The sequence below is a fragment of the Jatropha curcas genome, chromosome 11, assembly GCF_041381405.1.
Source record: "Jatropha curcas cultivar XTBG-Jc1 chromosome 11, XTBG_Jcur_1.0, whole genome shotgun sequence".
Classification (NCBI taxonomy): Eukaryota; Viridiplantae; Streptophyta; class Magnoliopsida; order Malpighiales; family Euphorbiaceae; genus Jatropha; species Jatropha curcas.
Window position 1 is genome coordinate 26,265,968 of NC_143161.1, and position 72,089 is coordinate 26,338,056.

A 72,089-nucleotide genomic window follows, 5' to 3' on the forward strand; every position below is an offset into this window, starting at 1 on the left:
GTCGGAAAAATCAACTGAGAAGGGCAGGGAGGAGCTGTTGCTGAAACGGGGAGAGAGAAAGAGAGGGGTGAGGGTTTTTTTTGAAAATTTCTAATTTCTGGAGCTTTCTAATTGGCCACATACTGGTGGGTTACATACTGGTGGGTTTGATTGAGGTCCGGTTTGGTTGATAGATTTTCCACTTGGTTTAAGGATTCTCAATAGCTTTAGAGGGGTTTAAGGGTTTGGTTTAGCAATATAACACGTTTTTTTTATTAAATTTTATTGAATTAATTCATGAGGTACTAGTTAAGTGTTTTAAATATAATAATATTATATAATAACATCTATTTAAAATTGTTAATTTTTTTAAAATGACTTTTTGTAAAAATAAAATTTCGAGTTGTTTCAAATACTCATAAAAAATGTAAAATTTTGATTTAATTAATTTAATAAGTTTTAAAGATAAAATTAAAGTTCTCAACAAAAAATGAAATTAAAGGGTATTAAATATATATGTATGATTAAATAAAGTGAGAATTATGGAAAAAAATTTACATAAATATCTATCTTTTTTTTTTTTTTTTTGAAACAGAATATTGCTTAACTATTATTAAAATCAAATAGCAAAACATCACAAATAATAGATGGAAAAGTAGTACCCCGCTCTAACAAATCCGATATAGAATTTCCAGCTCTAGCTAAAGCATGAGCTGCTAAATTCATTGATCTCTTAACAAAAGACAAATGTAAAGAAGTAAATTCTCGTAGAAGAGACTTACGATCGTGAACTAAAGTTGTAAAATATGAATTGTTTGCTTCATCTTTCTCCAAAGCCTGCATCACCATCAAAACTATCCAAGAACTCCCAATAAAGTGTTTAACCAACTTAAGGCCTCCCTGACACCCATAACCTCCGCCAATAATGAGTTTGAAATTGAACCCAAATACATGCTCCTACCATGCAAAAAGGCACCATGTTGATCACGTATTACCATTCCAACACTTGCATCCCCAAAATTGACATTAAAGTTTGCATCAACATTGCATTTCACCATATGCTCTTCAGGTGGCTGCTTCTCAACAACAAAACACCTACCTAGGTTAGTATAGCTAACAGCGGCCTGTATAGCAGATTGCCATTCAGTCAAGTATCGGTTAGCCTTGAGCAGAACTGTATGCATTGTACACGATTTCTGGTTCCACAACAAATTGTTCCTAGCATTCTAAATCTCCCATGCCATCATAACCGCCTTCTGAATCTGTGACTTATCAAAATGGCTACGAATAGCGTTGAACCAATCGACAAAAGATGCTACAGCCCTCTCCCCACCCCCCCCCCCCCCCCCCACCAACCAATTTGCGATTGTACCCAGCAGTGCTTTGCAATAGGGCACTTCACTAAACAGTGCAAAATTGTTTTCGGTTCACAAAGCACAAAGGACAAGAACTGCTTGTGAGAATGCGTCTAGACATCAGATTTGCACAAACCGAGAGCACGTTGCTTAGAGCTCGCCATAGAAAGTTCAACACCTTAGGTGGTAAAGACAAACGCCAAATAAAATGCCATACCTGATGTTGCATCATAGTAAGAGTAAAAAATTTGTTAGGATACCGGAAATAAAAAATACGAGAATAATTAAGCAGCGGAAAAATAAAAATGGGACACACAGAAATTTACGTGGTTCACCCTCAACTGTTTAGGGCTACGTCCACGGGACCAACTCCGAATATTTCTTCCACTATTACAAATAGTAGGCTTACAAAGAGAGTAATACAAAATAGTGGCACTCACAAGTGTTTCCCAAAACACCCTAATAATCTTCACTATTTTCTAAACCCTTAGTTTTAAGAACCCTTCTTAAAACTAATAACTCTCAAATATTCTTCACAGATTAATTGTTATATCTGTGGCTCTCTACTGTCTCTCACTTATTGTTGGTGTCTATGCTGAATGCTCCTGCCTCTATTTATAGGCAAAGATTTGAGAGAGCCGTGCATTGCTCATGCACGGCTCTTCATTATTTTCAACTGGCATGCCAACCATTCAATGGTTGGTTGCCAACCTTTGATTTTTTTTTTCTTTTCATAATTGTGTGGGTCCCACTTGAGTGGGCACACCACCACCAACGAGTGTTATCAGAGTCGATATCTTAACAAGTGGTATCAGAGCTGATGCCCAACAACTGGTATCAGAGTCGATATCCCTAACAAAATTGATTGTACAACTCCTTATATCATCTTCTAACAGTATAAATGCCTTTAACATCTCGTTGTCATATCCAAGCATCAGCAAGTGAAGAATTACACAATGGTATTCTTCGAATGGCATGCACTTCCTGTTCAGAGAATAAAGAATGCAAAATATCCCAATCCCATGTGCGTCTCCCGGGCACCATTAAATCCGCCACAAAGATATCTCTCATTCCCATCATATTAGAACTCTGAATATATGGATTTGCTTCATTGGGTAACCAAGGGAATTGGTAAACTAATGTGTCGCCCATTATCGATTCAATGGACATAACCACACTGAAGTAAGGACTGACTTGCATGTAGGGACTTCCACTAGTAACTTGGACTCAAACCTTCACCTGCATGGAGAAAATCTGTATCTTTATAGTACCTTGCTTTATAAACGTGGCTCACTAATGCATCTGGACGAGTAATCAAACTCCATCCTGTTTTTGTAAGAAACGCAATATTAAATTGCCTCAGTAAATGAAAGCCAATACCACCATCAGCCTTTCTTCGACTTAGATTTTGCCAAGACATCCAATGCACCCATGAACTGTCGCCACAGCCGCTTCTCCACCAGAATCGGTTCATTGCCTTTTCAAGAGAATCACAAATATGAAGAGGAAGCAAGAAAATAGCCATTGAATAATTGGGAATGGCCTGCACAACTGTTTTTAGTAAAATGTCCTTCCCGTCCCATGATAAAATAATTCGTTTCTAGCTTTGTAACCTCTTATACACCTTGCCCTACACAAACCCAAAAACTTCTCTTTTATTTCTCCCCATAACTGATGGCAGACCCAAATACTTTCCAGATCTCCACTACCGGCACATGTAATAAATCTGCAACAAGATGCTTCATATCAACTGTAGTGTTCCGGCTAAAATAAATTTCAGATTTCTAAAAGTTCAGTTGTTGTCTTGAAGCTTGTTGATAAACACTCAGGCAATGCTTTATGAAAAAAGCTTCAGATTCCACAGCTTTAAAGAAATAAAAGGCATCATCAGCGAAAAATAAATGCGAAATAGTCGGTGCCTGAGTAGTTACCTTCACAATATGGAGCTGACCCCTCCTAACAAAAGAGTGTAATAGAGCAGATAATCCTTCTACAACCACAAGGAAAAGATATGGAGATAAAGGATCACCTTGCCGTAAACACCGAGACGGTATAATTGGTCCAAACTGATAACCGCCATGGCAAATCTGATATACCACCATAGTTACCATTTTCTTGATTTTTTTTCCAACAAAATCAGTACAAAAACCCAACTTCAACATCATATATAGCCCATAAAAATTATCGTTCCACTAAATCATAGGCCTTGCTTATATCCGTCTTTAGAGCTATATATCCATCTTTGCTTTGAGTTTTCAGCTTCATGTAATGAATTATTTCAAAAGCGATCATTACATTATCGACTATAAACCTGCCAGGAATAAATGCACTCTGTCCTTCAGAAATAACAGTATCCATATAATGCTTCATTCTATTTGCTAGGACCTTACAAGTAATTTGATCAATAACATTACATAAGGAGATGGGTCTGAGATCCGAAATTAACTCTAGAATCTTTTTCTTCAAAATTAAAATTATATTTGTGTGATAAGTCCATGGTGTCCATAAATCATCTTTCAAAAAAGATAAAACAGCATTTGATATATCTTGACCTACAACAGACCAAAAATATCGATAAAAACCTGGATTTAACCCATCTGGGCCTGCTACCTTGTCGGGATGCATGTCAAACACTACCCTCCGGACCTCCTCTACCGTAAAAGGTTATCGCAAAGCCTCATTTTGTTCCACCGTCACCCTTCCAGAAACACAATCCAAAATCGTCTCCATGTCTCCCTGATGAGACGTGAATAAATCATCAAAATAATTTTTACTTAAATTTTCTAGACCAGTATCCCATGTTACCCAATGGCCTGTCATATCCTTCAGCTCATGAATAGTATTCTTTCAGCTCCTTGAAGAAGTCATAAGATGAAAATAGCACGTATTGGCATCCCCATCACGAAGCCAATGTTGTTTCGCATGTTGCTTCCAATATAATTCTTGTTGAGCCAAAACTTACAGGTAAGCTTCCCGTAATTCGAAAAGCCTCAATACCCTGCAATTCCCTACTGTTTCGGAAATGAGCCATCTGAACTTTGCAATATTTTAACCGGTCTCTAAACTGCATCTTCTTCTCACGCCCCCATGCCTGTGTAAATTCGCCATAGCATTGTATTTGGTCAGTAATCGACTGACCCCTGCCAATAGCCCATGCTTCTTGAACTGCTTGCTGGATATTCATTTCTTTTGGCCAGGCATTTTCAAAACAAAAATGCTTTGGTGCATATCTAATCATAGTAATACCCAACAAAAGAAATATGGCGAAGTGATCACTATTGGCTGTCTCAATGTGATAAACCATGGCTTTTGTGAAAATTCGAGTCCAGCTCTCCGTCGCAAGTGCTCTATCCAACCTCTCACAGACCCAATCAATAGTGCCTCTACCCCTCTCCTATGTAAACCGGTTCCCGATGCAGCTCAAATCATACAGTTCACAAAACTCCATTGCTTATCGAAAACCATTGATGCGCCATAATGGCTGGTGAATTCGTCCCTACTTATCTCCAAAAGAAAGATATCATTAATGTCGCCAGAAACGCACCACGGAAGATTTGACAGATTTTTTAATGACTTTAAGAACTCCCAAGACCACCGTCTGACAGGCTTTTTCGCAAATGTATGAAATCACAAACAAGTAATAAAGAGTGAGTAGAGAATCGTTCCATAAAAATTATATACCAAGTACCAAAATTGTGTTAACCTATTATTATTTAAATGATAATAAAGAGAATGCATTTGAAAATAAAAGAATTAAAGTAAAAACAATAAGAACGAGATCAAGCAAGAAGTTGTTGAAAAGAAATTAAGGTTTAAAAGTTACTAGGGATTTTGAAGAATGAGAAATAATCGTAAATTCGCTAATAAGCTCTTTCGATGTTTCATTAGCTATTTTAACCCAATTCAATTACCCATCTCTCAATGGTGCAACTAAACATAGATTAAATCATTAAGCTATGATTATTTCAGGAATTCACAAATTAAGGCTTTTCATTTTATGAAAATCTCCCACGAGTCAAACCATCTAACTCTCGCATCAACTTGTTATTTCCATGAAACTTATTACCATGTTCATATTAAAAACCCTTATCTCCATGGTGATTAATGAAATAAATCAATTCAGAAGAGAAACTCTGCCTAGAAGAATTAAGATCAATAATAAATTTTACTTGAATAAAAAAAATCAAATCTAATATTATAAACTAGAGTTGAATTTAAGCTAAATCATATCCTTAGTAAAGAGATTTAGTTCGACATAGTAAGTAAATCAAACTCAATTAAATTTATAAATAATCTCATAAAGAATAATAAATAAAAGAGAGTTTAGAAATAAAAACTAGTCAACAATTAACTTGAATGGTTTCTTTGAATCTTGACACCAACTTGAGTAACCGAAGTCTAAAAGAGAGAGAAAACTATCTAGAGAACAAGAGAATCAGAGATCAAAAGATAATCATAACCTAGCTAATCTCCCTCTTTTTATAGCTCCTTGGGAAATCTCCAAACTTGATTAGGAAATAGAATCTCTAATGAGGAAGAAATCGATTTGATGTAGGAAACTGTTTAGACTTTGTATTTCTTCCAATTTAGGATTCTTCTAGCAACTTGATAGGATTTAAACTTAATTGGCACATCAGAAAAATATCTCATGCGGATCCATGCAAGCGGCACTCTTAGAATTGCGTTTCAGCCCAATATGAAGTCAGGCAATTAGCACAGGCGTGCTAGAAATCACGGTTTGGGCATGCTAGGCTCTGAGTCTCTAGGGTGGATGCAGCATCGGCCGTGCTTAGGCGAGCACACCCTTGGATCGACATTCTCTTGAGGAATGGGCGTGCTAGATAGCACGGTTGGGGCATGCTAAGCTCTGAGTCTCCATGAAAATTTTCCGTGAATTTAGCACGAGGGTGCTGGATTGCACACCCAGAGCGTGCTAAACTTTGAGAGTTTTGCTTAACTTCACTCTTTTCTGTATTTTTGATTGGTTTCCTATCAAAATCTTACAAAATTCCTCAAGATCTAGTGAAATGTGATTCAAGAAAGTTTTATTGAAAAATATAAATAAATTAGCTGAAATAAAACAAAAATTAAAAAAACTTAAATGAAAACCTAAATAAAAATTGCTAAAATTAACTGTAAAAATAAAACCCATCAAAATTTTCCAAACTTAAACCATTGCTTGTCCTCAAGCAATAAAACTAAAAATAAAAGAAAAACACACTAAACACTAACAAGGCTAGCTCAATATGATTGGGGATAATTACTCACAATTTCAGGAAAATATCAAAATTATGTAACATGAAATAAATCAAGTGTTTCCTTCACCAATTATATTTTAGCCAAAAACTAAATTGTTAACAAAATAAATTCCTTAATATAAGCAAAAGTTAATGAGATCTTTAACACAAAAAAAAAAATGTTCAAATTATGACAAATAAGGTATGAATTTTCAAAATATTATTAACTTTCAAATAGATTGATATTGATTAAACATTCCCATAAGCAAAAAATAGTCATTCCCTCTTCACAATTTAAATGCAACACACTTAAAAGAAATCAAAAGGTCTTTGATTAGGATTGAAATGAGGTTTTAGGGTTTAAAGATTGGTTTAGCAAGGAAAAGGGATAAAAGACGACAAAAGTACAAAGAATGAGTTATATCCAGATTTATTTATACCAAAGCATATGTTCTTATTTATAAAAGGAGATTTTGCTTGAAGTTCTTTACTATCTCAAAATTAGAGAAATTTTGGCAAGATTTCTTCATAACATTTGATAATTTCCTATCAAAATTCCTTAAGATCAAGTGAAATGTAATTCAAGGAAGTTTTATTAAAAAAACATAAATAAATTAGCCAAAATAAAATAAAAATTAAAAAAACTTAAATGAAAACCTAAATAAAAATTGCTAAAATTAGCTATAAAAATAAAACCTATCACCATCTATCCAAAGCTGCTAGAAAACCATAAAAATTTTGATATAACAGGAAGTAGGGACTCCTGTAAACTGAACTTGAACATCAATGTGATGCTCATCATACCCAAGCAACAAATACATATCCTTCTCCATCCATAACAAAGCAAGAACCCCACTCAACCCATTCAGCGCCACTACAAACAAGCTTGCAAATCCCAACATTGTACATATTTGTTTTAATTTGGGCCATCCTACCTTTGTCTCTTGCAAGAAAATTAAGTTGTGCTGCTTAGAGAGAACTATATCTCATAATTTTGAAACTGGATGTGGGCTCCCAAGCCCACGGCAGTTCCAAGTTAAAGTACTCATAATGACTAGCGAGCCTGGAGTTGAGGACACGCCCCACATCCATTTTTTGAATTATCAACCTCCAAAGAGTCATTTGCGGTAACTGAGTCTTTCGTATCTGTGAGAGTCAATCCTCTAACTGATCTTCCGAAACAGATTCTTCCACTGCAGTTTTCGTATCATGAACGAGTACACCATATTGCATTTGACCCTTATCACTTCCCATATTCTATCCCACAAAATCAGGCATTGGATTGTTACTAAATCTTCCAAAATTAGGAGATTTTTCTGCTCCTACCTTATCCAAACTACTACCACCTTGAGCCGCCATCTCTGGTCGTGACCACTGAGCACTACCCTGACCAGTAATTCGATTGTTAGCTTGCATCCATAGTCCAAAAAGGAACTGATCCCTTATAACACCTGGAGTTTGAAAGAGTTTCCAAAAATACCGATCAGAATGCCTCATCAAACCACAAAAAAAAAAAAAAAAAAAAAAAAAAAAAAAAAAACAAAATGTGCCCTACCTTTCATAGCCACACGTTCACTTCTTAACCCAGAAACAAGATCATGAAGTTGCACCCATATATATATATGTATGGAGTCCAAGTAAGCTTAAGGCCTCTAAGGCCCGTAGTAAAATTAACTCATGTAAATTCATTTCTTTAAAACCAACTATAGAACAATAAGCCCATATTATAGTATTAATAAATTATACTGTCGATTTATATTTCTAGCCTAGCTTCAATATTTCAAATAATTCATAGTTGGGGCCTGTATTTTATATACGATTCATGTAATTTATAATATGAGCAAACTAGTTCACGAGTATTCTTGATTAGATAATTAGAAAATCCACAGGTTTATTGAACAAAACACTAATAATTTTGACATGATAAATTGTGACACAAAACTCCCTAACTGTGGAGCTCAGTAACTGGATGTGGATACATTTTTATATATAGTACTATATATTTAAACAGGTGTATTGGAACAAGACCCTGTTAGATTTTAAAATTCCAATGGTATTGGATCTAGGTTTTTTTGGAGTCTATTAAAATATTGGATATTAAATCTAGACTCTTATAAAATCCACAAAAATCTGATGGTATTCAATTATGACTTTTTAAAAGTCCATATAAAATTGGTAATATTCAAAAAATTATTAATTTGGAAGGATTTTACAAAATTATTGATTTCATTAGATTTTAGGGTGCTTCATATCAATAAAAGAGTCATGGACAAATTCATCCTCCAACCCAAAGATTTTAAAAATATTTTAAAATCTAACAAAGTCTTAATTCAATACTCCTTAATAAGGATGGAAGTGGAGCGGATACCCGTGAATTTTAAACTACTTGTATAGGTATTCTTTTAAAGTTTTACTACTTGTATTAATTCTAAACACATTTAAATATCCATTTAAGTATCCGTATTCGAACCCGTTTAAAACTTAATACTCGTATATGTCCAAAACTCATTTAAATTACCTCTTGAATGGGTAGGGTATCTGTGAATCTTAAATTATCCAAATTCGAACTTATTTAAAATACATTTTTTACTAATAATGGATAGGATACCTGCGCGTATTCACTACCGAATCTATTTAATATAATGGTTAACGAATAGCAGGTATCCAAATATCTATATATGTACCCTTATATCTATTACGGTTAGTAATTTCACCACTCATATCCGTTACAGGTAGTAATTTAACTGTGCATATTTGTTCCAAACCCAGTTATAATTACTCATATCCTCTTTAAATGGATTGGAACAGAACGGGTATCCTAAAATACTCATACCACTTCCATCCCTACTCCTTGAAGTGTAAAAAAATGTATTAATTATTGGATTAGTTTCGAATTAATTCATGTGCTGAGAATTTGATATTTTGACAAAAATTAATAACAATACTATTGTAAAATTTCAGAATTAATTTGATTATTTTTTAGAATTTTAATGGGTTGATTTCAATTAAATAATGATTTTAATCAAATAAAAAAATTGAAAAAGTTTTGAAATAGTTGAAGAACTAAAGAATACAATCTACCATTGTTGTGACCAGACCGTCAGGCTTCGTGAGCCGCAAGTGACAGACCATGCATCAGGCTTATCTCGATGTGTGCCGCCTCCTTGCGTGAGCTCTAGCAGTTGGCGTAGGTCCTGGTTAACGGTGGTCGCGAGTTTCAGTTTTAAATTAATATATATATCTTTACACCTACGATTTTTCGACGAGACGGTTGTCATTCAGTCAAAGGATGGGAAGTCTATGATCTTCTGACCACATTGCGACTGTTCTGAGAGCAGAGGATGGCCGCTGGCGATGTTGGCCATTGCAGGCCTTTCACTGTCAGCGGCGGTAAGGTTTTAATGAAGAAAATAAAACAATTTTGGAGAAGTTGATGGATTTTTACTTTTTCATCCCTCATTATTTTTCAAATTTTCAATTAGGTCCTAAAATTTTTAATTTATTCAATTAGATCCTGAAATTACTTTTAATTGGATATATAGAAACATTGCAATTCCATCAAAGTCAATCAAATTCAATCTAGACTCTTATGAAATCCACAAAAATCTGATGATATTCAATTATGACTTTTTAAAAGTCCATATAAATTTGATGGTATTCAAAAAATTATTGATTTGGAAGGATTTTACAAAATTATTGATTTCATTAGATTTTAGGGTGCTTCATATCAATAAAAGAGTCATTGACAAATCCATCCTCCAACCCAAAGATTTCAAAAATCTTTTAAAATCAAACAAAGTCTTAATTCAATACTCTTTAATAAGGATGGAAGTGGAGTGAATACCCATGAATTTTAAACTACTTGTATAGGTATTCTTTTAAAGTTTTACTACTTGTATCCATTCTAAACTCATTCAAATATCCATTTAATTATCCGTATTGGAACCCGTTTAAATTTTAATACTCGTTTCTGTCCAAAACTCATTTAAATTACCTCTTAAATGGGTAGGGTACCTGTGAATCTTAAATTATCCAAATTCGAACTTATTTAAAATATATTTTTTACTAATAATGGATAAGGTACCTGCGGATACCCACTACCGAATCTGTTTAATATAATGGTTAACGAGTAACGGGTATCCAAATATCTATATACGTACCTTATATCTATTACGGGTAGTAATTTCACAACCCATATCCGTTACGGGTAGTAATTTAACTGCGCATATTTGTGTCAAACCCAATTATAATTACTCATATCCTCTTTAAATGAATTGGAGCAGAGTGAGTATCCTAAAATACTCATACCACTTCCATCCTTACTCCTTAAGGTGTAAAACAATGTATTAATTGTTGGATTAGTTTCGAATTAATTCATGTGCCGAGATTTGATATTTTGATCAAAATTAATAATAATACTGCTGTAAATTTTCAAAATTAATTTGATTATTTTTTAGAATTTTTATGGGTTGATTTCAATTAGATAATGATTTTAATCAAATAAAAAAATTGAAATAGTTTTGAAATAGTTGAAGAACTAAAGAATACAATCTACCATTGTTGTGGCCAGACCGCTAGGCTTCGTAAGCCGCAAGTGGCGAACCATGCATCAGGCCAGTTTCGATGTGTGCTGCCTCCTTGCTTGAGCTCTAGCAATTGGCGTAGGTCCTAGTTAGCGGTGGTCGCTGGTTTTCAGTTTTAAATTAATATATATACCTACGATTTTTCGACGAGATGGTTATCGTTTACTCAAGGGACGAGAAATCTATGATCTTCTGACCATATCGCGACTGTTCTTTGAGCAGAGGATGGCCGCTAGTGATGTTGGCCATTGCAGGCCTTTCACTGTCGGCGGCGGTAAGGTTTTAATGAAGAAAATAAAACAATTTTGAAGAAGATGATGGATTTTTACTTTTTCATCCCTCATTATTTTCCAAATTTTTAATTAGGTCCTAAAATTTTTAATTTATTCAATTAGATCCTCAAATTACTTTTAATTGGATATATAGAAACATTGCAATTTCATCAAAGTCAATCAAAATCTATATATAAAAAAAAAATTCCACCAATTTCATAAAACTCTATATAGTGGTATCTCTGAAAATCTTGTGAAATCCTTCAATTTCATCAAGCTTAACAATTCTTTTAAAATCTTACACATTCCTAATTCAATACACCCCTTTACATTGTTTGTCTTTGTTGTTTATGATCTTTGACCGATAAAAGTTCATCCTTTGCTAAATAGGAATGACTTGCCTTTCCATTTGGTTGCTGCGTGTATAATATTAGTTGAGTTGGATTGTCAGCGATTCAAATCAATCTTAAATCATCTAGGTTAAATGATTTTCATCCTTTCTAATAGGATAGGATGTAATCTGAGATCTTTAGAAATTTCAAAATTCTTATCACTCAATTCCCTTTATAAACATACAAGTGAACCCATGTACATATAAATGTCGATGGCATATGATAAAAGTTTCAATAAAAGGTGAATTTAACTCGATTTACATCACATCATAGCATATTTGCCAGCTGAGGAAAACGTTGCAGTAACCAAGCTACACCTTGTATGATAACCTGCATGATTTAAAATTTAAATCATAACTATGTAAAATAAAAAAAAGAACAATTTACTCATGGAGGGACTTAATTGCATTTAAGAATTTGATTGAAGGATTGAATTAAGATAAACCATACCAAAGCTGCATCTCCAGGCTTGATTGCAGGCTCAACACTGTCACGCCCATAACTATTTTCAAATGTCCACAATATTTTAATATGAACCTTTGTAATAAACAGACTTCAAAGTTCAAATGAAATAGAAATTATAAGTTAGGTAACACTTACATTATTTGTCTTTTGTTGTTTATGACCTCTAGCCGATAAAAGCTGCATCCTTTGCTAAATGGGAATGGTTTCCCCTTCCATTCTATTACATTCATTTATAATACGAGAATATGACTTATCTACCTTTGGTTTATGGGCTCATTCACGGATCAAATTAATAAAAGATATTTTTTTTTTTTTTTTTTGAAAATAAGAGTATTTTTGACCATTCACTCAGAAAAAAAAAAAAAAAGTAAAGTGATTGTAATTTATAATATAAAGAAAAAAATATTATAAAAAATACATTTTTTCATTTTTTTATCTTTCTCCTAAATAAAATATTTTAAATTATAATAAAGATAGAATCAAATATTTAGAATAAATTTTAAAAATAAAAAATAAATTTAAAAAAAAATAAAACTTAAAATTTTGAAATGGTTAATTATCTATATGTATTTCTTTTAAAAATAATTTTAATAAATTATATCCAATCAATTAATAAAATGTAATTTTCTAATTGAATCATAACTACGTTATGATAGAATATTTAAATTTCATTAAGGGCATCGAAAATCTCATTATTCCTTCCACTATTCCCATATTTACATACAGTATAGACTAGCTTTTTTTTTTTATAATGTGCACGTTGTTATTATTTGTTTTATATAATATTAAGTATGATTATAATTTTGTTCTTCTATTGTCTAAATTTTTATAGTGTTTAAACATGATTTCATATGGAACAATTTTAAATTAAAATATATCTCTATTTAAATAGTATTTATATTATAAATGTATAATATTATTATTAAACTAATTTTTATATGATAGGATGACATCAAAATCCAATATATATTTAATAAAATAATTATAGATAATAAAATGAAAAAAATATTATTAATTATAATATTAGACGTCATTTAGCATTTAAAATTTAATTTAGAAAAAAAAAGCATTTGATTAAAAATAACTAACTATTGATGAATTGAATTTCAGTCGTTTCATTCATTTTCACGTAATTAAAATAGAATTAACATAATAATAAATGAAAACAGAGATGTATATATTAAGTAATTTAATATCTATTAATAATACAATTTTAAAATATATAAATTAAATAAAAAATTTCTTGCTGATTTAAATTAAGATGATCTAATAAATACTAATATTTCTTTATATATATATATATATATCTAGACTATTTAAAAGTTTTAAAAATTATAATTATGTATTTATATATTAGTTATTAATTAACAAAATAATCCCTCACACTTTTGTCTGTTTGTATATTAATTATTTAAATATTAGATATGTATTTTAAAATTAAATTTTTTGATTCACTGTAACTAAGCATATTTTAGAACATTCTGAACTTTATCAATGATATTTTATATTTAAAATCCTAAAAAAATAATGAATAAGGATTAGTTGAAAGAATACAAACCTAAATGCCACGTGACACCAACTGCTAATGAATCCTCAGCAGATATATCATCAATAACAAATTGGAGGTCTTTGCTGATAGAATCATTGAACTTCTTGAAGAACTCCAGTATTGCCTGCACACAATTACCCAATTGCCCTTCAATTTCTTTACAGGAGGATAAGGTCTGTCTAGAATTTAGTGGACTGTACCTTGCGACCAACGAAAGGACGAGGATAGATGAGGTCCTCGTACACACAATTCTCTGCAATGAGCTTCTCTACAAAGGAGAGATCGTGATCGTTGATTCCTTGATAAAAGCTCTTCACTACCTCTGATGCAGAGTAATCATCTTCATCTTTGCTTTTCGGTGATGAAACAACAGTGACCGTTTGATTCTCTGATGATGAAGATGAGATTTTGGTTTGTTGGGCCCACTTTCTTCCCTTAATACTGAAAATTCTGCAACTTTCTGATTTAGCTAGCCGGAGAGGAGGAGGCATTAGCGTTGGAGCAAGAAGATGAGATGTAGCAGACCTCGTCAACATGATTTGTTATGGTTTTCAAATTCAAATCGAAAGGGTTAAGAGGCGAAAAACTGTATTGTTAGTGAAACGATAAGCATTCTCCACTTTAATGCTACACTTTAATTGAAAAATTAAATTATATTCATGATTCGATGGAATACGCAATAAAAAGTTATTTTGCTTTTCTTTTATCTTTAATTCATTAATATATTAATAAAAGTCTTTTATTTAATAAATAATTATAAAGGTTATCACGAGAAAAATAATTATTTACATAAATAAATTTCGAAATTTTACAAATATTTTGGCACATCCAAATAATAAATAACATGCAAACAAAATAAAACAGAGAGAGTATTAAAATTAAATATATATATGTGTGGGTTCAAGTTTAAATCCTAGCATTTTTATCTTATTGAGTTGAATGATTAAAAAGTGATATTAAGGGCTGAATATTGAATGATTAAGACTGTTTGATAAACAAGATCGCTGAATTATCTTAATAAATATATTTTTACATTTTTAAACTTCTACTTAAATTAAATTTAATTGAACTAGTATTTTTTTTTTTTTGAAAATTAACTTATTTAATTTATTTATATTAAAATTTTAATTAATTAAATAAATAAGTGTAAACTAAATCTTTGATTACATCTAACTCCCATAGTTAATTTTATTATGTAGGTCAAATTAAAAACCGTGTGCCCTAATTAGTTAAATAGAATCACACATGATGGGTCCAATTAAAAACTATGTGCCATAATTAGAGCTCTGTCATTTGATTTCTAAATAGAATTTTATTCCTTAATTCATTATGACTAATAAATTGATTCATGTCATTTTCGTGTCTGTAAAATGATCATTTTACTTAAGATAATCTTTTTGACAGAGAGTGTAAATATTTTTTACCCTTCCAATAAAATGTATTTTTTAAAAATTAAATTTATATTTTTAAATTTATAAATATTGATACTGTTTATCAATCCAATTAACCAGCACGTATATCTCAATTGCCCACATCAAAAGGCGTGTGGCACAATGACACGCACTTCCAATACCGGATATCTACTGTGGCTGGAGTTTCTACGTAGGCCTAGTTAATTTTTCTCCTCAAAATTTTCTCTAAAATAAAATTTTGGACTAATTTAATAATTTTTTTTTGATGTTTTTTTCTTTTTATTTGTTCCACAAATATTTCTACACCCATTTTAGATTTGAGATTCATCTCTTTTCGAAATTCATAATTGTCCCTTTTTCATAAGTATTTTTTTTTATAATAACAGATTATATAACATTTTACATTAAAAGGGTTAAAAACCTAAAATTTAAAAGTTTCCCTTTCTTCTTCGACGGTCGGCCACCAGTAAGCTTTCACCGGTGTTCCACCTCCTTTCCATTTTTTTATTTTTTACAATAATCCTCATATTTATATACAGATTTAAGTTATTATCGTCAAAATATTGGATTTAGTGTTGCCCGTGTCATAGGATTTTGTTCTCAGATCTAAATCTGAGTTGTTGTCACTATTATGGTTATTTTGTCTAACATCTTTTGTTATTTGGATAGTTATGCAAAAATAAGTGTAGATCTAAGGTAATCAAATTAGACTTCTAGAAAGACTATGAAGTTGAACAGTAACCCAAATAGAGCAAGCGATCGCTTATGACACAAATATTATGCTCTGTCAACTCGATCAGATATTTCAAATCAAGATTATATTTTTTTTACTTCTTTGTACAAGCGATTGATTATTAGACTTACTATATAAAAATATTAAACCATTGATCTATATCTCATATCTGCATATAGTTTTCTCCTAGTTTGATTTCTTTAAAAAAAAAAAAAAGTATTTTTTTACGAATCAAATTTTAACCTTGCAATTGCTCGTTTAATTCAACGTGTTTTACCATTTATTTCTAAACCAAGCATATGAATTATATACTTATTTAAATAAACTTTTTTTTATTATTTAACAAGTCTAATTCATATTTTGATTTCCCTAATTGAAAAGTAAAATTAGGATTTTTATGTTAAAATGACTAAAAAACTGATTTTAAACCTAATTGAGTATATTGAGAAAATCTCCCAGGTAATAGGAATGTCAATATCATAAACCGTCCATAATGATGACTACTTTTGACCCTTGTGATCAAAGTGGCCTCTCCAAAAACTTAATAATGATAATCAACTTTCTTTCCATAAACAAAAATATTCTCTCTCTCTTTTGATTTATTGAATCAAAATTGAGTTTTGGATCCGTTTTTTAAATGAGCTTTCAATTAGTAAATGAATTGTGCTAACTTTTTAATTATAGCAAGCGTTTTGACTATGTAATTGAATGAGAGAAATTTATATCAATGGCTCTTATTATCTGTCTTTCAAGGGCACTGATTATTAGAGAGCTAAGGAAATTGGTCTTTTGAATGAAAATTTCTATTAAATCAAAAGGCAAATTGAACATTATTCCAAATTAATTTTATATTTACACTAAATTGCAAACAAAGCAATCCATAAATTGGCCATCTCATCCATTGGCCATCTCATCCACAATCACCTTTCTATAGCCACTAGGTCTATATCCACTAGGCCTCATCATAAATAAATGATACTGCTTCCTACAGTTATTTGATTAAAAGACAAAAAAAAAAAAAAAAAAAAAAAAAGAAGAATTCCACCACTTTGATGGGTTTTAGGGTTTTGGAATGAGGTCATTCATAATGATGTTGCCTGCCAAAATAGATCACTGTGTTAAGTTACTGATCTAATCGAACAACTCATTTTGCAGCAAGTGGTGATGCTCGTACATAGTCACATGAAGTGGGAATCATCTCCATAAATAAGTATTTCAGAATTTCCATAATTAGTAAAATTGACAAGCTGATGTGATCATCTCATCATGATATTTATTAAAGTTTCGATTTGCACAGAAGATATATTCAATTTTAGTGATAAATGTAAGTAAATTATTTTATGGAAAAAATATGACTTTCTCCTTATATTCTGGCATAATTAAACAAAACTATTTGAAATTTAAGTCATTAATGGCTCTAAATTATATAGATAAAATAATTTAATTTTGAAAATACAAGGATAAAGTAGTTATTATATAAAAATACAGGGACAAAAATATAATTCTTTTCTCTTCTATTTCATATGTATAAAGAGTCAATCCTGTAATTTCACTAATACTTTACAATTTAAATCTCAAACAATAGAGAGATAATAATTTGGTTTAATGAATCCAAAGTATAAGGATAAAATAATGTAATTTTTAAAATACAAGAACAAAAAAAGTTAATTATGCCAAACACAGGGATAAAAATACAATTTTTCCTAATTTTATTAATCTTAAATAAAAAATGAACTTAAAATGAGTTCAAATTCGAGCTTAAATTAATAAATTATTATATAAAAACTTGTTATTCTTCAAATTATATAAAAACAAAGATGTTATTAAATTCACGAGTCGTTCGAGTCAAGAATTATAATACTCAAAAACTGTTCGAGTCAAGAATTATAATACTCAAACTTTACTCGATTCATTACTCGAGCTATTCAAACTCAAATTCTACCTGTTTAAAATCAACCCTGTCCACAATGATAAACATATTCTCTATATAAGAAGGCGGACGGTGCAACCCCAAAGTCATTATTGTAAAAGCAGCACCTTCCCACTTTTACTAGGCAGGCTTAGAGTTTCTATGTTGAAATGGAGGTTGAGATTACAGAGCAAGGAAGTTTTGAAGTATACCTCACTGAAAAAAGCATTGTTAAAGCTGCCAATCATTTGCCAACGCCTCAAAGGCTAGCTCTAACAAACCTTGATCTACTTTCCGGCCGTTTCCCAGTGACATACCTGTATTTATATCAAAACCCTCAAACTGTTAGCTTTACCTCCATCGTTGAATCTCTGAAGAAGTCCCTTGCTGAAACTCTGAGTCACTACTATCCATTTGCGGGTCGAATTGTTCAAAATCCATTGACTAGTGAGCCAGTTATCATTTGCGACAACAATGGTGCCCTAGTTGTTGAAGGTCATGCCAATATTTCATTGAAGAAACTAGACCTTTACGATCTCAATCATTCTTTGGAGGGTAAGCTAGTCTCTATCAATCCAGATTTTCCATTACAAGTTCAAGTTACAAATTACACTTGTGGTGGCATCTCAATAACATTCACCTTTGATCATGCACTTGGGGATGCAAGTGCCTTTGGTAAATTCCTTCTCTCATGGTCTGAAATTGCTCTAAACAAGCCATTATCTTGCATGCCCGATCACCGGAGAAATATTTATCCGCGTTACCCTCCTTCTTATCACCCTTCCTTGGATCGAACTTTTGTCAAGTGTACCCTAGATGATATAATAAACATGCCAACTACCAACATCTTGCTTAAGCGCCTTTACCATATTGACGTCTCTAGCATCAATAAACTGCAACACATAGCTTGTTCAAATGGCAACAAGAGAACAAAAATTGAGGCATTCTCAGCCTATGTGTGGAAAATTATGGTTGCAACAATTGACCAAAAGCATGAGAGGTGCAAGATGGGATGGTTGGTCGATGGACGTGGCCGAATTTGCCGAGAACAGAACTCAATGTCAAATTACATTGGTAATGTATTGTCCTTAGCTGTTGCTGAGGCAAGCATTGCACAACTCAGGCAAGGGTCCATATCAGATATTGCTACCAATGTTCATGATGCCATATCACAGGTTACCAATAATGAGCATTTCCTGGATTTGATTGATTGGATTGAGTGCCACCGCCCTGGACTGATGCTATCGAATATTGTGTTAGGTCGGGGTGGTCCAGCTCTCGTCTTATCATCAGGGAGGAGGTTCCCAGTCGCTGAAATCAACTTTGGATTTGGAAGCCCAGTACTCGGCACAGTCTGTTCAACCATACAAAAAATAGGAGTTGGATACATGAATCAAAGATCGAGTGCTCAAGGTGACGGCTCATGGACTATATCCGCCATCCTATGGCCAGAACTAGCTGCTACCCTAGAGTCGGACCCCATCTTTGAACCGATGTCAGATAGCCATCTTCAACTCTAATGTTATATTTCCATAAATCTCCACCGGTTTCCACTGGTCTATTAAAAAAGAGTTGAAGTGAGTTTCCTCTTAAAAATGTAATTAGAAAATAGAGGGCAAAGACCCCACTTCCATGTATGTAATGTACTAGGCAGAACGGACACTAAATTTTATGTCTAAACTAGCCAGAACTCGATCCTCCAGTAGCTCAATCTAATAGTTCATGCAACAAATAAACTACCAAACACATTTACCAACAACAAATCAACAAAACACAACAAAATGATGACAAGCATTAGTAATCATCGACAAACATATACCTGATAGATTTAACCAACTCAAATAGGATACCATAATTTAACAATAAAACCATGCACAGGAATTAGTATCCGAAGAGTGCTGGTCACTAAATCATGCCCAAGTACAACATTAACTCCAGGGAATGAAAAATTAATCCGACTGCCAACTAGCAGCTGGCAAATGTGCATTTATCAAATTCTAGACAATCAAAAATCATAAGGAAGCACAGGCATATAGCCGATACATGTCATGAAATAAATAGCTGATGGATGTTACCTTGGTTGTATCCAAATCTTGAAATCTGTGCTAGTCTTTTAAATCAGGGCATTAGGGCGTAAGGCTTACTCCAGAAGTCTTTCAGTAGCTGAACATGTTAAGTTGCGGTCTTGTATGTCCAGGACTTCGAAGGTAAATGAGCCTCTCTGCTTTTTAGCAACATTTATTACTCTCACATGAACTGAAGACAAATTTACAACATTTAAATTTGTTGATGTCAAGTAAAATTCAGTAAAATAACACAAGGGCCAACTGCCTCTGCCTTCTATGATCATTGCTACCATATGACTACATCGAATTATGATTCAGTAACACGGAAAAATTTATTACATAGAAGAGATCAAGTTTCACTTTGGGGAGGAGAATAGGGTTCTGCCAAATACAAACAAGCTTAAGATTTGACTCCTACAGACAAGAATGTAAGGATATGTTGCATCCCCCTATTGAACCGAGCTGCCTCAACTGACATATGAGAAAAAATTTACCACTGTCAACAAAAACTAACTAAAATAACAATGGTAAAACTAATGGATTTCATTCTTCACTGCCCACAGTAAAAAAAATCACAAAACAGCTTCTACAATGGGCTGAAAACATATTCAAGTGCGCTATATCCAGCTGTAGCATGTTAAAAACATACCTATCTGTTAACACAGATTGCAGCATAACTCCAACGAGACCTAGATTGAGATCAATCCTTTATGTAAAAGATATTGAATTTCTTTCTTGCAATGTTCTTCAAGTTCTTTATTCATTAGGAATGGCCTAGTTTTGTTGGAATTTGGGATTCTCGAAAATCACTTTCATGAGGTAAATCAACAATGTTTTGTTCTGTTCCATACACCAGATAATGTCAGCAATGCCAATAATTCTTGGCAGGAACTGGCAAAAATGTATAACCTGGTAAGGTTGAAAAGTAATCATAACCCTCCCAAGTTGCCCGCTGATCATGTTGGCATCTACACAGCTGAAAAAGAATACCATGAGAATGCAATCCAAGGCATATAAAGATTTGCAAGACAACAAATTATCTCCAACAGTGACAATAAGGCTTTAAAATATTGCAACGGAAAATGGGTTTGGAATCAAAACCATGCATCAGAATCTGCCTCTACTATCATGAATTATTAGCAAAGTGACTCGATCAAAATAAATTGAAGAATTTAACCAAATATCATAATAATCTTGTATATGTAATAATTTATAATGAAGAGATGTAGTCAAAGAAATAGTCATAGTTACCTAGAAAATGGTATATTCCGGGTCACAGTACAGGTATGGGATATAATATGCTCACTAATTTAAGTGTGGTGCATAAAGGGTAGGTTTAGTTGGTACACTAATCCAGATTGTGGCATGTGAATTATGATTATTGGAGTTGCTAGGCTTTTGACTGGTCAAACTTTATATTTTACTTCACATTTTCATGTTTTTTTTTCAAATGTAAACGAAATAATAAATATTAAGATAAAAATTTAAAAAATTATAAATTTTTGCAGCATAATTTTCAAGAGCCACATATTTATATGGACGGGCCTTGGGCCTTTTTTACTGAAATATTGTAAAAGAAAAAATTGGGTCTTATAAATTAAAACAAGTGAGCTAATTTTCTGCGTGCTGCACCATTAAAGGGAAAATGACAAAAGAGAAGAAAATAAAAAAGCTTGTGACAGGAAGTACTTCTCTCTTCTCTCCATCTTCTTCTTTTCTTTTTCTTTCTTTCTCTATTATCGTGGTGGGGAACTCCGATGTTAGATATCCAGTATACACACAAAAATTATCTGGATCATGAAAGTACCAAATCTGAAACAGCAGTGTTCACTAAATAATGAATATCAACACCCTGATAGTATACAAGAACCTTCCATGTGCATTCCAACAAATTTCTTTTCTTGAATAACAGTCACGCAAACTAACAAAATCCAATCACATAATTTGGACCACTAAAGCACAATAATTAGAATCCTCTGGATGCAGACCTAATTATCACGAAGTAGTAGCACTCAAGTATACCAGTATCATTAATTTTTGTTACCATTCCTAATATTTTTATTACTTCCTCATTTTCCATTCTTTAAAATACTATACTGATTGTTCAATACCAATTTTAATACAAGAATTATTTTGCATCATCCTTCTCGCTGGTGCGACTAACTTTATAAAACAATTAATTAGTATCTGTCCTCATTCAATCTTAATTAAAAATTACCCAAAACAGAAATCATGGGTTATCTACATAAAAGAAAAGAAACAATAAAAGCTGGAAATCTATTTTTATATTAATTTATAGAAAGAAATTTGAGAAGGCATCAAAATTTAAATCATGACGGAATTTTGAAAAGCAAACAAGAAAACAACCATGGTGAACAAGTGCCTATCAATTAGACTGCTTTTAAGAACCATGTATCTATAACAAGAACAGACAATGTAGCAGATGTACTTGCAACTGTTATAATAGTACGAAATTCAACCTGAACAGAAGAACAAGTAAGCAAATTGTGATATAAAATTGGGCATGGTAGAAGCACAATTTTCTTTTTGTTTTTGGAAGTACCTTAAGCCAAATTTGTGGATGCAGTGAGCCAAGACCATCCTGCACAAAGCATACCTACAAATTAATAAATCAAGTTCAACTACAAACACTATCAAGTTAAAGCACGATCCTAAAGTTTAAAAAAGACAATACATGTAAACATACATGCATATGAAAGAATGATGAGATAATGAAACGAAAAGAAAAATGTTTAAATAAATTAACAAACCTCTGAAATTCAATGATAGCAATTGGGTTTAAAAGAGAACATGATAGAATATTCTCCATGGCAAACAATCAGCTTTCCTAAGAAAATGGGTTAAACAAGAGACGTAAATCAACCATATCAAAGTTGCAACCTTCAGGACATGAATGATAAAAATTTTGCTGCCACTCACATTTTATTCAGCTGATGAAATATCAACCGTTTTAGAGACAACAGCATCCCAGGTACAGTTAAACATCCAACAGTTCAGAATCATTCTTGATTTTTAACTGCAGATGACTGATGCCACCCATCAATCAATGTCGTATATGTAATGTCATCTAAACATACTCCACTAGAGGACATATGATCACATACTTTAAAAGCTTCCCCTACCTTCCCTTCCTTACAAAAACCATTTGTAAGTGCATTGTAAGTGACAGCATCTGGAACAACTCCTTTTTCAGCCATCTCATTCACAAGCTTAGCTGCTTCTTTCATATTTCCCATTTTGCAATATCCATCTATCAGGATAGTATAGGTGACTTTATTAGGATGTATATTATGAAAAGACATTTCCTGCAAGACATTATCAACTTTATCCATCTGCCCTAGCCTACAATAACCACCAATAAGTGCAGTATAGCAGACAACATTTGGTAACAAGCCCTCCTTCCTCATCTCATCAAGAAGGTGAGTTGCATCATCTAAAAGGCCAATATTGCAGAGTCCATTTATAAGAGAAGAATACGTGGCAGAAGTTAAAGGGATGCCTCTATTTCTCATGTCATCACGGAGTCTAAAAGCTTCCATCATGTTCCCAGATTTACAGTATGCTCTGATTAGTGTATTGTAAACAACAGAGTTGAGCTCCATTTCCATAGTAAGCATCACTCTGAACAAGTTTTCAGCCTCTTCAATTTTGTTGGCTTTACAGTATCCATTAATCATGACTCCATATGTATAAACATTTGGAACATGACCATTTCTTTTGCATTCATCCCAAAGCATGCAAGATTCTTCTAGTCTGCCTTTATTACAAAGCCCATGCAATAGCAAATTGTAAGTATGTATGTCTGGCTGAATTCCTTCTCTTATCATCTCTTCCTTAAGTTTAAAACATTCCTCAACTTTTCCTTCCTTGCAATACCCTAATATAAGTGTGTTGTATGAGATTTTGTCCAATATTAAACCCCTCGCTAGTATCTCCTTTAGAAGCTTAGCAGCTTCTTGTACGTTACCAGCCTCACAAAGTCCATAAATGAGAGCATTTGAAGTAACTATATTGACTGTGAAACCTTGCTCCAATAGACTAAACCAAAGTTTTATTGCCTCTGATTGCTTACCAACCTTACACAGCCCACTAACCAGTGTGGTCAGCAAACCATCATTGGGCTTTAAATTTCTTAATAGCACCTCCCTAGTAAACCTTAGTGCAGAATCAAACCTAGACTTCAAACATAGCCCATGAATAACTGAAGTAAATGCACCCTGGTTTATCACTAAACCTCTCGATAGCATTTCCTCCAAAATGCATTCAGCATGTTCTATTTGATTACTCTTGCAAAGGCCTAGTACAATTGAATTAAAAGTAACCGAATTGGGACTTATTCCCTTGGATACCATAGTATCTCTTACTTCCAGTGCCTGACTAATATTACCTATCCTACAATACCCATCAATTAATGTGTTATAGACAACATTGTTTGGCGCAAAACCTCCGTCATACATTTCCTTCAAGACACAGTAAGCTTCATCAAATCTCTCCAACTTTACCAACCCATTAATTAGAATGCTATAAGTCACTACACTTGGGTTCAGCCTCTCTTTTACCATCTTTTCTTTAAATTGAAATGCCTCATTTACTCTGCCATTCTTGCATAAGCCATGAATAATATTATTATATGTGACAACGTTTGGAGCAGTACCCATCTTTTCCAATTTAAGAAACAATTCAATGGCATCCTCCAGTCTGCCTCCCTTGCAAAAGGCATTAACCATGGTACTAAACAAGTAAACATCTGGAGTGACACCACCATTACAAATCATATCGAACACTTGATAGCTCTTTTTCAACTCATTACCTTTCACTAAAGAACTCAACAAAAAAGTGCAAGTCTTCATAGAAGGAAGCAAACCCTTACCGGCCAATAAACTAAACACATCAAAAGCCACATCAAAACCTAGATGTTTAAATTGTGTACAATAAATATGTATAATCAAATCAGCTAATTTAACTACAACAACGGGCCCAAACCCCGAATGTAGATCTACAATTGTCATTGCAATCTCAATATGCCTCCTCTCAAACTCATTGGCATAGAGAACTGGCAGCTTCCCGTCAATCAAACGAATAAGAAGCAATCTCGCAGCTGATAAAATATCAGAAGAAACTAGCAACCGAATCAAAAGGCAATAAGAACGTACTGTAAAACGAAAATTACGAGTACTAGATGCAAATTGAAAGAATTTTAGAGTGGTTTGGGGATTCACATTTGGTCGAATATCAAGGAAACATTGATCGAACTCTTGCGGAGTCAAATGCTGCAGGAGTTTTTCACATTTAGAATATTTAAAACGACGATTAGAGAGAAGAGCAAATACCAAATTGGTTAAACTCTTATTTGAAGATTTTTCTCGGGTCTGTGGCTGCAACGGAGGCTCTTGAGGATGCGTTTGGTGTCGTTGTTGGGTTGTGGATGTGAAACAGGTCAAAGGGCGTGTAACGGGAGGATAAAGAAAGGTGGGTTTGATGATTGCAAGCTTCCTCAAATCCATTAAAGATTGCATATACGGAGAAGGAAGGGAAAAGATATTATAGCGAATCGGAGAGGTTTAAAGTGTCATTGGAGAGTATATGATCTGATGAGAGGATGTGAAAGAGCCACGATATACTGTACCGCAGCCTGCGAATGTGAAGTGGAGAGGTGCATTAGCCTGCCATGGAGAATAGGCTTGTGCCGCCAAAGAGCAAGGGGGGCAAAGTCAGGGTTGGGAGAGAGACACGGAGAAAAGACTGACTAGAGTTTGGGCTTCGAAAATTTGGATTACCTTTTGGACCCAGAGACGTTAGGCCCAAAGTAAGAGTTACTCCACTTCTATTAGTAATACCAACGAGCATAAATTCCGGGCACCACATGCCGGTTAATTATCATAAATTAATATTTGTAAATTTAATTTTAAAGTGTATTATAATGGTGTTGACTTCATTCATGATAATTTCAACTCATAATATACTAACAGTAACATAAGTATATAATTATATAAGAAATCATAATAGTATTTATATATTTTGGTCTAATATAGTTTGGTTAAAATATATATTATTGGATGATTATATTTTTTCAATTAAATGAAATTAAAAATCTATGCATGTACGTTTATGCTTGTATTGAATTAATATAAATATGCAATTTAAATAGCAAGTAGCACGTATAAAGATGATCTTTTAAAAAAAAAAATGGTAGGAATGTAGTTAAGGAAGATAAAAAAAGAAAACTTGCATGGGCAAACAACATTGTTATATTTATTATTGGTGGGAAAAAAAATTAAATATAGTCGATATGAAAAGAAGATTATTTGAGAATTTCAAAGTGAAATTTTTATTATTATGATTATTATATTATTATTGTTATTATATATAATTCAACAAAGTAAATAAATTTGCCATTAAAATTTTGTACCAATAGAGTAATAAATACATAATAATATATAAATAAATAATAAATTGATAGAATAAATTTATAAGATTATCACTTATTAATAATAATAGTGGTGGTGGTACGTTTTTTTTTAAAAAAAAAAAAAAATTATATAATAGACACATTTTAACATAAAAAAGAAAAGAAAAGAAAGATAAAGAATGTATTATAGGCAGGTTGACAGTTTTGGGCTAACTGGCCCATTGCAGGAAAAAAACGTTTAGTGAGAGGTGCTATTACTAAGGGCAAAAAGAGAAAAAGGTTATGGCAACAATAAACCATTTATACCCTTTAGATATATATAATAATATAATCAAATAAATTTATGGGGCAATTTAACGAATATCATATATCAGTTTTCAATTTTAACAAAATGTCAAAAAAGAACACTTATTAAGATAATAATAAATTCGGTAAAAAAATTTCAATAATATTAAAACTAACCTTGCAAGAGAAACGAGAAACACTGAAAAAAATGAAATATTAAAAAAAATGCTGAAAAAAAGAAAATACCAAAAAAAAGGAAACACTGGATAAAGGAAACACGGAATCTATAAGAGCAAATCTTGATATAGCTTTTGTGATTCAACCACGACGATGACAACCGGTGATGGTAACTGATGACCAGCAAGGATAATAACAGTGACGGTAAAAACGATATACACGATATATACAATGTGTGTGTGTATATATATACACTATATTAGTAAATACTGTAAAATCAATTAAACGCAAAATAGATATATATACACCAATTAGCACATTTGATCAAACTAAATAAATACAGTGTATATATATATATATATATATATCAATGAATACTGTAAAATCAATTAAATACAGAATAGATATATGTACACCAATTAATACATTGGGTCAAACCAAGTAAATGGTCCATATATATAAACTATATTAGTATCAATCCAAACAGAATCTAAAGTCTTACTTTATCTCTACAATATTTACTGATTGTATAAAAAACTGATAAAGATATTTTCAACAATAAATAACAAATCAAAAACAGAAATCAATATACCTTATGAATCAAAAATGAAATAATGGAACAATACCAATAATGAGAAGAATGATAGCAAAATTAGAAAAAATGATAAGAAAATAATGAACGGTAGCAAAAGGAGAAAGAACAATAAGAAAATAATGAGGCTGAAAAAACGGCAATGGAAAAATATTAACATACGAAAAAAAAAGGAAACAATGGTAAAAATAGGAAATTAATACAAAAGGAAACACTAACATATCAAAACACTCAAATATTAACAAACTAATGCCTATCAACAAAAAAAAAAGGCACAATAGTAAAAGTATATCATAAAGGACAATAATTTAAATCTCAAAGTCAAATTGACATTTTTTTTAAATTAAGTTTTAAAAACTAATATTTAGTACAATATCCCTATATTATATTGATGGAAACTTATAATTTTGTCCTTATATTTTGCTAAAAATAACTAGTGTACTCTCACATTACACTAAAATTTTCATGTATTTTACCTTTGTTGAATTATGTTGCCATTCCGTACAAAATTTTTTTATCTTTTACTGTTAATTTTTAATAAAATAATGAAATTGTCTTATCTGCTACGTCTTAACTCTCTCCTTCTTTCATCTCAACTCTTTAACTAAAAAAAAGCTTAAAGAACAATTTAATCTTACATCCAAATAGAGCATTATAGAGAGTGTTCATACAAAAACCTCCTAACTAATAAAGTTGTTCGAGTTCTATTGAACCGCGCCCTGCAATCCACCGCCGCCATCCTAAACGACTTGTTTGTTTTAACTTTCATTGATAATATGTTTCAATCAATTTTTTTTTGTTCTCGTTTCTTAGATTTGATATTTTCTTTTTCACTGAACAAGAAATATATTTTACACTCATAGGTTTAGCATAAAAGGTCATGGTTTATCCTGTCATTTCACGTATCCTCAGCAAGAAAGTCATCGACGAGGTCTCTCTTCCAATTGTTTATGTTCACTTTCTTTTTCTTTCTTTTTCTAGCATTAATTAAATAAAAATAAAATCAGGCTCAGTTTGTTTGAATAGGTTTATTTAGATTAGATAATTTCTTTATATAATTATATAACTATGATTTTTTCCTAAAGCACATTGGTTATGTGTTGGCAAAATTCACATGTTAATCTTATAGTTTGAGAAAGTATCTCGGTGATGCACTAATCATATTACCTTCCGAATGTGGGCAGTAGAGATTTTAGCTTTGATGGTGATATATATTCAGAAGGGTATTGTAACATCTCCAAATAATCATCATAACACAACAACACTTCTATATTTTTTATAACTATATAAATCCTCAATAGCATTTTAATGATCATCAATTAAATGCATTCATTATATATATCAAGTCCTTATGTTCTTAATCATACCAACTATCTTAAATATATTTTATATTTAATCATGTAATGACTCTTATGCTTATCTGCAAATATATACACCAACATAATTGATACTTACATGCTTAAATTATAATTCAAATAACATAATCTCCGAAAATATATTAATTATACATGCCATAATTCTTAATTACATGAATCTCAATCTACTACTACCACAATAGTCGCTTCCGCTCTGATGCTACTCTTCTAGTCTTCAAGCAACAACCACGGTCTTTAACCTGCGCGTGATAAAAATCAACCCGCTGAGTATAAAACTCAGTGATGCTCATAATTCACATACTTACCAAAGTTACGATGACAACTTACTTAAAACACAAATTTCATAAAATCATTTACAATCATAGAGTTATTAAATTTCAACGTACATTTTATAGCAAAAGAAATATCAAATAAACTTATAATTAATAACATAAATAATTTAGTTCTTTATACCATAAATCCTTTACATAAACATTTAATCACCATAAATACTTTAGTTCTTTACTTAGAGATATCAAATAAAATAACATAAATAATTTAATTCTTTCAAATCATAAATTCATTACTTGGACATTTATTATACCAATACACATACTATTTATTATAAAACCATGTACCGAAATATCACGCTTTGAAAATTCATTCGATAACATAATCATTTATTTTCAAACTAAGGTGTACTAAAATAATATAATCTCATTCATTTAATTGCCTTAAAAATATTTTCCAAGGGCTCGGATACACATAGGAGAAAGAGAAGCAGATAGGTTTTCATAACTTATTCATAATGACCTTAGGTCGCCAACCTTTTCATAATGGCCTTAGGTCGCCATCTTATTCATAGCATATAGAGCGCGTCCGCCCTAACATAAGACACCCACGTGCCTAGCATATTATCATAGCTTCTTATCATAATAGCATCAAATGCCGAGCATGCTCATCATACATAATAAAATCAAATCTCGCATCAAATTTACACCAAGTATATTAGAGCCCAAAATCCTTCTTTTATTTTTTAATTCATAACACTTCTCATAAAACTTGTCTTATTCTTTAGTCTTCTTAAATTCATAATGTAAGCTTACTTTAGAACGTAAGTAACTCATGAAAAATTCATACTTAAACATAATTACTTAACATAGAAAATTTCTCATCATAGGAAATCATACATTTAAGCTTACTTTAGAACTTGAGTGACTCATGAAAACTTCATACTTAAACATAATTACTTAATATAAGAAATTTCTCATAAATTTCTTTTCTTTTAAAACTTTCTTAAAGTCATAATGAAATTATCATATAAAATCATACTTTCCTTATTCACAATTCAAAGCACATACACCTTAAATACCCATTTCTTTTTAAAACTCTAAACATATAAAAGTTATCAAAATAATCATACTTATGTCATATATAAAAAAAATAATTAAGTAAGCCTTACTACTCTAAGGTGGTTCATTTTAATTTATGACACGCGTTATGAGATAGCCTTTCTTTTCCCTTATCATTTTAATTTAGCTTTAGTTTAGATTAAATCTCATGTTTAGGATTAGAAATTTAGTTAAATGCTTTAATATTAATGCATAGGTTAGTATTGAAATACATGTTTAACGATTAAATGCATTTTAGGTTTAGTATTAGAATTAATGCTTAGTTTAGTATTTAAATATATACATGCTTATATCAAGTATTTAATTACATGCTTACATTAGATATTCAATTACATGCTTAGGTTAGATATTTAATTACATGCTTAAGTTTAGTTTCTAGTTTCTAATATATCGTTGGAAATTCTTTCCATCTAGTTTTTAATGGTATTAAATTTGTGCCAAAATTCTATCTATGAAAAAAGTTGTGATCGAAAGGGTGAGTAAAGGTCACCTTTGTCTGCTTGGTTAACCTCCGGTTTTCAACTGATTTGTTACCGGTTTGAACTGCACCTTTTGTAACTGATTTGTATTAACATGAGGGTATGAAGAAAAGACATTTTCACACCATGTTTCAGTGGAATGATTTCAAGTGAGAGGTTTAGATATAATTTTAGTTCAAATTACATTAAGGAAAGTTCAACCGTTCATGAATTACTTAATGAATGTTGGTCCTTTCATTAATTAAGTAATTCATGATTATTGTCAAAGTACTTACTTGAGGAAGATTTTAAATGATTCGAATTTTATGAGCACTACTTTAAAGCACACTCAAATAAGGTTGTTATCAATTTTAGTTTTTCATGAACCCTGATTTTAGGATTTAGCCAATTAAAGAAAACATATATTCTATCATATTCAATTCTCAGTCAAATTGCTCCATTTAAGCGAAAGATCAAATTGTTTGGTCATCTTAGTTAAGACCAATACCTTAGATTTTATGGTAGCCTTGATATAATGTCTTCAACTTGCCTAAATAGCAACCTAAAGAGATTTTCTCTGTTGATTCTTGCAACCATGGATTCAAAAAAGTTCATAAAACACTACAATAAATCCATTCACACTTTTTTTTAAAAGATCTACCCATTCTTATTTTCTCTATTTATTATGGACATTGTAATTACTATATTACTTGACCTTTTCATAAAGAGGCCCTTTAACATTCTATCTTGTCACCCTCTACTTTTTTGTGTGCTTGTGGATTTATGCAAACATTGGTTTATATTTGATATAAAATTATTTAGCACAATATGTCCTCAAAAAATGTTTTTCAATACTAGAAGTGTTAATGATCATGCATAGGAAAGCTTCATTCATTGCTTGAGTTTTCTTTCTTATGAGACAAAACAAGTTCCTTTTATATGATTGACAAAAATAATTACTAGTAACAAAATTGAGAAAGTTGGAGTTATTAACAAGTGATGGGCGAGTGGAATGCTGGTTCAAGTGCTTTTCCCGGGAGGCAATTACTTTGGCGAGAAAAAAGATCCAAAATTTGCTTTGATTGTAGTAGACAGAGCAACAAGTATTTTGGAGAGATGGAAGGAGGAGTCAGTTAAGAGAGAACAAGGGGGCCTAACTTTCAATTTTACCCCGAACTTTTCGAGTAGTTGTAATTTCACTCTAAAAGAACCTTTGTACCACGGGCACTATGAACTTATCAACCTAGTTGTAATTGCACCCTAATTTGCTTTTAGAGTGCAATTACACCCTAAAAGTGAATTACAACATCCTAAACTTGTCGATTTATTGCAATTGCACCCTAAAACTAAACTAAGGTTGCAATTTTGATTAAAATAATGTAAAAATATACTCCATACCCAAGTATTTAAATAATAAATAATAAAATCAACTCCAAGTATTCATATAATAAATAAAAAAAAATTAAGATTACGTATTTAATTTTAAAATAAAATCAATTTTGAGATGCAAAGAATAATGAGTTAAATTTTAATTTAAATTAGGATGTAATTGCAACTAGATTAATAAGTTCAAGGTGCTCAGGGTACAAAGGTCAATTTAGAGTGAACTTGTAATTACTTGAAAAGTTTGGGGAAAAATTGAAGGTTAGGCCACAAGGTGGTGGATGTGGAGGTGGCAAAGTTGTGGGGCTCGCAAAAGCAGTCATGTTCTTGCACATGGTGGTGGGTTTTGGGTTGTATTCTAGGACTCTAGGTTTGATGACGAGTTCTTGAGGAAGCTTGTGATGGAGCATGCAATAAAGAGGGATATAGTGAAGCGTGTAGTGGTTATTGCTTTTGAATAGAAAATGGAAGGTATGAGATCCACTAATGATATTATTTTATAGGCAATGTATTAAATGTAGCTTATGAGAAGGAATGTTGGTTACATTTACTTTTGTGTTTGCATTGCAGTTATTCTATGCGGATTGTATATTTTACTCTCGGTCCTCATACCATGTCTAGGGCATTACTAATGTGAAGTTTTCAATTACTTACAGACTACCTCCTGAGGGTATTGACTGAGGTGAGTTCTTTTTATACTTGTAAGAAAGGATCATCTAATTATAATTCTTCATTCACTTATCTAAAAGGATCTTCTAAGTGAATTTTTTTTTTTTTTGTAGTTTACAACCGACTAGGTTCGATATAACTATATAGTGGGCTAGAGGATGCATACTATGTTGATCGTAGCTCTTAGTAGCCTTGCCATTCATAAGGAGGGTGATACGACTGTTGCCCCACCTGTTAAGGGTCAGAGGATTCATCAGAAGAGAGGCCATGCTTCGTCCATTAACTTTGACCCTGCTTATCTGTTCTTAATTTTTAGACTTGTAGTTCGCCTAAACGCATATTTTGGCCCCATGAACTTTTACGTTTTTGCCAATTGAATCCTTTTCAAATTCTAACCAATTGCACCCTTGAACTTTGAGCTTGCATCTCATGAAGCTATTGCACAATTTTCTTGACTAAGGATGCAATAACAACGAAAATTGTGCACATGAATCGTTAATCCTCTATTAAAGCATGAAATGATGTCAATTCATTTTCAATTGGGTTTGCTCCCTCAGACGTCTATAGGAATATAAAATCTCAAATATATCATCATTCAAACAAAAAACACAAAAAGGTAAATAACAAAGAAAGTTAATAAGTTCATATCTACATGTCTCTCCCTAGATCCACCACAACCATGCTCATGTTATCAGTGCTTTGTCTTGCTAAGGCCAGCTTCTCAGTAATAACAATGTGTCAGAACATGCCTTGTTTGACATCTACCCGCCGCATCTATTGGTGGCGCTGCCACCACCACCCAATAGCATCTCATTCTCCAGCGTCGAAAATGATTGCCTTCTTTTCCTTTCAAACACATATGCGATCGTCCACATGTGTCATTTGACACCACATCCCAAAGCATATCACTTGCTAATATTAAACAATCATACTCTACCATATGATCTGTTATATTTACCTTTGGTTCACAACCCTTATAGGGTTTTAGGTCATTATCACCTGAATGGGATTACTCATGGACCATACCAGTAAATGACACGACCACGACAACTTGAATCCGATTCAGCTCCTCTAGACAATTCGACTATCACAAATAAAATCCAGTTTTGAAGAGCTCTTAGAATTTCATCAACCCATTGAATTAGGGACTCGAGAACGAGAATATAGTCTTTACAATATGTGATTCATGGCAAGGATCAAAGATTTTATAGCCGCGGATGGATTCAGAGAGAGATACAATGAAGCCAACGAAGTTCTTACTAGAATTAAATTCTTAAAGATGGCGAATGTCATTGGAAGATTAGTCTCTTAGATGGTGATTGGAAGTTGTAAGGAGGGAAAATGGTTAGGACTTTTTGAGATAAAGGGACCAGAGCAAGGATTATCTCTTGGGAGTTGTTTGGAGGAAGATTGACACTGGGAGCTCGAATTGGAGTTAGGTGCAAGTGTTGACATGCTACAATGATGGTGGTGGTTGGTGGAGGCAGCAAGTGTGGTGGTTTAGCCCCATTTTAGGGCGAGCGTGAAGATGCTATTGGGTTGTTAGGGCAACCAATTAAAAATTTAGATGAAAATGACAATGTTTTTATATTTAAGGATTTATGTTTAGGGCAATAGTATAAAAATGAAGACGACATCATTTTGTGTGTTAACGGAGGTTAACAAATTATATGGGCAATTTTTGTTGTTACCACACACTTCATCAAAAAGGGGGCCCAAAAGGGTTTTGTGAAATACACACCAAAAGTTTGAGGGTGCAATAGGTTAAAATTTGAAAAAAAAAGGCTTAATTGGCAAAAACGTGAAAGTTCAATGGCCAAAATATGTGTTTAGCCCTTGTAATTGTGATTGTACTTTGAACCACTATGCATTTCGAACTGGCTTTATTTTCTGTACCTGCATTTTTAGTTAGTAATACAATATGAATGCATGTTTTTATGTATGGATGCATGTATGCATATAAAATGTATGTCTAATGCGAACATAAATTTGTTGCATGAAAACCCTAATATGACTACTTTTTGGAAAATATTTGCAATGGATGTAATAATGGTGATTGTAACTCGTGTGCCAAAATAAAGTCCACAAGAGGGTCAAAATTGAAAGAAAAGTAGCAAAAAGGGGGCTAAAAAGACAAAAAAAAAATTAAGGCTGAATGCATAATTTTGCCCCTAAACTTTTATCAAATAACCATTTGTGCTCTTTAACTTCACTTTTTAACTATTGTGCCCTTAGTTCTATTTTTCGTTATTATTATTCTCTTCATCAGAGCTAAGGAAATGCGTACAGCACAAATGCTCTGACTTGGTAAAAATAACAACACGTATACGCCACCTCACATGCTCTCTTCCTCTTCTGTTTCTCTGAGGAATTTTTTTCAATACTCATCAGTCTCTTCCTCTCATCTCCTTCTCTCGCTATATCAATCTCTCAGAGTGCTAAATAATCGCTCTTCTGTCTCTTGCTTCCTAGATCATTTTTTTTTAGGGTTTTACCATCTTCACCCCCAATAAATTAATACACCCAATTGAAGGAAGTGAATTTGAGAGAGATTCAATTTTTACCCAATTTGAATCCCAAAAAATCAAGGTAAGATCTGACGTTGTGTTCAATTGAATTTTTTTCTCTAAATAAAGTTTAATGTCCTTCTTGTGATTAGTGATGAGCTGAGTTGCATGTCCACTTCTACCTCTTGCTTTCTATTTCCATTTTTCTTTCTCCACCTATTTTTATCTCTCTATCTCATCATCTTCTTTAGCAGCGGTGAAACCAATTATAGGAGAGAGAAAGTAATTTGATAGGATTGAACTGTGGAGAGATAACGAGTTTTTCTAGATAACAAAAGGTTTTTTTTTTTTTTCATTTCAAAGCAACTCCCTTTTTCAATGTATGTATGTATTACAGAGCTAGTCTTATTGATACTTAGTCATTTTCTTTGGAATATATTTGATTTCCAATCAAGAAATTCTATATGCTGATATAATTCTATTTAGTTTAGTTTGTAACTTAATTTTCTAATCATTCTCAAGACAAATATGTTTCAGTGGAAAATTTTTATGAAGGAATTCTGTAGTTTTTGTTTATAGATAGAATTTGGAAATGGAATTGCCTTATCATTTTTGGTGAAGTACCATTTTGAAGATATAACGTCTATCTTGCTATGTTGGACCCATTCCTTAGGTTCGCTCGCTTCTGAGCATTTGAACACACACTCTGGCATTCCAGTATGGCAAGGGGTATAATAATAATAATAATAAAAATAAAACTTTAAGAGCACAATAGGTTTAACTTGAAGTTTAGAAAAAAACTGTAGTTTTAACTTCACTTCGCTGCTGTTTTGAGTAACACCATCAACACAAACTCACACTGACGGCTCTGCTCCAACATTTTTTAGCTCGCTCGTAAAAAAAATTTTGGTTATTGATCCTAAAAGTGTTGCTTATTAATCCTTGAAATCAAATCAAATATTCAAACAAATGAAACCTCCAAAATAAAGTAAAAAATATCTTGTTCTATCCAAAAAGGAACATATGAATGCTTGTAGTAAAAGGACAACTGTGAAAAAAAAAACATAAATAAGAAATCAGATTGAAATTAGCTTTGTGACTAACATTATTCCCTGGAGATTTCAAATTCAGCACCAATCGGTAGATGGTCACTTGGATGGCTATAGTTTGGTAATCCGCCAAGAACATCAGGCGAATTTGGTTCTGGAAGTTCTAGGAAACTGACTGGTTTTATTTTCTCATCAGGGGAAAAGAATATATAATCAAGTGTATTTGTGAAGTCAGGGGTGCAATTTGTGAACGGTGGTTCTCCTCTTAGATGACCATAAACGCTGGATAAGGGAATAGGAAGCTCATCCAGGCATTCTGCTAATGGTGTAATTGAAGAGTTGCCCGAAACAAGATACTGATAAACCTAAAAGAAAAAATAATGGTATGACGTGAGAAAGAAAAGCATAGAAAGTTCAAAAATGTGTCCTGAAGTATAATAGGGGAAAAAACAAAAACAAAAGAACCAAGAAGTGCAAGGAGAAACCTGCATAAATATGGATTAAAATAAACTGAATAAAAAAGACATGAGAAGAGAAGAAGAAAGTGCAGTAACATACCTTGTCTCCAGGGGTAGAATTGAAGTCACCAGCCAGAACGATGGAGGGTGTACAATCAAACTTGTCAGAAACTAGAGCCTTAAATTGAGATATGCGCGATAGAAGATATTTAGCTTGGGCAAGCTTGACATCAGTCCATTCTGGATCCCTAAAACAAAATCATCAAAATGCATTATACCTTCAGCCAACAAACTTCAAGACAAACTTCAAAACAATATTCCTGGAAGTGAAGATATTCAAATAAGCACGCTATGAAGCTATGTATCATCACACAGTATAATGTCCAACATACCAGTAAAGATGAGTGTTTGCTACAATAATTGTATGATTAAAAGCATCCTTGAGTTTAAATGCAGCCATTATTCCAACACAGTCACGCTTCAATCTTACACGAGGATCATTAGGATCTCCACGATCATTGGGGGTACTTTTTAATGAGGAATCAAAACCTGATGATGGATCATTGAGTGAACCACGAGCTTGACAAGTCATAATATAATAAATCAATATAATCAGAGATGATCTGATGTTTCTATTATATTAGTGAAAAAAGCATTCACAGACGGATCCATATTCATGTACAGACCACCACAAATATGTCATGACAAAATATACACAATGTTAACTCAGAAATTAAAACAAACAAATTTGGTTAGAATGTTATTCAAGGATCTCATTTTTCTTATAAGTCACAAGGAGACACAATTAACATTATTATTCAATTTCCTTATACAAACTCAGCCTATGTGAGCCTAGTGCAACATAGCCAGTTCCTGGCCCGGAAAAAGGAGGAGGATTGCGGTAGGTGGACAGCCAGCATAAAAATAATTGTCCAATGAAGGGTGAAATTGTACCAGCACTAATGCACCACATCCCATCCAAAATTAGTTAAACGTGCTTGGACAAGAATAGTACTAAGATGGGTGACCTATTGGGGAGTCAGAATTCAATTCCCCTAAATAGTATATTTCCATTCCCCATGACATTGTAAGAAATGTCAATTTCAAGAGTGTGCCAAAAAGTTTGGCCTGTATAACTCTTTGTTGTGAATGAGAACATTTTTACAAGGATAATAACTTGTGAAATTGGAAAAGAATTTTGGGACAAACTAAGAGAATAACTTGAAAGCAGTAAAAAACGAGACCAATTCAAGTCTTGAACTTGAGAAAGCATTTTGAAGGCTTGAAGGTTAAAAAAAAAAGGACTGATCAATAATCTTCTGATAGACTCTTGAAGGGGGTGAATCAAATCAGGGTGATGGATGAAGAGTTAAATTATATAACAGTGAAGAAAGACTTGGTTTAGCATTCCTGATATATTTGAATAAAAACCTCCTTTAGAAGATTCTGGAGATCTTTCAAGCATAACTCTCTTAGAACTCATAAATGTTTTGCAAGCTATTGAGGATAGAAGATCATTAAGAATGGAGGATAATAGCGAAGGAGCTCCTGTAGCAAGGAATCAAGTGAAGTATCAAGAAAACTCGAGACAAGAAATCAAATAATGAGGGAAAATATAAAGAAAAGAAAGATGGTGATACAGACAAAGGTTTGGCCATGTGGAGAAAATTAATAGAAATAAAGGGAGCATCACAACCAGAAGCTAAGCTCAAGAGCTTGTTTGGTTGGATGTAAAATAAGGAGGGATGTAAAATAACAAGTGAAAGTTTTTTGGGATTTGCAAAATACCTTGTTTGGGAAGGAGGTAAAATAAGGAGTGGATGTAAAATATCTTTATTTTACTTCCTCCAATTTACTCTCCAAAATGGGAGGAAAATAAAAACAACAAAGGTGCAACTAAGTAAAATAAATTTATTTTACTCCCACCCTTTTATTTTCCCTCCAAACCAAACACAGAGTGTAAAATAAGGAGGTAAAATGAATAATACCATTTTACTCTCTCATTTTGCATCCTCCCTCCATCCAAACAAAGCACAAGTTTCAGAAAGTTAGCAGCAGCAAGAAACCACTTGCTTAATACAAACAGCTAAGAAGTTCAAACCAATTAGGAGTTTGGTTAATTGACAGTGGAGGCACCCATTAGGTGACCTCCAATCCCAATATTTCAAGAAGTTGGATACATCCCATAACAAGAGTCAAAAGTGGCAATGGAAAGATTTTACATGCCAAAGGCAAAGGAGTTCATGCTATAAATACTCCAACAGGTACTATATTTACTCCTGATGTTATGTATGTGCCTGAAATAAATCAAAATTTATTTAGTGTTTGGTCAATTGCTTGAGAAGAATTATAAATTGTTATTTAAAAACATGGCTTGCGCTAAAATAGATCCAGATGGAAGTGAATTAATGACTGTCAAAAGGAAAAACAAAAGCTTCCATCTCGATTGGAGTTGCAAAAAATGCTCTTTCATACTCTAATTCAGTTGATGAATCAACATTATGGCACAAGAAATTCGACCTTGCCAATTTCTCCACTTCCACAAATCAAAAAATTGGAACTATTTGAGAAAATGGTTACCATATATGAATGAGATGGTGCCAGTGGTGTTTCCCAATATGACAAACAAGCAGACTACCATTCAAAGAATCAAGCATGAATAGAAAACAAAAAATTGCAGATCATCCATTCTGATGCATGTTGTCACATGAGGGCCCCTTCTCTAAATGGTAGTAGATACTTGCGTTGGGTTTGGTTCTGGAAACAAAAATCTAAAATTGCCAAAGTGTTTTAAAAATGCAAGAATTTTGGTGGAAAATGAAAATGGTTTTTGTATTAGAGTCACTAAATCAGTTAGTGGCACTAGATATAGTGGTGAAAAATTTGACAAATTCCATGAAGCTGCAGGACTCAAACACCAATTTACTGTAATCTGCTCACCAACAGCAGAACAGAGTGTGTGAGAGTAAAAACAATGTTGTGATATAGATAGCCAGATTTCTCATGTTTGAGAAGAAAGTTCCAAGCGAATCTTGGCAGAGGTACATTCATTTACTTATAAAACAAACTTCCAACAGAAGCTTGAAGGAGAAAACTCCATATGAAACTTGGTACAAGTTCAAGCCTAATGTTGAGCATCTAAGAGTGTTCGAGAGCATCCACTAAACTTAAATTCCTAATGTTAAAAGAAATAAATTAAGTCAAAAGGTTGAAATTGGTGTTCTTACGGGTGCAAATCAAAATGCTATAGAAATTTCAACTTAGAAAATAAGAATATTTCAACTTGCAAAGATGTGAAGATAAATATAGAAGCTCGATTAGGAAGATGAGGCAGTGAATAAGAAGAAATTCAGTGGGCCACACTCCAAGAACAAGTTGCAACAAGAGAAAGAGGAAGCAGAGTTTGCAAGTTATACTAACTCTGAAAATGCTGTCATCAGAACCAACTAGCATAAATATAAAGCATGGGATGGACTTCATTGAAACCATTGCTCCAGGAGCAGAAAATGACGCAGGTTGTTAATTGAAATTGCAGCTCAACAACATTAGAAAGTGTACCAAATTGATGTCAAGTCAATTTTTCTGAATGGTTACAAAGAGAAGCAGATATTTGTAGAGCAACCAAAGGGCTCTGTCACTGCAGGAAGTGAAGAAAAGATGTATTTGCTCAAAAATGTCCTATATGGATTAAAACAGGCTCCTAGAGCATGGTATAGAAGAATTGATGGTACCAAGAAAGATGGGCTTTAAGAGGAGCTTGAATCAACACTCACAAATTACGGATGAAGCTTGTCAATCATGAAATTGTGATCATTTCCTTATATTTACATAATCTTCTTATAACCAGCAGCAGTTCAACTTTGGTAGAGGAATTCAAATAAAAAATGGAGAAGGCATTTGAGATGACAGATTTAGGATACTCGACTTACTTTCTTGGCACGGAGATTCATCAAGCACAGCAAGGAATTTTTATTTGCAAAAGACAGCCTTCTAGTGAAGGATTCAAGAAATTTGCTTCGGAGAATTGCAAGGCAAAAAGTACTCCATTAGCTCAAAATGAAAAAAAAAAAAAAATGATAGAAGATGAAGCTGTGAAATTCGAGAGTGGAGTTCACTAAATTATGATTGGCTGATTATCCAACTGCAACAAGGCCTGCCATTATGTTTGTGTTATGGTCCCAAATTTGGATCTAGTTATGGGTCTTTGAATTAGGGGAATCAGGTTTGAGATGGGTATCTTAGAAGGAGTTTTCTTCCCTCTATCAGTGGTGACAGACTTAGAGAGAATCTGCAATCTCCTAGAGCTCGTTAAGAGAGAACTCTACAATCTCTGAGTTTTAGGAACTCAAAACCTTTTCATAAAATTCTGCTTACATTTTTCCTGATATAACAGCCTTTTAAACAACTAAATGTAAAGCTAAAACTACCCACTACCCACTAATAACTACCCATTACAATAAGTTACTTGCTTAACCACCCCACTAATGGCCACTAACAAAGAAACTGAAAATAACATGATAAAAAACTGAATAACTAAATAAAAACACCGTAAATAGCAGTAAAACTACCCTAAGTCGAGCAGCGCCATAACATTACACCCCTCCTCGAAAAAGCGCTTGTCCTCAAGCGCAAAGGATGGATGACATGCAATCTTCAACTTATGAAAATGTGATGCAAACAAAATCCTTATTACCCTCTATTATTCTGCAAATAAGGAGCTGTTTATTGTGCTTCTATATTTAATTAATATGCCTGGATCAAATGGCTCCTCTAATGTTTCCTCTATGTCATTCTCGAATTGCTTCTTCCCACTCCCTTCCCATTTAGAGGCTGCCAAATCACAAGCAAGACCCCCTAATTGTGCTAACAATTGATGTTTGATTATTTCTTTCTTTTGCTCCGCTCTATCTTCTGTACACACAACTATTGAGACTTGAAACATTTGCTGGAAAACTATTCGCTCTGCGGCAGTTTTAGGTTGTTCCAATCTTGCCAACTTTCCTAAATTATTACTCCTCATAGGTGGTCCAAGAACCTCCAACTCTGTGAATTTCGAAACAGTTGTAGTGCCCCTAGGAGATTCTAGACAGGCTGAACCTATTGGACCCTTTGCTTTCGGTGCTGGACTCTCAGCAATTGAAGAAGTCAGCCCCTTCTTTATGGATTCCAAGTCAAAAGACATGGCATCCAATTTGGCATGAAGTTGTTCAACCTTCTCATTATAGGTCTGATTGGCCTGCTGCTCAGATAAGAGTAAATTGAAGAGTTTGGTAAGCTGGTCTTGAACAGATTCGCCCATAACTGTTGGCTCTGATACCAATTGTTATGGTCCCAAATTTGGATCTAGTTATGGGTCTTTGAATTAGGGGAATCAGGTTTGAGATGGGTATCTTAGAAGGAGTTTTCTTCCCTCTATCAGTGGTGACAGACTTAGAGAGAATCTGCAATCTCCTAGAGCTCGTTAAGAGAGAACTCTACAATCTCTGAGTTTTAGGAACTCAAAACCTTTTCATAAAATTCTGCTTACATTTTTCCTGATATAACAGCCTTTTAAACAACTAAATGTAAAGCTAAAACTACCCACTACCCACTAATAACTACCCATTACAATAAGTTACTTGCTTAACCACCCCACTAATGGCCACTAACAAAGAAACTGAAAATAACATGATAAAAAACTGAATAACTAAATAAAAACACCGTAAATAGCAGTAAAACTACCCTAAGTCGAGCAGCGCCATAACAGTTTGCTGTCAGCTTGTCTAGATTTATTCAGAGTCCAAGTGAATTGCATCTCAAAGGTTGCACAAAGAGTGTTGAGAGACATCATAATAGAATAATTTTGGAATTTTTAGCTGGATTTCAAGAAAGCAAAGTGTGGCACAACCTATTGCTAAGGCAAAGTGCATAGCAGCTTCAGCTACAGTAAATCAAGCCATCTTAATTAGAAAACTACTAAAATGGTTTCAACCAAAAGCAAGACGAAGCTACAACCATAATTTGTGATAATCAATCAGCAGTGACATTGTAAGAACCCAGTTTTTTCTGGCAGAACCAAGCATATAAAAATAAGATATCATTTTGTCAAGGAAACAGAAAAAGAAGGGAAAGTTAAGTTGGTTTGCTGCAACACAGGATCAAGTTGCTGACATTTTAACAAAAACTTTGCCTAAAGCTAAATTTGAAACAGAACAAGCTGCCTTGGTGTTTCCAACAAAAGTTTGAAGGAGTTATGAAGAGTGTTGTGATATTTTTTCTGTCATCTTAAAATGTAATTTTGATAGTCTGCTTAAGATTAATCTAGAATATGCATGGTGTATGTTAGTAGAAAATCAGGAATGATTCTAGTCAATTCTAGAAGATTTTACCAAGTTATGATAGATAAACTGGTTGTGTTTTGTGTCAATATAATTTGGGGAAAAAAAAAAAGAAATCAGATTTGATAAGAGTTTATGCAAACACTTTCTTTATCTTATTGGACTAAAACTAACAATATTTTATAAATTTCTGGCATTCTTTTTTGTTTTCCTAAATTTATGTAATTACAACCAGATATTATTAAATATTTTTAATTTCAAATGTTTAGATGCTGAAAGTATAAGATCTTGCATCATAGCCAGAGTTCAACCAATCGGTTGAGAAATCAAAGCCCCACATTTGTTCCAGTTCTTTCAGGTTGAAAAGAATTGTCAGATTATTGTCTGGTGGGCTTGAATTTTATAATAAACCACAAAGTTGACGAATGAATTCTCAATAGAGGAACGAAGATCAACAAATGGAGAAACCCAAGATCAAATAAAGGAAAGGAATTAATCTCTCATTGCGTGCTAATAAAGGAGAAGAGACAAGAATAAAGAAATGAGAAAAACAAAAACTGCAGCAAGGAAATCACATGTTTTTTGTTTATCTCATTTTTGTTATGCTTTATAAATGTAATTCTCTTTTTCTTAGAGGAAAAGGAACGACACTGCAATTTTCACATATGGTCCCTAGGGATAAACCACACATGGCAACGTGATCTGGAAAATACTAAAAATTTTGAACTAATGGATGCTGAAATAAAGAAAATTGATAGACTACAGAAAAAAAAAAAAAAAAGAAAAAAAGATTTACCATTCTTTAGTTCAACATTTTTATCCCCATCTGCCTGTGTATAAGTATGTTTATCTTTGGATGAACTTGGTTCATCTTGAACTGAGTTCACAAGATCATTGTACTGTATCCTCTCCTCTAAGAGCAATTCTGCACTAAAAGCAGGGAACAAAAAGAAAAAGGTAAATGCTTGAAGTGAAAATGAAGGATAAAGCCTAGTTTTTTAAGGTGCAATATTCAATATGGCTTGACATGAAAGGAATCCTAGAGCTTAGGCTCAAGGCAGGAACAGGTGGCCCAAGCAAAGAAAAATTCAAAAGTAAGACCAAATATAACAAATAAAAGGTGCAGATATTGGCACCTAATCTGACCAAACTTAACAATTTTCGGAGCATGAATCTAAAGTTAACAACATATATAACCATCAGGAAAACAAAGACAGAATGAATATAGACTTGACCCAAAAACATCAATCCTCCCCATCACTTGTTTAAATGGCAACACTGAAAAACTTTTAAAAAACAGCTCAGCTAACAAAGACTATTCACTTGTACATAATAAAAGTATATTTCTTTTGGGGTCAATGTGTGCTTTCTTCTGAGACAAATTCGCAGTCTTCTCTCGTCTAGGAATGATCTTTAGATTTCCAGAATTCCTTCAGTAAGTTGTTCAAAAAGGGAGAAAAAAAAAGATCCAAAGGCAGAAGTGAGAGAAAGAAAGAGGATTGAAACAAGGTAGAAGGGGATAATTTGAGATATGTGAATGTTAGAAGTACAGTCTTAATGACCAATAATTCCAGGGTTTATGTTCCAGTAAGATTTTAGCATGGTGTGGGCATTTGCAATGCCTTCCTGTCATGTAACTGCCAGACTCCGGAAAGTTGGGGAATTTCAAGTTTGTTGTCGATGGCCTTTAGAAGCACAAGAGCTCACCATGAGGGAAGCTTGTAATGCATGCTTCTTTTGTGCCTTAAGCCTAGAACAGGCGTCGTGCACATAAGCCATTGCGCACAACCACACACCTATTGAAGGCTGCACGACCTGCATTGCCTGCCTAAGTCTTCAGTACAGGCACTAGGGCCAATGCCTCTAGCAACTATTGTTTCACATGCTTAATAATGTACAAGGCTTAATTAGAGGTGCATGATAAGAATGGGCAATCTCTAGGGGCTAAGACATGAAGTGGCATTTGAGAAAAATAGGATAACTAAGGAACAAAAGGGTGCTGCTATCAAGAAATAATATGAAAATCCCCAAGGAATATTACCATTCATCAATAAGCAACATTAAAAAAAACAATGTGGGAGTGGAAAGATAGGGAATAAACCCAAACAATCTTAGTGAAATAGCTTGAATGCCTAATGATCAAGTAGTGGAAATTTACCATTCTCTGAGAGAAAGAGATACGTGTAAAGAATGTTTAAAATCATTTGTGTCAAAAGAAATCCACAAAATGGAAAGTGGTATTTATAGTGATAAGGAAAAGAGATTATATCTAATGAGTTGGTAACAAATATTAGTTTAATCATGCACTATCAGAAGACAACAGAAATCCTTGAAATAAAATTGTTGATATGTAAACCAATAAGAGAGGTTGAAGAGAAACCGAACACTCATCAATAAGACCCATTCCAGGACCACTAACCCAAACTGGCAAATTCCACGCTTGGGAACCTCAAATATGCAGCAACCCTACTCGTGTTTGGAAAATATATAATTGCTAGCATATAATTCTATCAAATAAAAACAAGTCCCTTTGAATGAAATGGAAATCATGCAAAAAGATGGCAAGATTTTGAAAGAATTCAATTAATCTTAATGAAACCTATTACTGAAAACCAAAAACGCCTTATTTAAAATATGTCGCTTCATAAATGAGGATAAACTAAGAAAATAACTAAATAAATTGTACTTTTGATTGCAGCAAAAGATGGAAATGAAGTGAATTATAAGACTAAAATTTATGCCAAACATATGAATTCTGTTATAAATTATTTGAGTTAAATTCTATTAATAAAATGAGTTGTCCCAGATGGGATGTAAAGGAAAAAGAGCTCTTTAGTCTCGAAACGTGTAGAAAAAATATTTGCTAGAGTCTTTGAGCTATGAGAAATATGCAATCAAGTCTCAATTTTGTAATGGTGGTAGGATTTCTATGAGGAGAGGCAAAAGAAGAAGGATGCAGTTGTTATTTGAGAAAACAGCTTTCACATTCTCAAGTCTCATTGTAGTTCAAATTCGACACAATTTACAAACCATTAGTCTTAGAAATGGATTATAAATGCCCATATCTTGTGTCACTTAAATGGTTCCTATGATATTCGGTGCATGATGTTTGCAGAACTCCAAAATCAATCTACTTAGATTCAGAGGAGGGGAGTAAAGCAAAGATACCAGTTGTGCTTATAAAAAATTCCACACCCATCACGTTTCTGTCCACTCCTCTGAATATAAATACTGGAATAGCCATGGCTCTCTATGTTTTTCTTGTAAAAGCTATCATACTCGTCCACCTCCTGGTAAGGTTTGTTACAAGTTTACATTAATCCCTATGTGTATCAATAATTTAATACGTGACAAAAGAAATCAAAAGTACAAGTGACAAAACATAAAGATAAATTCTCATTCCACAATAGAAAGGTTGAAATTCCTTCCAAGCCCCACTATCAAATTTTTCTCCTTCCCAATACAACAAATAAATTGAAAACACCTGTAAGCAGAGGAAATCAGCTCCAAGGTTCTCGAGAATTGTTAAAATTGCCTGCGAACGAGACTTCCACCTGTATTGAGCATAAATGAAATGGAAAAAGAAAAGAAAAAGAAAACCTCAATTAGTTCCTCAAGCTTACATAAATGGCAACTTTGACACATAGGATATCAAAATGCAGTTCATAATCTGGGAACATGGTGCATTTCTCATAGTTGTACTGAAAAGAAGATTCAGTCAAAAAGAATAAAAGAATTCTTTCAGCAGGGAAAATTTGCCCTAGATATGAGGTTTTCCAAATTCCTTAGATATAACAATCATAACCCTTGATTAATAATTACAAGTAGCAGATAAATGCTGTCTGGGGACAATATCAGATTTAACGACCTAAAGAATGTTAGCAAGCCCGTCCAGGTGTACAAGAGGTTCACCCATGGACAAAAAGCTAAGTCAGTCAAGTCCAGCAGTTAGCTTCTTTTTTGTTTTGTCTGTCCAGCAGTTAGTTTCTATTCTGTTTTTCTGTTTTTCCCATGTTCTGTCATGTGTTTGCTTTCCCTAAGTTAGTGGGTGGTTTACCAATTCCACTAAGGCAGTAACTTCCTTATTTGTAGAGGCAGTTACTTATATTCTGTATTTAATCTTTCATTTCTGTTAATGAAATCCAGTTTGAACTTTCTACAGTTTTTGAGACTTAAACTCAAGAGGTTTTCAGGGTCCCTCTATTGAGCCTGAACGTCTGCAACCATAGGTCGCAGTAAACGCCCTTCGTCATCCCAATCACCCACCAATCCCTCATACCATCGCCCCATAACTAGATCCTTATCTAGGGACCATAACAAAGAACTTCCATCAGATCCTTAACCTTGAATTAGCATATCACGGTTTACTTAGAACAATAACCTTCAAGGAGTAAGAGAATAATTAACATCTATGTGTTTGCATGTGCATTTGAGCTAAGGACAGTATAAGGTTGCATGGTTGTCAGAAACCATGATATATGCTTAAATAATAAGACCACTAAATTTAGTGAAAAAGGAATAAAAGAAGATACTAGCAGGTATTTGCAGGATATAGACACGGTTTACAAAATGTAGCATAGTTGATAGAGTCAGTTCTTTTATTCCTCTTCTTTTCTTCACCAGCTTCTTCGGTATCATTATAGAGAAAGGTTACAAAATACATGAACAATAAGTTGGTAGTTACCTCATTCAATAAGATGCATCCAAGAATCATAAATATTCATTGTTGAACAAAGAGGTACTGAATTAATATCTTTTGATGATAATGAATAGTAAGTTGCGCAACTAATTATATTTCAAGTGTTTGTGTAAGTTTTTAGGTCCCTCAAAATATTGAAAAATTAATTTATCTGAAGTACTTCAAGTTTATGGATGTTGAATATTTAGAGCTTGAAGTATTAAAAAGATTTAAGAAGATTATCATCCAAGATGAGGATTATAAGGATTATAAATTTAAAGTATCATGGTTTTATTTTGCTTAAATCCTTGTAACTTTCATTTCTGGAAAAATTGCATTTGGCTATATCTTAGTTATGGACCTTTGGGACCCTTAGTCAAGTCTTTAAGACCTGAAGTGGGTTTATAGGAAACCATTCAACCAAAATATTTTAGATAAAATTCAAGTTTTTGAGGTTTAGGAAGGTGCCTGGGAAGCTGTAGAAGGAGCTTTGGCTGCCAAACCTTGCTATTTTCCTAATGTGTCTGTGGCACAAGTTTGGCCACAAAAACCTTGAAGTTCAGCTGCTGAACCTTAGTCTGGAAAATGGGAATAACGGCTAGGTTTGGTTGTTGAATGGTAGGAAATGAATTAGATGCACCCAAACGGTCATTTAATAATGAGGGGACAATCAACCTTGGGCATATTTACAGAGTTGGGAAGACCAACTTTGTGCAATTAATTGAGTTATTCAATGTGCCTACAAATTTTTCTCTCTAGAAAGCTTTGTGCCAAAATTTGCAATTCTTTTTTAGATTAAAGAAGTCTCTTAAGTTGCAATTTTTGTTAAGAGAGTAAGAAAGGTTGTTTGGTTGTATGGAACTTCAATTTGCAGGATTGCTAGGGATCGCAATCAAAAAGGAGATATTTTGTAAGGGCTTAATCTTCACCTTGAAGAACATTGTGGTAGTGAAGAAAACTCTCAAGCAGGCCCTTGACAAGAGGGCATAGGTTTGGTTGGAAGCTGAACCTCTATAAATCCTTGTTTTAATTCTCTTTTCCTTATCCTCCCTTCATTTGGTTGCTTCAGTAAGTAAAGGTTTGTATAGCAACTTGAAAAATTTTAACAGTACCCAGTTCAAACCCCCTTTTGGGTTGCCTACAAAGGGACAACGTTGATTTTACACCAAAATCATAAAATCACTCAAAGAAAGAGGGAAAAAGAGTTACAAGAATTACTTGAGGCAAGGAGATGGAGAATGTGGAAATAAGGAACTCTTCACATAAACCTACATGATAAAACGATTTACAATATCAGAAATCCCTGAAATTCATCATAGAGTCTGAGTAGAGGAACAAGTATGCCAAGACCTAAACATTTTTGCAATAGTTAACGATTTCATCTTCCACAAAGTTTTATATATACAAACCAAGCATACTGTGCACAATCAAATCAAGAATAAAATATGCTTATTGCAGCTGCATAATATTCCAAGAGAAGTAAGATTCAGTTAAACTTTGGCACAATTCCAAAGGTCATAATCACATTTATAGCATTTCTAAATCATGTGCAACATTCAAAAATCAGATCATTGCACATGTTTCACCATCCCAACCCATCTTTCTCCCTAATCACTGTAGACATAACTCAATAAGACAAAAAGGTACATCGACGTAATAAGTGACATGAGAGAGAATGAGATTGGCAATAAATTCTAAATTCATCTTCCACGAAGTTTTATAGATACAAACCAAGCATAGTGTGTACAATAAAATCAAGAATAAAATATGTTTATTACAGCTGCATGATATTCCAAGAGAAGTAAGATTCAGTTAAATTTTGGCACAAATTCCAGAGGTCATAACCGCATTTGCAGCATTTCTAAATCATGTGCAACATTCAAAAGCCAGATCATTGCATATATTTCACCATCTCAACCCATCTTTCTCCTTAATCACTATAGACATAACTCAATATGACAAAAAGGTACATTGAAGTAATAAGTGATATGAGAGAGAATGAGATTGGCAATAAATTCTAAATTGCAGCACCAAATTATTATGGCAAAGTCTGAAAGTCAATACAGTTGCAGTTACAGCTTTAAAAAAAATGACAAAGTAGCAAAAAGAATCAAAATTCAAAATTTAATAGAAATTAAATATTTCTTGAAAAGAAATTACGATTGTCTAGTTAAAATTGACGTGCGACTATATTAAACACATAGCTCAAGCAATATCAATGTTTAAAATTGACTATTGCACTTAAATTATATATCAATTAATTAAAATTAAATCTAACCAATTCAATGAATTCGCTCAAAAAGTAATTTCGTAAAAAATCATTTTTACTATAAATATGTTCTACGATATTATTCAATTATGATATATAGGTTCAATGGCCCCAAGGAGAGAGAGAGAGAGAGAGAGAGAGAGAGAGAGAGAGAGAGAGAGAGATCCCATTACTTTAGGGAAGGTTCAAAGTCAAATTGAAAGCACAGTTGCAAAATCAGTGTCAAGATGTCAAAGAGAAAGTCTAAGATTGCACCTAGTGCTACCACAAATTTTTTTTTAAAATTAGTTTATAGGAAAAAGACTATCTAGTGTAACATTTCTAACAATAGCAAATGTGAAGTACAACATCCTGCAATGGTGTGCAACGGCCTAAATAATTTTCACTTATGATTCCCAAGTACCCAACCTAAAACAACAAATTACAGAACAGCAGACCAAAACTCCACTGAGTAGCAGCCATCATTTAGAACTAAGCCCCAAAGTCCCACTTTGGTTCAAGGACATTCACTCCTTCAATCAACAGATCAAAGTCCTAGGCTAAAACTTGACTCATTGTGATTGATACTTTAAGAATTCTGCTCAACTGTATTTACCTAAATCTATAACCTAAACTAATCAGATGGTTCTAGTGATGCATATGTCTCCAGTATTTTCAATTATGCATAACACAACCATGAAACTTGTGACGCTAAATCACAAATTCCTACTTCTTCACAAGACAAGCCAAATATGGGCAGAACAAGACCAAGAAGTATATAGAAGTATATATATTTATATGGTACAAAACATCCAAGACAGCAGACATGAACAAAATCTAAAACCCCAAGAAACACATGCACATGCCTTTCTGATTGTTTGATATATTTAATAATTTCTCTTCAAATTTTCTTATTTGCTACCAAAAGAATAAATGTCCAAGTACCAATGATGGGCTTCAAAGAAGAAAATAAATTTGAAGTCTTAATAAAGCAAGAAATTATCCGACTGCAACACAATGTTTACAAGCTTTTCATACCTGAGCCAAAATGTTATAGGAGACAAGACGGAATCTAATGCCTGCAATATGACATTGAGATGATGCACTTAGTTTTTGAACAGACTATTTAAGTTTACATGTAGCATGGTAGCACCAAGACAATCCTCTATTAAACAAACCAAAATATGGTATTAGAGGAAATTGTGTCAACATGATTCTAAACTCCAGCATAGCTCATTTTGGCTATTAGCATCAGGTACTGTATGAGAAGCTTAATATAATTCCCTGGTTATGTTGTTATACATGAAATTTATAAGATGAAACAAAGTTGGCGTCATAATTTTTTAACCAATTTGATGTGGTAATACTGAAATAAAATCTAAAACCTGAGCCAGAAAAGGGCATAGGAGGAAGATAGGGGAAAAAAATGCTCTGTTTAGAAAATCATAGGGATTTGAAAATAGAGAAAAGAAGCCAAAAAATGTATCTTATAGACCATGTACCAAAACCCCCTCCCTTGCACATCCTCTTCATACAAGGTGAAAATCCCAAAATTAAGGAAATATTTTTCTAAATTTCTGCTACATTTTATCTCTCAAATTGAAAACCAATAAATCCACCATTATCTTCATTATAGTAACCACCATAATACAACAATTAGTTTACGAGCTAAAGAAAAATGACGAATAAACTATTGAAATAATAATTTGAAGCATAAATTCATAAATTATATATATATATACATAGAGAGAGAGAGAGAGAGAGACTGATGCTCATGAAAACTGTTGCAAGTGCAAGCTAATATATAACTATTAACTAAGGTTTTGTAAACAGAACATAGAAGAAGAATATGCATTACCATCAGGTTTAGTTCTTGAGTTGATGTCGGCCCCTTCAACAGAAATAAATTTTGGGCAAGTGGGTGATGGTAGAGTTGTCATTTTGCTCAAGCAAATTGGTCTGCATATGTAATATAAACAACCAGTCAACAGATCAAACCATTAATCCTTATCTTTTCTTCAATTTGTTGAAAACAGAATTAAAATTAAATATAATAAATCCAAAAGGAATCAAATAAGTTACTATTTAGAACCCAAGACTCCTTATTTGATGGCAAGTAAAATATTCATATGCTTTCAAGAAAATTAGGGACTTCGACATTAACACACACACACAGAGAGAGAGAGAGAGAGAGAGAGAGAGAGAGAGAGATACCTTGTGAAGGAGGGAATAGGTGTGAGGCGGGTAGGCAAAGAGAAGGACCTTAGCATGGCACTTAGTAGTGTAGTGCAATGTGCAATGTGCAAATGCAATATGCAAGTGCTGCTTAGAGAGCAGGGACAAACAGAGGAACAAGAACAAGATTGCCGCAAATCTGTAATACAGTAGTCGATCCAAGTACAATAGCCCAACCTTTATTCATAGAGATGCGCTGGCCCAAGCTGAGGGTGCAAGAAAGAAACAAACATAGAACCGCCCAATCAAATACAAAAGCCCAATCTAAAATATATTACCATTTGCAAATCTAAACATAGTGCAAAACTGCAAATAAAGAATTTAGTTGTTTTTTTTTTTAACCATGAAGTATATATATATATATATATATATAACCACTGGTATCCGGATGCTATTATTAGAGACAGCCTAATCCGACTTCGGGTTTAGTCACAGTTAAAACTCCTCGCTCTTTCCTACAGATGCGTTTAGTGAGAATTGAACCATGTATTGCTAACTGAGCCACAACTCATAGGAGGAGGAACATTCTTTTTGTTTTTTTCTAACAAAGTATGTTTTATTTATGTTCAAATTTATGTTTTCAACTTTTTAGGGATTGAATTCGCTTGCCTCTCCAACCAATAACTTGTACCAACATTTTGTAGTAAAGAATTTAGTCATTTTTCTGTATTTAAGTGATATATATTATCATTAATGTAGTCTTACTACTTAATTATTCCAACCAACACATTTAATTAGAGAAAAATAGGAGAAAGATTCCAATTAAACTAATCTACCTGTTTGATCCAATTTAAATTAATAAAAAAATTAAAATTTAGTTTTTGAAATTTTAAATTAATTTTTTGACGGCAAAAAACATTACGAGTGACCCAACCTAATTTATCTGCTTGAAATTCTCTTTGGCCCACTAATGATTTATTTAAAATTGAAACCAGTCTATTTGTACTTACCTAAAAAGAAAACGAGATTCCCCAAAAAAAAACTACATTCAAAAATAAAATTGTATTTACCGTTTGATTCTAATTCATCGTTTTATAAACATAATCGACCGTTGAATTAGAAATTTGAAAAACAAATTGTGGAATTAAAACCCTATTAAATCATTTCATCGAATTAAATCTTTACTTTAGCTAGATATTTCAATTGATATTCGTTATGTTTAATGTGAGTAGGGATGGAAGCGGAACGTGTATTAAGGGTATCCGATCCGATTCATTTATATCAAGCACTACAATGCTATTGAAACCTTTGCATTTCTTCATTGGTTTACGCACGGATGGATCATTTAGTTAGGAGGCAAGAGCAGCTTTCCTTCACGTAGTTCCACTAGCTTCAGTAACATATCGATATCCGGGCTAGTAGATACATACCAATATGATATGACCAGTTAGGGTTACGGATTTGGATAATTGTAAAGGGATTTAAAATGGATATGGATAGTAAAATTACTAACTGCGATAGATTCGGGTAAGATACGGATTTCAATCAATGAGTATCCATTATCCGGTACCCACTGAATTAAACGGATAGCCTTTTGGGTATTCGCGGATAGCGATGATATTTACCAACTATATTAGTATATTTGTTAACTTAAAGGATATATGCTTATACTTACATATTAATTAGCTAGAATTCGTAAATTTTTATTAATTATAATTTTTTATTTTATTTTTTTAGGATAGTATTTTTTTAATTGATTTCTTAAAGAATTTTGCTTTTAATGCTAAATAATACAATTTATCAATATATTATAATAGATCAATTTTCTATTTTAACATTTCAATAAAAATATATATAGGTATAGTGATTGAATCCATTTAAAAATTAAATAATATTTGAACTTTATATATCAATTACATAAAGTCCCATGACTTAATATTTTTATTCCTAATTTTATTTATAATTTACCTATTTATCTTTATATTGCAAATACTATCCTTTAAAATATGAATTTAAATCTTTATTTTGGTTCTATCAAGCATTTATAGTAAAAGTAACATGAAAATATCTTAATTTTGATGTTATGATGTCAATGTTTTTTAATCGACATTAATTTACTTTTTTATCCATAGTAATTCATATGTTTGGTCATTAATATATTGTTACTAATTTTATGTATAAACAAAATACTTATTAATCTTTAAAATAATAACAAAAAATATTAATTTCAAAAAATTTTAATTTAAATAATGTTTAAACAGATTTGGGTTCGGGTTATTAAAACTTTGTGGGTACCTCAGTCGATTTAAATGGATTTGAAACAAATATGGATAATAAAATAATTAACGGATTTAATTAAATAGATATTTAAACAGATTTTTAACGGATATAGTTCATATAATTTTAAACGAATACAGATACAAATAGTTTAAAATTTGCAGGCATCCATCCGCTTCTATCCCTAAATGTGAGGCTAATGTTGTGTGGTTTGACTCTCCAGGTTTGCTTCCTCTTTTCTTTTAAGTGTTTACATGTTAAAATCTCCTCCAGCAAATATCTTCCTTTGGCTCTTTCATGATTTAGCAGGATTATTATATATATATATATATATATATATATATATATATATCAAAGCAATTCCTAATTTAGTTTTTTTTTTATTTTGTTATAATTTTTCAAAACAAATTTAAGGATTTTTATTAATTTCCTTTACTCCCTTTCAATACAATTATTTGTATTATAAGATTAAAAAGTTGTTTAAGAAGCTTGAAAAAATTCTTCAATTTCAATTTTAAACAAAAAGTCAAATCAGAATCGATAATTTTTTTTTTTAAGTATTAGGAGAAAGGGGGTTGAATCCAGATTTATAGTTGGATCGCATATACACTTATCATTACACTATATCTTAGGTGTGCAGAATTGATAATTTAAAAACTGTCTAAAAAGCAATTGTGCTTCAATTATGTATTACCCTATTATATTATAAACGCGTGATCTATTCATATTCATCGGAATGCTGAAGAAAGAAACAATAATGTATTGTCCATTGTCAACCCCATCCTGGTGGAGTTCTTCAGAACATTAATTTTGCCAGATGGAATATTGTTTGTTGGAATAAGATAGTAGTTATCTAAATATTTTTTATTCAATGCCAATGAAGTGGTGGTTTGGTTGGTCTTATCACTTATGTAAGTAGTGGAAGGTTTCGAATAAATTAAATAATATATAATTTAAATAATTAATTTTATCATTTTATTAAATTTTAAATTTATAATAAATTAATTATTTTACTAAATTTAATAATAATAAAAATTTCAATTCTATTTTATTCCATGACCTGAATGAGACTCCAGAAATCAGTATTTTACATTTATTTTTAATTTATTATAGCAACATAAAACTAAAATAAAGAATTGATCATTATCTCTTATTGTGTGGCTAGTTGGATTAGAGCTTTCATATATATCTAAATTTGATGGTCCATAAGGAATTAATGCATGGTTGATAAACTTTATATATGATAAGATTCTTATCACCATTTGTGAACCCAATCCAAATTCAACTTCTTTTTGGTAATTTATATGTGAAAATGACTAATAAAATATGATACCAATTTTTATTCAATGAGAGGCCTAATATGCCAAATTATATTATAAGTTACATAATATAAAATAATCATTTCCTTAATTTACTAATTAACAAAAACTCTTGGAATGCTTATCTCCACCTAATGTTTGGGCTAAGTCATACACCAAACCAATTAAAAACAAGCTTTTAGAGTAAAAATGGTATAAAAAAAAATAAAACTCTAATAATTTTTTTTTTTTAAATGGATTGGCTTGGTGTATGGAATTACGGTCAAATATATAAATTCACCCTTCAATTTTGTAATTAATCTTGAACTTTTTGAATGACCTACCATGTACTTGAACTTATAAATTTTGTTAACATTTCACACTTTTTCATTTTAATAGCAATAGTTTTTAGGATTGATTTAATGTATAGTTAGTATAATTTATGAAGTAATAATTTTCATATCTTTTAATTATGTAATGAATGTTTACTTGATCTAATTTTACAAGTTGAAGTGTTCAATAAAATAATTCTGCAACTTGAAATGTTTAATATGTATAATTCATAAGTTGAAGTGTTCAATAGGTCAAAGTAAAAATTGATGGTGCCACAAAGTTCAAGTTACAAAGTTATGGAGTGAATTTATGTATTCAGCCATGGAACCATCCATATACCAGGGGTAAAGATGTCTTATTCAAAATTCTCATAGTTAAAAAGTTTTTAAACCCTAAAACATCTCACTTTTTACATTTAAAAAAAAAAAAAAAATGAGAAGACTAACCAAAACTTGAAACCTCGATGGATAATAGGATTGCAATGTTGGGATATATATATATATATATCAAACCTTGATTAATATATCCCAAAATTTGAATAAAACCATACTATAACCTCAAATAATAGATTTGACAGCCCTCCAACAAGGTATTATGGGACCCTTTATAAGGACATTTCCTTAATTATTTAGGGATAAATGACAAAATTAAAGATAAGTACATTAATTAGTTCTATTAATTTTTGAGAAGGACTTGAATTTTATTACATGGTATTATTAGCATGACTGACTCATAAAAAAGTACAAGTCATTTTCAATTTCACTATGATGTTCATATTTATGGTCATAATTCTACATTGGTGGTTAGCCAACCTTTTGGTGGCCAATAGAAACTCAAGTCTTATCATTTGGTCATGATTCTTGAACATCAAGCCATTAAATTGAATTTTGAAGCAATTACAATTTCAAGTAAAATTGCATTTATGTAGTCATTGTCATTTTGAAGAGGGGAATTCTTTTTTTCTTTTTTTAGTCAACATCAAATTAGTAAATGTATGGATTCTTTTGTTAAGATAATTAATTGGAAATTGAAATCAAATCTAACAATTTGATTTCAATAGATTATTTCAATTATTTTGGTTTGATTTTGTCACGACCCAATTCCATGGGCCGGACCGGCACTAGGGCCCAGGTAAGCTTAAGGCCCCCGAGGCCCGTAGTAAGCCTGAAACACTAAAAATTTACTATCTCAATATAATTTAAACATTTAGCCCATATTTATCAGTTACAACATTCCACAGATCGAGCCCAATTAACATTTCATCACATTTTTAATATGGCTCACATAATTATATCGTCTATGTTAATACATGACTAATTGTTCACAAATTCTACAACTGCGGAGTCACTAACTATTTGATATACATAGCTTTTTATACATATAGTTACATAACACAATAATTACGGAACTAGGAAAATTTCTCTATTGCCCTGCGCCGAAGAAACATAGCCTAAATCGAATTAAAGAAAAACTTACTTCCTGAAAAAAATCAAACAAGACATGTTAGTTTTCTAAGTAGTAATAATTTTTGCACCACACACGCAGTCACACAAATGTGTAAACATATTAATCTAGTCGTCCGACTAGTTATATGCTCAAGCAGCCAGTCACACAAATGGCAAATAACCAGCACTCACAATCATTAACATCTTCATATAATCACATCACGTGGAAATTAGTCAGTGGCGTCACCTAAATCCCCGACGAGCCGTCCTCTCAAACAGCCCATCCTCTCAAACATGTGCACCCGGGGAGCCAATCCCCCATATCTGGCCGACCGGTCTAATCCTCACTTGACCAGTCCTCTCAATATTTTATTTTTACATTCTCTCTTTTCTTTTCCATATCATCAACATCATTTCATCAGTTCATCAGGTGCACACGGGGGCGCCGATCTCCCATTTACCCGGCCGACGGTCCACTTTCATCAGTTCATCAGGATCCTTATTTATCGACCGTCCTCACAAACCCATGGTGACCCACTTCATCCCAACTCCACACAAACAGAGCACAGCAATATCACAACACAATTAATCAAACATTGCGATCAAATGCAAACATATTAATCAATTAGACATCCAAAATCAATGCAAATAAATAAATAAATAAATAGTATTAACAATAAACAACAATAATAAAATAAATAACAATAACAATAATAATAATGAAAATAAATAAATAAATATGCAAATAATTAAATGAATAATAAAGATAATAAATAATCAGAGCACTATATTTATTATGTACCAAGTTATAGAACTAATCCAAATAAACTTATTAATTATGTTGTTAATTAAAATTAGTCTAAGTTCTATCAAAATTTCGGCAACACCTCCCCTAAATATTGGACTATCTACCTGCTCAAATATCACAGTATTATATATATTTATCAACCAATGCACACAGCCCATCCGTCGGGCAATCAACAATTTAAGTTCCATCCTCCTTTCAGTACAAGCATGTCAACGTTCACCAAATAAATTCACAAATTATAATAACCTCCAACATATTCCAATGATATTGTTAATTGTCCTCTAACTAATTATCAAATAAATGTACACTTTATAAATAGAACTTGCATCGATAAGTTAAATTCAACTATCCCCGTTTTAATAGCTACCTAGCCTTTAAATATTATAGAACACTTTATCAACCTGCATCTCTTCATCCTTGCTTTAAGGTAACAAACACATATTTATACCTTCATCAATTTTTAAATTAGCAACTAAAATAAATGCTTCAAGTAAACTAAAGACGAACAGACTAATTTTTTTTTTTTTTTTAACAAGAATTAAATCTACTTGTTCAAATATGCCATATCAAGCAATAAGCTATATAAACGATTAAAAATAGCTGCTACCATTATATCAAAGAAACCTTGAGTTATTGATTAAACTCATACATCATATGCCACTTAACCCATTTCCCACCAAGAACTTATAACTTCTTTTGCATTATACCGCAATAATTGTTCAAGCTAATTAGTTAAACTGGCATGCTGCAATTTCAGGTTTTCTCAATTCTTTCGCCATTTCATTTTATAGTTTAATTGAAATGGTACAATCAAGGTTTCTTTCATAACATAGCAAGAATTCAACCAACTACCAATAATACCTACAGTAACAAATCATCATTTCCTTACAAAAATTCATAATAGATTCAATAATCTAACTATTCTATATGTGAATTCAATTTATAGCTTCCATTTATATATTTTTATTTATCGAAATTTCTTAGTTAATCTTCATAACAGTAACTAAGAAGTTCTATTTCTATATCAATTTTCCTATTCAGGATCAAAATTCATGAAATATATTGAAAGGGCTGAAAATAACTTACTCTACTCATCGGAAATTCAAAAAGGAAAACAGATGGCGCGACTGAACAGATCGCAAACCATGATCGCAGCTTCGCTAGCTTGCTGTGTCAGCCGGAACGGGAAAGGAGGGAGCAAAAAGGGAGACCCAAGCTTCGTCGTCGATAGAGAGAGACTGGTGTCGTCGGAAAATCGAGGAGCAGGAGGCTTGACGCGACTTTCCGATCGAAGGATGTCGCAGCTCTCCTGCGCCTTCTGCGTATGCCTGAAACGAAAGAAAGGAGAGAAGGGGTGCCGAAATCCGCTGCGGTGAGGAGGCTAACTTGATCGGCTCCGGTGGCTGGAATGGGTAGGGAAGGAGGAGGAGGGGTTGCGCGCTGGCACTGGCGTAAGGAAGGAGAAGGGGAAAGAAAAAAGAAAAAAAAGAAAAGAAAGAAAAATCTTGGGCTTCTAGACCATTCCGGTTCGATTCGAACCGGTTTGGTCTAATTCTATGATTTGGCTCAATTAGCTTGGTTTTCGAGTTTTTCGCTTGGTTTTCGAAAAAATCGAATTGGTTTACGGGTCCAATTTAGCAATAATAAAATACTAGCTGGTGTAATCTTATTGGTTGAAATAAAAATTTTATTTTTAAATGAAAATTCTACGAAATTAAATTTTCGGGTTGTTTCAGATTTATATTTTTCATATAATTAATTTTAGTTTATTAATTGTATGAGCTTGAACTATACACATAGATAATTAAACGTGCATATGAACAAGAATAAAAATGTATATTTCATAAATGAAAATTTTAGAAATTGAGTTTCCAATTGGTAAATTTTGGGGAGTTAGAATGCAAAAAATAACAAATAATAATAATAATAATAATAGAGTTTATTAAACAAATTTTTTTTATCTATATAGAAGAAAGAAATGGTGTAGTATTTTAGAAAAATACAAAAACAAGAAACATAATCATTGATTTTAGAATTTGGAAGGCTTGTGATTTTTTTCTTTTGATAATATTTAAGGATTTTATTTTGTTAGTAAATTAAAAATATTAAATATAAAAAAAGAAGATTATAATTGTGTTCCACAGTAGCTTTTAATATTTTAACTAAATATTAATCCCTCTATTCTTTTTATATATGAACAATTAATTTTTCACCAAGATTAAAAAAAGTAGTTTAACCAACCTTTTTTGTCATTTTTTTTGAATTTACCCTAATATCTCATTTATTTCTCCCCTAATATTAATGTATACTTTAAATTATGTTTTAATCTTCAATGAGGCTTCAAATGCTTTTTTGAAATGAAGAGAATACAAACAATTGCGAAAATGAATTTTATGCTTTAACATGTGGAGAGAAATTCATTTTTTGTCATATATTTGGAAAAGTTGTATGGAAATATGAAAATTTGTACTCATTTAACTTTCCAAATGCCTTTATTGAAAAAATACTCTAAATATTGGGTAATTTTTTAAATATTCGGTGAAGTCCGTAAGAATTCCTTTCAATGTGGTCAACTTGAAAATTTTATGGTCATTTTCTATTCAAACTCCATTTAATTAGTGCTCATATAACTTATACGAACACTTATTTTTTAATAGAAATTGATGTAAACAAATCCATTCTCTAAAATCTATTCACGTTAAATACTTATATATACCTTTGTCTTCCACTGTCTTGAAAATCTCACAACCTAAAATCTTCACAAAGGACAAAACGAGGGTAAAATAGACTTTCCACATTGATATGATTCTCAAAGTTACCAAATTATGCAAAATCTTTTATATAAAAAAAACACCTAAAATAGAAACTTTATATAAAAAGAACGGAGGGAGTATTTTTTATAGAGTTCGGTAATATAATATTTAAATTAGTTTTTAGAAGTTAAGGCAGCGTTTTATAAAAAATTAACTCATAATATTTACCTTTTAGCGTTTCATAAAAAACTATTCAAAGAGCTACAATTAATATGTATCAAAGCAATTAATTTTCCTCGTCAAGAGCCGTATCAGAATTGGAATCCGAATCCGTGACCTTAAGCACTTGAACTTTGTACCTTTTTTATCCTTTTTCCCATGCAAATGGACAGAAAGTGTTAAAGGTACCAACAACTTAAAGAGGCATTGGAAGTGACGAACTAACACCATGCCAAATGAAAAGGTCTTTTCATTTCATGGAAATAGAAACAGATGCCATAAAAACGTGGAAGTTAGTTTGTGTTTGTTAATTATTCGGTTTTGGGACCATAGAGGAAATTTGAAAATGATTGAGATATCGACTGACATGTGGCTATTGATTGATCAATAATATAGTAGTTGATGCAACATTATCAGAAATTATAGTATGTTTTTTTATCATATTCAAGTCCGAATAGGTCAATTCTATTCAATCAAACTAAAATTGAATCCACTCATTTTATTTATTTATTTATTTATTTATTTATTATTATTATTATTATTATTATTATTATTATTATTATTATTATTATTATTATTATTATTATTATTATTATTATTATTATTATTATTATTATTATTATTATTATTCGATATGAGATTCATCTCCCAACACACTCCTCAAATGCAATCAGACTAATTTTGATTTGTTGTCACATAGACCGGTTAACATATTTCCATTAGCTAAGGTTATTATGTCTACATTAATCAGTAATTATTATATTGAAATAATAAGTAAAAATTAATAAGAATTATCGAAAATAAAATAAGATTTAAGAAGGATATAATAGACAATTTAAAGATTAACTATAATGAAAAAAATGAATATATTTTAGAACAAACCAAAAAGAAAAGATAATCTATCGTTTTAGAATTATTATGATATTATATTAATTCTATTTTTTTTTTTTTAAAAAAACTTATTTTATTTTAGAAATAATATTAAGTTGCCCCTTTGACTTGTGTGAGATATTCAATTTGATAAAAAATGACCTTTTTCATTAATTTACTCTCAAATTTTACCAAATTAAAATTTACTTCAATTCCTATAAAAACAATAATAATAATTAAGTCTTAATTCTAAATTGGTTGGTCTAATATATGAATCGTTTGTTATTATATCTGCTCGACTCAATAATAGCAAAAATACGTAAGATATATAAATATATATTTACACTTGCGAAATGAAATATACGGAAATTTATAAATCATTTGACTAAATCATCATAATCGTCATTCTCTCATTTTATCTTCAACTTAGCTTTTTATATTAATTTTCAACCTACTCTAACCATGCTCCTTTCTGCTGACTCGGGATTTATTGTGCTTTCCTAGACTCACATAGGCAGAGTCAATTCATGTCAAATAGAGTAAAATATTATTTTAAATATTTTTTAATTGTTTAAGATATATTTTTTTTTCTTATCATTACAAAACGTTACTCATGCCAACAAAGCTTTTGCATTGCATAAAATATAAACATGATACAATCTAACTATTAAATTATTATTTTAACTATTAAAAATAATGTTTTGATAGCTTTCATATTTTAACTATTATTTTTTGAACCAATACAAAGAATAACATTTTTAAAATATTTTTGACTGATAAAATTATTATTTTAACTAATTAAAAACTATTAAAGATTATTTGAAAATTTTGAAACTAAAATTTTAAAAATATTATTCATTGAAGTATAATTAAAAATTTAACTATTAAAAATATTATTAGTTAAAAATTTTATTAGATAAAATATTAAAAAATATTCCTATATTCTTTTTATGAGTAACTGTGATAAATTGTTCCTATGAGGTCAAGCTTGAATACTAAATGGATGAAAAAGATATTTTTTATCAAATTGAATAACTCATGAAAATTAGAGAAAAATTAAGTGTTAAACCATTATTTTATTTATATTTATTTTTTAACTATAATGAGTACCTATGCATCTTTCAATTATATAAATACTTATCTGCCACAATATGGAGATAAATATATCAGTATACTCCTCTTTTCCTTAAATTTGAAAGTTTTTAATTTTTATTTTTCATTTAAATTACACTTTTAAAAATCAAAATAATATTAATTTTTTCTTAAAAAAACTATGTTGTGTAGACATTTGCATTAAATTTTATTTCAATTAAATTAGTATTAATTAAATGGTCATTTATTTAATCAATTATCTTCATTTCTTTAAAATTAAAGTAATTTTATAATTTTCTTACTCCTTCTATTCTTACTTTAGATAAAATAGAAAAAGTTATGGGATTAAGGAAGTAGTTAAACAGAATTTTTTTTTTCCATTTTTTACCTATAATACCTCTAATCAGTCTTTTAAATACATAGTAATGATTGATGAGTAAGCCAACTCATCTATAGAGTATTCCAAGACTGCATTTATTAGCAAAATTAAAAGTGTAATATGGATATAAAAATTTTTTTTATAAGCAAAGTGCAATAATTAAAAAATGTGGTTATATTATGAAATCCAGCCAGTACCTTTATTCATGCTTAGATTTATAAAATCGGATACATTTATACAAAATCGCTCTTAAGCTGTTACTCATGCTTTGGAAACATAAAATCATTAATTGTTCAATCAACTTTTTGTCTGGCACTATGCTCGATTGAGCCAAAAAGAGATAGTAACAGTGGTTAATCAAAAGCATATTAGACTTTCTTTTTTAATATCATTTTTAAATTTTTCATTTAGAGTAAAATTCTATGTATAAAGTAAACATTCAGAATGAAAATTTTCTCTAAATTAAGAAAAATGTGAATTTTTTTTTGAAAAATTAAAAACTGTGAAATTAAATTCAATTTAGGGACTATGATAAAACAAAAGAAAAGAAAAGAAAAGAAAAAAAAGTTGACATAAATGATGAGTTTCCTTACGCAACGCAAATGTATCCGCTTATGGGTATGTTTCACGCGCTTTGTTATGCGTTTATGGAAATACAACCTCATTTCTTATTTCGCGAGCAGTCTAAATGGAATCGTTATAGTGCAGTGCAGTGCATGACACCAACTTATTAGGGACCCACTTAAGAAAAAGCAAATCACCGTCAATCACGTGCTGGCGATGGGCGAGCTAACTTCGTCCAATGAATCTCGCCTAATTGCTTGCCACGTTTCATTCGTGGTGGGGCCCATTTACCAATCATGTTATGCAGGTTGACAATCGTTACGTTGTTTTAAAAACAGAAGCAACAACAATAGTCAATACAACTGGCCACGCCTTAAGCACAACTTAATTAAGTAATTAACTTGTTAAGCAAACATTTGTCATGTACTCAAATATGAAATTCATTGCACCTCATATGATAGCCACATCTAACTGGAAGTCTATGTATGACCCGCCAATAAATTTAAATTCGAGTTTCGTCGGTCAGTACTAAAATATATATATATATATATATAAAACTTATGTAATACTATCGTATGCTATGAAAAAAAAACATGAAAAATCCTAAAAATCAAATTATTATCGCTCAGAATCTTTTTTTTCCATTATTATTTTCCTTTTTCATGTAATATATTTGGGAAGTTATTGAATTATTAAAACCTCTTTGATTTATAATTCCAACATTAGTCTAATTTTAAACTTTAAACTCTAGACTTCTCCCTTTTCTCATTAAAAAGAAATTAATTGATCAATGTGGTTGGTTTAAATAAAAAATGATTTAAATCCCTTAACCAAAAGATTGATTTGGATCGATTGGGAACGCCAACTAACAATGGAAAAAATAAATTAGTATTAGTTATGGAAATAGTTAATATTTTTTTTTTTTTTTTAAGTAAGGAGGGAGTAAACCCATTAATTCATCACGCGAGGCCAAATGGCCGCAGCAGCATCAGCCTCTAAATAACGTTTAGCATCTGATGAGGAAGAATCCAGCATAGCAAAACCAATAAGACCATCCAAAGCTTCTTTCGCAAGATTGTCAGCCACCATGTTAGCTTCCCTGAAAATCTTAACCACTTGGACCTGCCATTGAAGACTAAGCAAACGACGACACTACTTGACCAAGTTTCCCAGGCGGAAAGAGCAAGGAGAATTCTGTAGAATCAAAGAAATCACTGACTGAGAATCAGTTTGGACCAAAAGATGCTTCCAGTTCTTGTCCCATGCAATGCGAAGAGCGTACAAAACACCCCAAAAACCTGCTTCCAGAGCTGAGCAAGTTCCCAACACATACTGAAAACCTAATATCCAGCTTCCATCATCCCGTCTAAAGACTCCGGCACAAGAAGCTAATCCAGGATTCCCATGCGAGCTGCCATCAGAATTAACAACAATATAGCCTGGGGGAGGAAGCTGCCAAGCTATGAAAGAAAGCCTAGGCAACTAAGACCCCAAAAACACTGCTATTAGCCGAAGCTCGATTAAAGTACAACGGAGAGAGTAATTTATTATTTGTAAAATCTATAAAATGTGACAGCTCCATTAAAGTACAACAGAGAGAGTAATTTATTATTTGTAAAATCTATAAAATGTGACAAGAGTAGAATACTTTATCAAATATGATATGTATTTGGGAATGGACGGAGTATTAAGAAAATGCCCAACTACACTTTTTTATACACAAATAATTCTAATAAATATGCTATATAAATGAAAATATCGATGTCTTTTTATTAAAAAAAAAAAGAAACAAAATAGTGGAGTAATAAAAAAAAGTATTTTTTTTAAAAAAAAATGTTATTGACTATTGATCTAGTGTATGAAAACTATAAGAATAAGCAAGGATTTTCATAATAAATAATTGATAATTCATAGCTAATGTAAATGTGAAAGTTTGATAACCATTTGTAACTTATAGTTTATAACAAGTCATCAAATGAATCATGAAATGTAATTTTTTTTAAAATATTATATATTCCATAATCATTTTTTTTTGTTAGAGTATTATTCAAATGAAATAGGAGAAAACAACCATTTATTAATAACAAGTTGAGAAGCATGCTATTTGCAGTAAGAATTAATTTCAAATGAAAAGAACATATAGAAATAATAATAATTAAAAAAAAACAAAGGTCTAATTTCTACCCCACTTCATAATAATAATAATAATATCAAAAGAAATAAAATAATTACTAATCCTGAATAAAAAAATTGCTAAGGGAAGCATTGAAGAAGAATTAATTTCAGCTGTCTGCTAGCAATTCATGTATTGGTGCATGCTACTGGGCAATTGTCTGTTGGGTCTCAGCCAAACAGAAAAAGATAAAAAATGGAATATATTATATATAAAGAGAGAGAGAGAGAGAGAAAAAAAAAAAAAAAAAAGAAAAGAAAAAAGGGTTTGAGAGTTTTTATTCTCAAAGCCTACATAGATACAAATTCTATCATATACTAATCTTTGTTTATGCAAGTCCTTTTTACCTAAACAATTACTAAATTATTTTATTTTAAAAAAAATAAGAATTAGAATTTAAAAATACAAAGCAATCTTGTGAAAGTTTTTATTGTATTACTTTTTAACTTTTACAATGAATACATATTACATATTTATTTCACGACAAATATTATCATTCACAAAATTTAAGTACCGGAAAGTCAACATGTGTGTTAATAGACTTTCGAGTCATTATTGGATTTGAGAGTTTATTTTTTTAAAAGCTTTCTTTGAATTTTTTAATTAAAAATCTTTTGCGATAGATTCAGTTTATTACGTTAGTTAAATGAAATAAAGCTAAACCGACGGTTTGTATTTAAATCCGTTTCACATCAGTGACTGTTGGTATTTGAACTTTGCTTACTCATGATAGTTCAGTTGTTGCTTATCCTCGAGATATTGTTAGTTACTTGTTGATTGTCTTTTTATATTATCAAAAAAATAAAAATTAGCATTTAAATTTAAAAATTATTAGTCCCGCCAGACTGCCACACATTCTCATTATAGAGCGCGTAGCTCAATAAGATTCGGTACGAAGGTTGTACATTCGGGTCGGGTTGTTGGCCCGTAACCCGAGACATAGCCCATATAAAATTACAACTCACCTTTTCCTAATAAATTGACGCTTTAGGCGTTTTAGGCGAATAAGTGTCGGCTATTGGGTTTTTGCGCTGGCCTCAAAAGCACTTTCCCGAAAAGCGCTTTCTCCAGGAAAACAGTTCTAGCCTGTAAACTCTCACCGTCGTTTCCACCACCTACCGTGGCTAGAATCAACTGGAGATTCTTCTTTTACACTTAAAATCCAATGCACTGAACTGTGTTTGCCTCACATTCTCTCGCAAACTGTTCCATCTTGAGATTTCTTTTCTCTCGCAGGTAGACTAAGTGATTCTAGCATAATAAGCACTGTGGCTTTTCTTTAATCTCTCTGTTATTATGGTTATCATGCAAGTTCGTTGAAATGTCTTTCTGGAAATTGGAAGGATGATACTGTGTAAGAAAATGGCTATCTAGCAGTAAAGTTTTGGATTGTCTTTTTTTTTTTTTTTTTTTCTCCCTTGTGAAATTATATATATAAATATAATAATAGTGGTTATGGTAGTTTATATGCTTATAGAATTTTGATGTTTTCTTTATATAGTTTATTTGCTTATTCTTTTGTTTTCCTCCAATGGAAGAAGTATAGCTAGTCTATTTTTAAGCTGTTAATAATTACAATATTTGAAGGAACTACTGTTATTTTGGTTCTTGATTGTGCTTTTCCTTTTTCTACATTGGGTTCAATGTTTTTGGGTTTGTTTAGTTAAAAATAATCTCATTGTGTGATTTGAATATGTATCTAATAATTAGGTATTCATAATAACATACATAAGTATAGATCTGTAGTAGCTCATATAATCTGTTTTGATTCTCTAATCATCAAGAACTGATTTTCCTCTAATGTAAAATTTTGTAGCTGTTCATTTATTTGTTTTTAATGCTTCTTATTGCCTTTTCTGGTTTATTTTTTATTTATTTATTTAGTTTTTTGCTTTTCTTAATGTAAAATGTTGTATTTCCTATTCAAGGAATCACTTTTTTTTTTTTTTTGTTCTGTGCAGGATGTTAGATCCAAAATTGAGCAAATGGTTGAATCTATTAGCTTGTTTGTTGTTGTTTGTTTCCAAGATAGAAGGTCTTTATGTGGGAATTACTTATGTTAGGAATGCGGTCGCTAAAGGAGCTGGTAAGTGTTCTATAATCTGATTAAATTAAATAATATTAGTCTACTCTTTTTTTTTTCATTTAAAATTGTGAATTTTGAAATTTGATATTTTTGCAGTTTGTTTGGATGGAAGCCCTCCAGCTTACCATTTAGATAAGGGGTTTGGTACAGGCATTAATAATTGGTTGGTTCACTTTGAGGTGTGTATTCTTTTAATGAGGATTATTTTAATACTAGATTCTTTAAGCAAGCAAAAGAGACAAAAACATAATGTTGTGATTGATTTATTGAAGGTGAAGAGAAAATCTATCTTATTTTATTTTTCCTGAAAAGAAGTTTCTTGGATCCTACTTCATGGATATTAGAGGAGCCAATCTTTTGGTTATAGATGATGATAGAAGCATTTGATTTCATGAACAAAATGACATATTAGAAAGATGAAGATCATTTGTTTATTTCTAGAAAGCTTTATTAGATCATATATGTCGGAAACCGTCTGATTCTGTATCCAATCTTATTATGGTGCCTTTTCTGTCTTGGTTTTAAGGGAGGAGGGTGGTGCAACAATGTGACAACCTGCCTTTCCCGCAAGAATACTCGTTTAGGTTCATCTAAGCAAATGGCAACTCAAATTGCTTTCTCTGGGATTTTGAACAACAGAAGACAATTTAATCCAGGTATCACTGCATATTTCATTATTAGATATTGTTATTGAATTTTGACTGTTACATCTTTTGCTTAAACTTTGCTGCTTTTTTTAATATATACTGATTGCACTTTTATCTGAACTTAGATTTCTACAACTGGAATAGAGTTAAGATCAGATATTGTGATGGCTCATCCTTTACTGGTGATGTGCAAAAAGTTAATCCTGTAAGTTAATAAAATTTAGAAGAAACCAGCTTAAAAATGGCAGAATTTTTTTCTTTAATCAGATAGTAATTTGACCAGGCTACTAACCTTCACTTCAGAGGAGCAAGGATTTGGCTTGCTGTCGTTGAGGATCTTCTAGCTAAAGGAATGAAAAATGCTGAAAATGTAAGATTCATTTGAAGGATTGTCCACTTGTATCTCTTTCTAATACCCTTCTCTATTAACTTGTTTTAATATGTCACCACAGGCTCTTCTTTCCGGTTGCTCAGCTGGTGGACTGGCTTCCATTTTGCACTGTGATAGCTTCCAAGCTCTCTTACCTATGGGTACTAATGTAAAATGTCTTTCAGATGCTGGTTATTTTATCAATGTGTAAGCTCATTGATGGGACCTTATACCCTGATGCTATATCCAAAACTATGCATGTCATTGTAAATCTTTTCTAAATCTAATGTCTAGTATTTTTATAACAGAAGGGACGTTTCTGGAGCACCACACATACAAAACTACTTCAATGAAGTTGTTTCACTGCATGTATGCCCTCTCTCTTTACTTTGTTTTAAAACAATGTAGTAGCAACCAAGAGAGTTTAATGCCAGGGTAAATTCTGTTAGAATGGAGAGTGGACTCTTGATTCAGACTTTTCTAATCTTTTTCCATAGGGATCAGCTAAAAATTTGCCTCTTTCCTGTACTTCAAGATTGAAACCTGCATTGGTAAATGTTCTTTTCTTAAAAATTTTTTATGTCACTTTCACTCATCAATGTTTCCTCTGTGTACCACTGATAAAATGATACTTCTCAATGATATACAGTGTTTCTTCCCACAATATGTGGTGCAGCAAATACGGACCCCTCTTTTTATTCTAAATGCAGCATATGATTCATGGCAGGTTAGCACATTACTAATTCTCAGTCAAGACATGGATTGGTACTTACGATTTTTTCATAAAATGGCTTATGTTGTTATTAAATAATTATTTCATAAAGGTATTGTTTTCTCTGAAAATTTACAATTAGTTTTTATTTAAGGCAAAATTTCTGCTGTTTGATCCCAATCACAATACAGAGCCATTCTAATTGATCACAGTTGCTTGAATGAAATCCATTTATCTCACAGAGTAAATGGGGGCATTAATTAAAGTTTTTTTTTCCGTTATTTGCTTCACCAATGGGAATTATATATGTGATGTACTTCTCCTTTAGATAAAGAATATTCTGGCACCTGGGGTTGCTGATCCTCATGGCGCTTGGAAAGGCTGCAAGCTTGACATAAGCAATTGTTCTCTTCTTCAACTCAAAACCATGCAAGGTAGGCAATTCTCCAAGTTCAAATTCTCTATCTGGTTTTTAGTAATTATAGTAAAAAAATTTGAAGGGTATTGCAAGAATAGAGTTTTAACATTTTCATCAAAAAAATTATATGAAAGAAAAACTTCTAATTGTTTTTACAATTGTCCATCAACTAAGCTGGAAAGGCAGCCATGACTTGTCTCAGCACTTTGTGCAACTCCCTTGCTTTATGCTTTCCTTCAATGCTTTCTGTTAAGCCTATTTCCCATTTCCTTAGTTTCTTTTGCTACTGTCTTAACGACCTTTTTTGAGATATGCTTTCATAGGTAACCAAACATGAAAATGTTTACCAAATTTTATTTGCATCTGAGATGTCCTTCTTGCCATTCCTTTAAAAACCTTTAAGGTTCGATGAAGAAAAGTTTACTCGTAGCATTTACTACTTGCTTTTAAAAAATTTGTCTCTGAATTTATCTTTGGTCTATTTTCAGATTTTAGGTTGCAGTTCTTGAATGCATTGTATAGATCAACCACCTCTTCTTCCCGAGGATTGTATATAGACTCTTGCTACATCCATTGCCAAAGTGAAACACAGGAGACGTGGTTCATGGCTGACTCTCCAGTTCTCGGCAGAAGTGTAAGAAACTGCTAATTTTCTCCTTCATTATGATTAATTATTTGTGTTCTGCATCTTACTCCTTGCGTCTTTCCTTCTCATTTATTATTATTCTTAAGCTTAGGAAAATCATCTGTTTTTCATTTCAAAATATATTTCATGCAGAAAATTGCAAAGGCAGTTGGAGATTGGTTTTATGACAGGATTTCGGTCCAGAAGATAGATTGTGCCTACCCTTGCAATCCGACCTGTCCCATCACCGGTTTAACCCCACAAGATCACCCAGAAGTATAGATTTACTGCCTCAAAATTCATCTAATTACATTTTTATTATTCAAACTTATAGCAGGAATTAGCTTCAGTAAGGAAAAAAAAAAAAAAAAAAAAATCACAATTGATTAAGGATACTAAATAAGCAAATGCCACCACTGCACCAAACTTGTGTGCTGGGTGTCTGCATCATTGTTTATGTATTCAATTATTACCCATAAATAAAATCTACTCTTTCTGCTGCTGTAGCAGAATCCATCTGCAATTCATTTCTCCATTTTCTTCTTTTGCTGAAGAAACTTGCTGTTGACTCTCTCTCTATATCTTTCAGCAAATTATCCAAAACTGGCTTTGGATAATGGAGATAGCAGCTTACTTTAATTTAAAGAATTATAATGAAAAAGAAAAAAAAAATATGAAGAAAACTCCATTAAATGTTGCTGTTATGTATGAATTAACTCAATTTTCTCATATTAAGAAAAAAAAAAAAAAAAAAGCAAAGGAATTTGAGATGGTTGATGCTTTTGGTTTGGCAGAAGGGACCGCGAAAAGGAAGAGCAGCAAGAACAGAAAATTTGAGTTTAGTAAGGAAGGTTATATGTTGGTTACTAGCACTA

General features: G+C 32.0%; 6 protein-coding genes across 22 annotated transcripts in view; 2 read left to right on the forward strand and 4 right to left on the reverse strand.

Annotated features, from left to right (window-relative positions):
* LOC105643398 (pentatricopeptide repeat-containing protein At1g71490) overlaps nucleotides 1–118 on the reverse strand; it is a 5,249-nt gene extending 5,131 nt beyond the window's left edge. For both annotated transcript variants that reach the window (XM_089716570.1, XM_089716569.1), the window contains exon 1: nucleotides 1–118. This exon is cut by the window's left edge. The gene's annotated coding sequence lies outside the window, so the exon portion shown is untranslated.
* Nucleotides 119–11,962: 11,844 nt separating this feature from the next.
* Nucleotides 11,963–14,494, reverse strand: LOC105643397 (Nuclear transport factor 2 (NTF2) family protein). The gene is made up of 5 exons (XM_012228508.4): nucleotides 14,033–14,494; nucleotides 13,842–13,956; nucleotides 12,419–12,500; nucleotides 12,269–12,320; nucleotides 11,963–12,148 (listed from the first exon to the last, which is right to left on the reverse strand). Exons 1-5 carry the CDS (start codon nucleotides 14,366–14,368, stop codon nucleotides 12,086–12,088), a joined length of 648 nt encoding a protein of 215 aa, XP_012083898.1. The 5' UTR covers nucleotides 14,369–14,494; the 3' UTR covers nucleotides 11,963–12,085.
* Nucleotides 14,495–17,876: 3,382 nt separating this feature from the next.
* LOC105643396 (HXXXD-type acyl-transferase family protein) lies at nucleotides 17,877–19,576 on the forward strand. Its single transcript, XM_012228506.4, has one exon. It carries the CDS (start codon nucleotides 18,057–18,059, stop codon nucleotides 19,404–19,406), a length of 1,350 nt encoding a protein of 449 aa, XP_012083896.1. The 5' UTR covers nucleotides 17,877–18,056; the 3' UTR covers nucleotides 19,407–19,576.
* A 1,252-nt stretch (nucleotides 19,577–20,828) lies between these two features.
* On the reverse strand, nucleotides 20,829–25,670 carry LOC105643401 (Tetratricopeptide repeat (TPR)-like superfamily protein). Of its 11 annotated transcripts, none has more exons than XM_020682959.3 (4): nucleotides 22,893–25,670; nucleotides 22,724–22,795; nucleotides 22,516–22,554; nucleotides 20,829–20,928 (listed from the first exon to the last, which is right to left on the reverse strand). In XM_020682959.3, the coding sequence occupies exon 1, from the start codon at nucleotides 25,487–25,489 to the stop codon at nucleotides 22,973–22,975; it is 2,517 nt and encodes an 838-aa protein (XP_020538618.1). In that variant the 5' UTR covers nucleotides 25,490–25,670; the 3' UTR covers nucleotides 20,829–20,928; nucleotides 22,516–22,554; nucleotides 22,724–22,795; nucleotides 22,893–22,972. The 11 variants fall into 11 exon arrangements, with proteins under 11 accessions (XP_020538618.1, XP_020538610.1, XP_020538630.1 ...); XM_020682951.3 differs by having other exon boundaries at nucleotides 22,724–22,800; XM_020682960.3 differs by having other exon boundaries at nucleotides 20,848–20,920; nucleotides 22,724–22,800.
* Nucleotides 25,671–36,178: 10,508 nt separating this feature from the next.
* On the reverse strand, nucleotides 36,179–52,356 carry LOC105643393 (DNAse I-like superfamily protein). Of its 3 annotated transcripts, none has more exons than XM_089716142.1 (10): nucleotides 52,185–52,356; nucleotides 51,829–51,929; nucleotides 51,009–51,049; nucleotides 48,941–48,990; nucleotides 46,529–46,598; nucleotides 46,213–46,334; nucleotides 43,841–43,974; nucleotides 37,120–37,306; nucleotides 36,828–36,975; nucleotides 36,179–36,634 (listed from the first exon to the last, which is right to left on the reverse strand). In XM_089716142.1, exons 1-10 carry the CDS (start codon nucleotides 52,238–52,240, stop codon nucleotides 36,326–36,328), a joined length of 1,218 nt encoding a protein of 405 aa, XP_089572268.1. In that variant the 5' UTR covers nucleotides 52,241–52,356; the 3' UTR covers nucleotides 36,179–36,325. The 3 variants fall into 3 exon arrangements, with proteins under 3 accessions (XP_089572268.1, XP_089572266.1, XP_089572267.1); XM_089716140.1 differs by having other exon boundaries at nucleotides 37,120–37,276; nucleotides 52,185–52,355; XM_089716141.1 differs by lacking the exons at nucleotides 51,009–51,049; nucleotides 52,185–52,356.
* A 14,972-nt stretch (nucleotides 52,357–67,328) lies between these two features.
* The window catches only part of LOC105643392 (pectin acetylesterase 8), a 5,634-nt gene continuing 873 nt past the window's right edge, over nucleotides 67,329–72,089 (forward strand). For 2 of the 4 annotated variants that reach the window (XR_016318690.1, XM_012228500.4), the window contains exons 1-14: nucleotides 67,330–67,592; nucleotides 68,318–68,442; nucleotides 68,539–68,621; nucleotides 68,969–69,098; nucleotides 69,215–69,294; nucleotides 69,373–69,459; nucleotides 69,542–69,666; nucleotides 69,768–69,828; nucleotides 69,957–70,010; nucleotides 70,109–70,186; nucleotides 70,500–70,605; nucleotides 71,078–71,223; nucleotides 71,368–71,490; nucleotides 72,009–72,089. The exon at nucleotides 72,009–72,089 is cut by the window's right edge. Coding sequence is in view for 3 of the 4 variants with exons in the window: in XM_012228500.4 (XP_012083890.1) it covers nucleotides 68,319–68,442; nucleotides 68,539–68,621; nucleotides 68,969–69,098; nucleotides 69,215–69,294; nucleotides 69,373–69,459; nucleotides 69,542–69,666; nucleotides 69,768–69,828; nucleotides 69,957–70,010; nucleotides 70,109–70,186; nucleotides 70,500–70,605; nucleotides 71,078–71,223; nucleotides 71,368–71,490; nucleotides 72,009–72,089 (1,278 nt within the window). In the remaining variant the exon portion in view is untranslated. Of the gene's footprint in view, nucleotides 67,711–68,317; nucleotides 68,443–68,538; nucleotides 68,622–68,968; nucleotides 69,099–69,214; nucleotides 69,295–69,372; nucleotides 69,460–69,541; nucleotides 69,667–69,767; nucleotides 69,829–69,956; nucleotides 70,011–70,108; nucleotides 70,187–70,499; nucleotides 70,606–71,077; nucleotides 71,224–71,367; nucleotides 71,738–72,008 lie in introns of those variants that run through there. The other 2 variants (XM_012228501.4, XM_089715832.1) reach the window with 2 other exon arrangements.

What these genes read in the sequence shown, in the direction of transcription:
- LOC105643393 (XM_089716142.1), bottom strand. Translation starts at nt 52,240, where the DNA reads ATGCTAAGGTCCTTCTCTTTGCCTACCCGCCTCACACCTATTCCCTCC. An exon ending in CTGATTTCCTCTGCTTACAG is followed by an intron (nt 46,335 to 46,528) that starts GTGTTTTCAATT and finishes AAACCTTACCAG; the next exon opens with GAGGTGGACGAGTATGATAG. An exon ending in AAATGTTGAACTAAAGAATG is followed by an intron (nt 37,307 to 43,840) that starts GTAAATCTTTTT and finishes TGACTTGTCAAG; the next exon opens with CTCGTGGTTCACTCAATGAT.
- LOC105643397 (XM_012228508.4), bottom strand. Translation starts at nt 14,368, where the DNA reads ATGTTGACGAGGTCTGCTACATCTCATCTTCTTGCTCCAACGCTAATG. An exon ending in AACAACAAAAGACAAATAAT is followed by an intron (nt 12,321 to 12,418) that starts GTAAGTGTTACC and finishes ATTTGAAAATAG; the next exon opens with TTATGGGCGTGACAGTGTTG. An exon ending in AGCCTGGAGATGCAGCTTTG is followed by an intron (nt 12,149 to 12,268) that starts GTATGGTTTATC and finishes TAAATCATGCAG; the next exon opens with GTTATCATACAAGGTGTAGC.
- LOC105643396 (XM_012228506.4), top strand. Translation starts at nt 18,057, where the DNA reads ATGGAGGTTGAGATTACAGAGCAAGGAAGTTTTGAAGTATACCTCACT.
- LOC105643401 (XM_020682959.3), bottom strand. Translation starts at nt 25,489, where the DNA reads ATGCAATCTTTAATGGATTTGAGGAAGCTTGCAATCATCAAACCCACC.